Source organism: Equus quagga, chromosome 4, assembly GCF_021613505.1.
Source record: "Equus quagga isolate Etosha38 chromosome 4, UCLA_HA_Equagga_1.0, whole genome shotgun sequence".
Classification (NCBI taxonomy): Eukaryota; Metazoa; Chordata; class Mammalia; order Perissodactyla; family Equidae; genus Equus; species Equus quagga.
Window position 1 is genome coordinate 15,743,549 of NC_060270.1, and position 51,534 is coordinate 15,795,082.

Below are 51,534 nucleotides of genomic sequence, written 5' to 3' on the forward strand. Positions count from 1 at the left end.
CTGAATCCTCTCTCAACACTTCTCCAGATCTGAGATCCTAATTTTACTTTTTACAGTAAGTACAGAGGTGTATGGTGTACTCTAACAATACAGCACCGGTCCTAATTAGGATTTATTTGAGGTTGACTCTTTCACCAGGAACACAGTCCCCAGGAGAAACATGTCATGGTGTCATTTTTAGACACTTTGGCAAAATTTAAAGGTCACTTGAATATAAAACTTCAGTATGCAAGTCGTTTTAATGCTAGGTTTGAAGTGGCACATGCAATGATCAGAAAAGACAGAATTCACAATGCAAAAATGCAAAGTTTATTTTCTTAAATAAAATACTATATTCATATCTATACAAATAATTATTACAACCATTAAAATGTTACATTTACCAATAAAAATTTCAAAACTTTAAACAAGAGCATGGTTCAGAATATTCACACCCTAATACAATGCATTTGTAAAAAGATGTCAAAATAAACAGGACCTATTCTTATTTACAACTGTAGGACAATCCTGATCATATTATACATATCTGCTCTGGATTCCATTACAAAACAAATTAATTCCCATTAGAATTATAAACCAGGGGATTTACAGTAATGGGACAGAGTGCACAGCAGATATTGCTGGCATGGGAATACATACAAATATGACACTACAGTTAGGTTTTTTCTGGTGACTGCCCTACAGTAAGCTTCTCACCCAGTGTATCTATAAATAATTTGTGAAGGTAATTATGTTCTCAGATTTTTCCACCTATTTTTACCAAAATGTATACATATATATATATATATGGCCTGCTGAAAGTGGAAGCAATCTCTTCTTCACAGTAACACATCTGCAGCATTTTAAGCAACACTGTCTGGTCCCTTTCTTCTTGGAAAAATCAGCAGTTCAACTCCCCTTAAAGGTTACCAACATAGTCAAGCCCAGTGCCTCAGTGACCTCAGAGATGGAAAATGGTTTTAAGACTTAGGGGATAGGGGAACAGAGATCCGGAAAAGTGAAGAGGGGATTTACATGGAGTAAACATTAAGTTCCTATGACATAGTACGGCGTGTAGCTGTACACAAAACTGAGCCAAAAAATAATAGTAATAATAATTTTTTTTAAGTTTTAAATTACAAATGAAGTTATCTTTTACGCCTCATGAAATCCCTAGTGACAGATTATGCAGTCATCCAAAGTAACACCAATTTGGATATTATTCCCAATATTTTCAACCCAAGTTGGCTCATGTTTATGAAGCATCTTAATACATGTATGTGCCAGAAAAAGATCACGGTTGATAGGGTTTGTGCAAATCTAGAAATAAGGATGTTGAATGACCACCACATACAAGCTCTGAGTTTAAAAGGAGTTTTGCTTCTAACTACTAAGTTTTTTATAAGATCGGCATTAAAGATGGCTCAGAGAATGATAAGGCAACAGTGAGAAACATGCGCTGTACTTGTCTTCTAGGTGTTGAACTGCGCAGCATGTACCATCCCAGCTGGTCCTTTGCTACAAGAGAGGAGCAGGTGAGACATATGTTCCAACGGCTGGTCTTAGGACCAGAGGCACAGTTTCAGGTCAAGTGCAGTACCAGGGTAGAGGCGTGTGGGCAGAACTAGGAGCTCTGTGTCCAAGAAGGTCTTCACCACTTCTTACCAGCATGTCTGGACTGCCTCACTCGAAACCTGATGTCCCCCACAGACTCTAGTAGAAACTCTCAAGCTCACACAGGAAGTGTAGAATGCAGGGAGACTATGGTTAAGTCCACAAAAAAAAAAAAAAAAAAGAGAGAGACCCTTTTCTGTTGAATTCTGGGGAAGGAGAAATGGTAGCACTCCAGCCAAAAAGCTATCTCAAGAAGAAACTAATTTCTGGCCTTTAATTTGCGTATAGGTATCATAAAATCATCATTCACAGATTAACTTCACACTAGTGTATCTGGCTATTACTATTGCCCACTGGATGTACACAGCCATGGGCGATTATCTCCAAAGACAGGATTGATACACACAACAGAATTACAATGACTTCCAGCTTCCTAAGGATATCAACCCAAAGTCATCTGATTTTGGTACCACCTTTGCCTTTTCTTCACTCCTCCATGGGAAAAAAACAAGCTCACCAAAACAAGGAACAGAGCGATATGGCACATTCGATATTTTAAATCAACTGTGAACTATTTTTAGTTCAAGAAATTCTTGTTGCCTCTTAATAGAATAGGAGACTAGTGGTTCCCAAAGCCAAGAACTGAGGATCACACCTTGGGAGTATGACTCCCTATCACACACCAACCCAATAAACTAACCCAAGAAACTTGGCAAGGCAAAGGAGTAACGATCCTGCTAAGGAAATGACCAGGTTCCCTGCCACCTGTTTGATAGGGAGCAGACGGAAGAACATGAGGGCCTAGGGATCTATGTATCAAAGAAAGAATAAAGCTAAGAAGATGCATATTAGTAAGTCTTTACCCTTTCTCCAATTTTTAAAACTTTACTCCTATTAAAATATGTTTCCACATTTTTTTGGAGTATAAACTTTAGCCTCTCCATGAAATGGCTAACGTTAGAAGGCAAGAACAAGGCAAATGAATTATCTTTAAAATGTTTAAATAACTGTGTATTTAAGAAGGCTGATTTTAAAAAGCTGATCCTCATTGCAGTTCACCCTGATATGTGACTGGAAATTGCTGCAAAAGAACATGCCCTCCTCATTCTTCTCTTTCCACAGTTCTGGTATGTTAAATTTTATAAAGCACAATCACTCCGGAATTCTCACTCCTTACTTAGAAAAAGGGTGCCATCTCTGGTACCCCCAAAATGTCTTACAATAAAAACAAAAATAAATTTCCTGAAGCGGTATAAAACATCCCCAAACAACCTGTATGTACCAAAAAAAGAAATGACTTCAAACTTGATTTCTTCTATCCATGATTGACATTAAAAGTTTATACATGATGAGAAATCTGAAAATTTTCACCTCATTAGAAGTTACTGTACTAAATGTTTAGAGGAAGCAACGATTTTCTGTAACTGATTCTATATGATCAGTAACACTAAAAGAGAGGAGAATGATTTATCAATGGCTCTCACTTATGACTCATTCGTAAGTTTGTATATTTCCAGAAATTACAAAATTATTTATGGAAATGGTTTTACATTCTATGGGAATATATTAGTGAGCTAGGAATAACATTAAATTTATGATAACCAAAATTGACCATGTTCTCTGCCATTGCTTTGCCAAAAATTATATCCAGAGATTGCTAGGTATTAAGTAATAAATTTCCTCCCCCAAATCATGTAGTTCTAATTATCAAACACTTAATACTGCTGGTGAATCTCACACACTTGTGCTTTTAAGTCAAATAAGATTACTATGCTCTGAACACTTTCAGAATTGAGTTCATACATAAAATGACCTCTTACATATATTTGCACACGTTTGTAAGACAGTTAGAGCTACATGTATGCAGGAGCCAAATTATTTGCAGATGGTCATGTCTTTCCTCAGATGGTCAAATAAGCCTTACTTAGGGGTAGAGACTCATTTGGGATCCAAGTGTTAGATGCTTGGAATGAAAGCTCTGAGAAATGTAAATGCTATCTCTGAACAGAGCTGAGCAGAAAAATACAATCAATGCAACAGAGAAATATCTGGAAGTACCAGGCTGCGAGGTCTTTCCATTGCAGCATTCAAACTAAGCTTCTCTTTAGCCTGTTACCTTGGTTCCAATTACATCTAACAGTCCCTGTGCTGTGTGTGGATGTGTGTGTGTGTGTGTGTGTGTGTGTGTGTGTGACAGAGAGAGAGAGAGAGAGAGAGAAAGAGAGAGAGACAGAGACAGAGAGACAGAGAGAGGGAGGGAGGGAGAGAGAATGAATAGTCAAACGCATTGAAAACTGTCCTTGAAATTGTCAGACATAAATCTCACATTTTTTTCTCAATTAAAAGTTTTCACTGCTGTGTCTGTCTGCAGCCTTTGTTAAGTAACTTATTCACGAAGCTCTCTTATTCCTCCCCATGACCATCCTGAAGGGAGAAAATACAGGAGTTTTTCTTGTTTGCGCTATTTTTTTTTGCCCCCGGAGGCTGCTTCGGTGGCTGCAGAAGAGCCAGGAAGGGCTGGCGAGAACAGGTGCAGAGGCACGGACGGCCCTCGGGCTGGGTCGTTAGGACAGGTATTGGCTGCAGTTCACTGATCTCACCAAGACTTGGGAGGCTTTTTTAAGGAGGAAAAAATAAAACTCTGGTCCTTGGGTTCATTTTGTTAACTGAGCAGACAGAACAATTTATATGCATCTCCCCGACTCCGTCCCATTTTTGGCAGAACAGAACAACAACAAGTAGTGAGTCTGAGAATATGAGTATATGTGGTTGTTTTCTTAGTTTTTAAGAAATTTTTCAAAATTTAATACGTGAGTATATACACGCTTTTTAATTTATTACTAACTTCTGTGAGGCTTTTTGAAACCCTTGCATTAAGTTTTTCTATACTTCAGCAGGTCTCAGGTCTCAATTTCCCATTTAGATGGCAGGCCTCTTTTCAGAGGACCAGTATATACCTTAAAATTTGTCTGTGTACACACACTCAGACACACATATGGACATATACAAAGACAATTTTTTGAAGCACCATTTCACATCTACCATCTGGAAAAATAAGGAACAAATTCATTTTCTCATTATAACTCTACTATGAAGGATAATAATGCAATATACAATGCCATATTTTAAATATAAATATCAGTAAATGAAAATACTGACAGAGCTTAAGACTCTCTCAGAAATATTTAAAAAGTAAGGCTCAAATAACTGTGTAGATTCCAAACACACTATTTACTGATCAGTCCCTAATGATTAAACAAATGGAAAAGAATTTATTTCAAGATCAAATAAATAGGACGAAGAGAGAATACTAAAATACAATTCAATTGATGAAAGAACAACCTTTCACTAAACACATGTGAAAACCCACTACGCCACTGCTTTCGTCCTTATGGCCTGATACAAAACACAAGGACAAATGGAGAACATCGACATCCTTTGCTTTTTAGCTTTCTATTTTTAAGGCTAATTGTTTAAGGAAGATCTTTGCTTTACGGGATCTTGGCACATTTGAGGATAACGTAGCTCCCTAATTTGAAAAACAAGACATGAAATTCAGGTAATTCATGAATTGTTACAATTAAGAAAGAAGCCTCTACTCTAACCAAACCTTGGGAATGAAAGCTGATTAAAGAACTCACTGATTTCCCAACTGCCTAACTTAAACCATGGACGTTCGTTCTACATCAGTTCAGCACCTGCCATGGGTAAGAAACTGTCCTAGCTGCTGCCATCGGCCAGCATTTGGTTATGAGTCACTGTTGTACTGAACTGTCTGGATTTTTGGAGAGCAATTCAACCATCTATTTTACAAATTATCAATAATCAAGTTTAAAATCTAGGTTTCTTCCTATTACCCAGCACATACCAAGATGATCTCCCCCAATTTCCAGCTGATTAATATTTAGGGAATAGAAGATCACAGATCAAACTTGAAAATGTAAATCTGCTTGGAAAATTAAAAAAGCACACCATGCAGTTAAAAATGAAAGAGAATTTGTTTTTGACGACCCAGTGATTACACCATCTCTGACATGGCTTCCCCACATTCAGAAGATAACTGGAAATTGTATACACACAAAAAGACACACGCACACACAATCTCTCTCTTCATGTGCATGTGTGTGTGTATACACACACAAATACATGTGTAGTCTCACCCATTACATTTAGGTTTAGTCTGTCACTACTAAACAGCTGAACTGCAGTCATGACCTAAAATATGGCTTATGTTGTGGGCAGGTCTGTTTGAAGACTGCTTGGAAGAGTCAGAGGCAGAGGAGTTTGCTATTGTAAGCAGAGGTGACATTGCTGAGCCATCAGGAAGCGCTGTAGCTATTTCTGGAAACAAAGATGTCATATTAAAATTGGATAAGTGGGAGTTGGTCATGTGCATTGGTGGCATCTCAGGGAGGAGAGGGAAACTTGGTTGAGCAAACCCAACAGGTCTGGGAGGAGATAAAATCGATCCGAATCGGTTATTTAAACTTCCACTGTTTACCTTCTCTGTGCTAGGATTTGAGAACATTTGATTAGAAAAATAGGGAATTGAAATATCATTGGACAATGTAGGATGAGCAGGAGAATATGGGGGATAGAAGGAGGGTAGGGTATTTTGGGGATCTACAGGGATGAGGGCTGGAGTCCGAGTGGCACTGGGCTGAGTGACCTGTGGAATGAAAGAAGTATTAGCATTAATTGGTGGATTCATGCCACCCTCGGGAATAAAAGGAAAACCAAAATTTTGCGATAGTGTATGCTGGTCAGGCGCTGAGTTATCATTAGGTACTTGTGGGCTATCAGGCATGAAACGAACAATACTTCCTCTCTTCTCTGTAGTGGGTTGTTGGCGTCCAAGAATCATACTGCCGCTAGTAGACAGAGGAAGATGGGGAAGACTTGGATCAAAGACATTACTATGTCTTTGGTTTCCAGAACGATTCCTCTCAGGTTGACGAATTTTGGAACCACTGCTGTCTTGCAAGAGATGCCTTGATCGCTGGGGAACTGAAGAATTAGTTTGACGTACAGGAGGCCCTTGATCAGCATTTCCATGAGACACAGATGGATGCGGCAAAGCTGGCCTTGCAACCCCATGCATGTTGGTTGTGACTGGAGGGTTCATGTGGCCCTTGGTTCCATGACTGTCAGTAATCCTCATGGGATTGGACTTCTGTACAGAAACATTGGGACTTGTGTTTCGACCCTGAATATCTCCTGAAGAAGAAGAACTTGAAAAAGGAATATTTAAGGTGCTGTTCCTGGTGTTAATTGCACCTAAGGACATGTCACAACTTTCCCTATTCTGACTGTCACTCTCTCTTCTAATATGGACACTTTCATGAGTTGGTGGACAATTATATTCAATTGCAGAAGACGGACCACATTGTGTATTCCTCTGATGTTCTGAGAGTGATCTCTGGCTCCCAATGACCTGATCACCAAGGTGAGGAGCAAGTAAACTCTGCATGAAACTTTGGTGACATGTATTTTCACTGTCCCTTGGTGGGATAGCATTTCCTGTTGGGATGCTCTGAACTGGTGGATAAGGTAATCTCTTTTGGCGGTCAATCGATGGTGGACCAGGATTTTGACTAATTCGAAAAGCCTGGGACTGCATACTCCTCAATGATGATACCGGGTTACCTATTTCATTATTTCTTGAAGATTGTACTTCAAAATTACTCTGGGGCTGTTGACTGGCTCCACTTGGTTTAAATGTCTGACAGTCAGAAAGGCGGATATCTGAGGCAACAGTATGGTCCACACGACTCTGCATATTATGAATGGCCAAACTTTTATTTCTGGGAACATCAAGATAGCTTCTCATTTCAAGCTGATCTGAGACTCTGGAACCCTGAATTGATATACCCATTCTCTGCTCTGAATTAGAAGACGTCTTTCCAATGAGTGCCTCAGCAGAATAACTTGAAACTCTATTTCTCTCTGGCCTGTGTGGAGCACACGTCATGTCTGAAGGTCTCGTCACAATACTTGGTTGGGACACCATCTGCTGCTCTATGCCTCTTGATGTCAAAAGCCTCTGCATTGGATTATGCCCAGATACATGTTCAGAAGAAACCCCTGAACCTTGCTGCCTGCTTCCAACATCCGGCTGCTGGTGCATAATATCTTGATTGAGATGGTTCTGGGGATGGTTATGATGGCTCCGGCTAGTTGAAGGGTTTTCACAACTCTTCTCTGGCTGGGAGCTCCCAAAGTGTTGCTGCATCTGTTGCTGCATCTGCTGATGGTGGGGATGAGGCTGACCACTCTTGGATCGGGCTTGGTCAGTTCCATGGTGCTTCGGTTGTAGGGAAAGCTGAGAGGCCTGAGTGCCTTGAACAAGATTTCTCTTTTTCTGCATCTGAACTTCCTGTTGCAGAGTTCTCTGCTGATGGACATTATGGGGCTGAGAGAGGCCAGAGCTCTCTGCATGAGGTACGTGATGCTGCAGTTGATATAAGTGATGCCTCTCTCTTAACTGTCCTGCTTGCTGCTGCTGCTGCTGCTGCTGCTGCTGCTGCTGCTTTAAGTAGAGATGGTTACTATGCAGGTGAGATACCCCTTGAGCTGGAACATGCTGTTGCAGGGCCTGGAGATGCTGAGTGGCCTGGGTTTGCTGCTGCTCGGCAACTGAAGGCTGAGAACTGCACTGCACTTCAGTTTGCCTCAAGGCAGGGGCCACAAAGTTGTTACTAGGTGGAAATAATCGTGTAAGGCCATCTCCGTGCGCTGGGTTGCTAATAGGCACAACTGAGTTTGAAGAGTTGGGAGGGATCTGACTAACCATCATTTGAGTTTGATCAGAAATGCTGTCCGGAGTTCGGCTCATCAGAGACATACCTTCAAGCCTGAGGGGAGCTGGCTGACAATGCTTTTGACGTTTAGCTGAAGAGAGTAAAAGGTCATCTTGGACAGCACGCTTAGCAGAGTCTTTACGGCTTTCATGACTTGGCTTTAAGAGTGACTCTTGAATCTGTGGATTTGGTATGGTAGCGGTCATAGGATTTAACTGTTCTTGGGAATATTCGGTCATCAGAGATGGCCCAGGAGGCTGACCGCCATAGGAGCTAGATGCAACAGTCAGATTCACTGTTGCAGGAACGGTAGTTTGCTCTGAAGTTTGGGCTAAGCCAGCACAGCTGACCAGAGGATGGCTGATGCTACTTTGATGGATAAGATTATTCACACTTAAACTGGTGATGCTTGATGGCTGAGAAGTCGAAACCTGCAAAGAGGCATTTGATGTTTTAATTCCTATAGAACAACTTGGTTTTTCAAGGGGCCTATCCACAGTTGCTTCAACTGAATCCTGAGAATTAAATTCATTTGGTGTTGCTTCCGCCTGTCCTGGGTCAGTCTCTTTAGATACCTGTGTTTTGAAAGGCTGGTCTCCCTCTAAAGATGATGCTTCAGGAGGCTTTGAAGTAACTTCTCTTATATCAGCCTGGGTGCCGGCTCTTCCCTTCTCAAGGTTCTCCTGGTCAAAAATAGCTCTTGCTGCCAGAGCAACTATATCAGTTTGCTCTACAAAGGTACAGCTGTCACACGTATTAGTTGTTGTGTTGATGGTGACATCCTCTCTGGTTGTTTCAGGAAGCATGGATGCAACTGAGAAACTACGACTACTGCCAGAGCTGGTTGACATGGGAGAGTCAGCCTGCCTACTGGTGAGCAAAGAACCATTAATAACCTCCTGGTCAGGGAGGCAGGAATGATGCTGTCCTGGATCTCTATCATCACTGTTCAGCAGTAATAGCTCCTGTTTGGGATGTAAATCAACACTTGAATCAACTATTTTAGAATTTTCTGAAGAGAAGTCAGAATGATCCACTTGGACTGGAAGAGATGACTTCTGGGGGTCTTTTTCTTTAGCAAGACCGGAGAGCAATGCAGTTAAACCTTGCCCCTTTAAGAGACTTGTGGTTTGCATGGTAGCTGATAAATCTTGCTCAACCCTGCAAGGTTCAGCAATGATTTCTACCTCAGAAACACAGTCAGTATTTGTAGTGCTTGTGGTAGATGACAAACCAGAAACCTGAGAAACCAGAATATGGGGATCATTTGGAGATGGAATCAACACGTGGGCTGAAGGGCAGGATTTGGCAGCATCTGACAATGCAAAACTAGTCGGTGGCTTATCCTGAGATGTCTCTCGTTGCAAAATGGGGGCAGAATCTTTGGGTTTTGCTGGGGCCACTGCAAAATGTTCACTTGTTACAGATTCTTGGGAGGGCGAGCTAGACTCTTCTGCTGACTTAGATTTGGGTACTGACTCAGGTATCACTGGTTCAGAATTCAGAACATCCAAAGAATGTGAACCAGAAACATTCACGCTATTTTCCTGGGACACAGCCACAGATGGTAACACCACAGGGAGGCTCCCCAGCAGCTCATCACTACAGGACGGCTCTGCTGAGCCTTCAGCGCTGGGGCAGTCTAACTTGCCCACATCTCTGACTGGATTCTGGGGGCACACTGACTTGCTAGCTGCTAAGTGTTTCTTGACACTTGGCTTCTTATTCAACCTCTTTGACTTCATGTTAGGCAAACAAGCTGCAGTGTTCACTGAGGGAGTAGTCACTACATTATAAGTACTGGGTAGTGTGGCTGAATTTTCCGTTGTCATGGGAGGTGCTATGGTTGTTGTTAATGAAACGGAGTTAGCTGGGGTGGTTTGACTGTTTGCAGCAGTTTGAGGATTGGCAGGCTGGCCAATAGACAATTGCACACAGCTCTGGCCAGCCATCTGCGATATGCTTTGATTGAGGCTGGCCAACGCGCCAAATGTATTCAGGGCAACATTGGTATTTGGATCTTCGCTGGTGGTGGGTTGGATAATTTGCATAGGGGTTTGATTTGTAGTTCCTGATGAAGACATCACAGGCTGCAAAGCAAAGAGCTGTCCATTTAAAGAAATGGTTTGAGGCTGTTGTTGGTTTGACATGGTAACTGAAAACGTCTGTGTTGAATTAGATGTTGATAAAGATGAAGGCCTTGGTAATATGTGGACAAGATGCTTTCCTCCAAAAGTCTGTGGGGTCGAAACATTTTGCACTGAATTATTAGACCCTATTATAGCATTGGCTCCATTGACAGGGAATCGAACAGAACCAGGAGGTGGAGCCGAGAGGAGTGGCAAAGGATTCTGATTAGCTGCCTGTATGATTACTATCTGTTGACCTACTGTTTGGTTGGGAACCTCTGCCCTCATCACTGCTGGGCAAGGGGTGGTGCTGGGTGGCTGAAGAATGATAACGTTTTGATTTGCTGGAGCTGCATTAACAGCCGACCCCACTGGCTGAGCCATCTGGATCACTTGCATTGCTGAATTCAATGGAAGGATATTTTTTGGAGGCTGAGATTTAACTTGTGGTTGGGCAATTAGTGGCTGCATAGGTAAAGATGGACAAGAAGGCAGGGTGACAACTACTTGCTCAACTGGTTGCCCATCTCCTGGAAAGGAATTATTCAAGTTGATGCCTGTAGCCACATGTCTACTGGGGTTGGTTGTGGTGGGACTAGTACTAGACTCATTTAATACCGGAGTCACAGTAGAAGACGGTGTCTGGCTTAAGGGCTGAATAGTGTTTCCCGCCAGTTGCAAAGTAGTCCACGTTGTCTGCGTGTTTCCAGCCGAGGAAATGCGGGTGAGGCTATTAATGTTTTTCAAATCTGAAGCACTAACAGCTGAAGAAGGCAAAGAACAAGAAAGAGTCCAGACATTGTCTAAAGGGTTTGCAGAAAGACTGCTTACAGGAGTGGTGGTCTTCCCTCCTCCAGGGGCAGATGGGGCCACCACTGCGGTAACACTTGTTGTGTCTGCACCCTTGCCAATGCTCGAAGGACAAGAATCACCTGCAGATCTGGGAGGCTGGGAGCAGACTGTGGTGGCAACTGAAACAACAAAGGTGGTTTGAAAATCACTTCTGAAATCCTGTATGCTCAGGCAGGACTTGCTTCCATGGTGCACTTTAATGGCAGTTGCTGAGGAACTGGAGGGGATGCTTGTGGCACAAGGGACCGTTTTCTTCAATAATTTGGGGCTCTCTTGCCCATTCTTATTTTCAGAAGAATTTTGACCATTTAGACATGTGTGCAAGGAATGATGTTGGTGAGGTTCAGGCCCAATGGGAACAGTGATCAGTGAGCCACCGGTGGCACCAAGCACGCTCGATTCACTTTCAGAGGTGGAAAGCTCAAGAATATTTTGAGCAGAAATGGTAGCAGGAAGACAAAGAGGAACAGGCTGGTTGGCAGCCAACGCAGAAACCGTGGTCTGATGCCATGGCTTGTTTTCAGAAGGGTAAACTCCAGAAATAGACACAGGAGTCACAAGATTGCAAGCCCTCTGTACTGGCACCACATTGGCGGTTTGCTTTTGTAAATTATGACCAACATTAAAGGTTATCCCCTGAACAGCTGTTCCCTGGCTGTTTCCACCAGGCTGACTCCCATTGGAATAAACAATGATATTTTTTTGAACCTGGTCACTGGGAATAACAACAGAGACCTTTGAGTTTTTAAGATTTCCTTTCCAGTGGATTGTGGGGTCATCATATAAGCATATGTCATTTGCTTTCAGTAATTCAATATATCGGCCATTTTCTTTTTGAATTTCTTCCAGTTGCTTACGTAGCTTTTTAATTTCTTCAGCTACAATATTAAAAATAAAAAGGAAAATAATACCCATAAATGTCAGTATTGACAACCTAAGAAAGAACTGTGTACTGAACTACTAAATTCTAATGCCAGCATTCTAAATACCTCAATTGAGAATCTTCAGCTCTTTTCTAAATTCTTTCCTCTTTTTAGAATGGAATCTGAAACCTCTATCTCATCTTTTTAAAAGTTAAAGATCAACAACTCAAAGGTCAAAAATTACTCATAATGTAGAAATCTCAAAATTCCCAATTCAAAAATTCCCAATAGGGCAGCTACAAAGGTGAACCAAGTGAAGACACTGATATGATGGTAACATGCTAGGAACATCAATATAATAGCTTTTAAATGCTGCCGCAGCTAACTGTACTTATGGTGGTAATAGGCTCTTTTATAAATAGCTTTAAAACAGTTTCTACTTTACCCTTTGAAACAATAGAGACGAAGTAGAATATGCAAGAAGTGGTAACCACTGAAGAAATCATGAACAACGGAACTTGCATTTTCCTTGGTGGGGCCCATGTATGTGTGCTACTGAGTAATGAAGGCATCTGTCACAGCCCGACTCCTCTCATAGGGAGAGAACTTACCCATGGATCCTACCAATGGGGGCAGCCTTGGCTGTGGGCATTTATGCTCTGTGACCCCAAACTTACCTCCCCACCTGCCTTACCAGAATGGTAAGTCCTCTCCGCCCCCCCGCCAAAGGCAGCCAATCCTCAAGGCCAGTGCCCCATGAGGTAGCCTGACATGAGAAGTTCTGTTCTCACAAGGATGAGCTGAGACTAGCAGATTATTTTACTCAGACATTTAAACTAAGAGGCTCAGAAGAAAGACGCCAATGTGCCACGGACATGAGAAATTAAAGGATGAGTATTATGGACCAAATAATGATGATGATTATTCTCACTTATTGCACACTTACTGTATGTCTGGCACTTTCTATTCACTGTCTCATTTAGTAATAATGATAACAATAATAACAACAACAGTGATAACAGGTAACATTCATCAAGCATTTACTATGAGCCAGGCGTTACTCTAAGTGCTTTACCTGCATTATCCCTGTTAATCCTCATAACATGAGATGGGAACTACCTATTGTCATCACCATTTTCAGATGTGAGAAGCAGGCTCAGAGTTGCTACATAATTTGTCTAAAGTCAACCAGATAGATGCTATGATCATCCTCATTTAAGATAGGGAAACTGAGACTTGGAGAGATTAAGTAACTGGCCAAAGGTACTGAGTGAGTAAATGAAGCTGAGGTTCAAACACAGGTGAGCCCGACTCCCAACGCCATTGTTCTGACCACTGCACAGACCGTCATGTGGACAGTGAGTATGTGGAAGAAGCTGTTGGGAGAAGAAAAGGAGAGGAGATGCACCAAAAGAACCAAAGAAAGGATGATGACAACAGAGACAGACTTAAGCTGCCTCACGTGCTGCCTCAGCCTGTGGCCTGGCTGTCCAGTTTTCCTGAGCCCCATGCAACATGTATTTTTTCAACTGTTCCTTTTCCCTAAGGTAACTTGATTGCCTCAGCCTCTGGGCTGTGAAACCAAAGGAGCCCTCCTTAGAAAAGTCTACACATCATTCTAGCCTAAACAACCTTTTTGTCAGATGCCTCAAAATGGTTATCAAACATATATTATGTATCTAACTACCCAACAGCATCATAAAACAGGTCCTGGACCATAAAAGACAGCTGACGTAGGTGAGGGGTTTAACTGTCATGTAACTAAAAGTACACAAGGAGAATTCAGAAGGCTGAGCTTCTGGATAGGCTTTCCAACAGCCTTCCCACTTCTTGGAACTAACAGGGCCCAGCTTTGCCCCCACCTCAGCAAATCCTGCCTTTGTTTCTCTCCTTTTAAAGTGACCTACTGAGTTGTCACAGGAAATCCTCTCACTGCTCTTGTCAGCGCCATAAATGAAGGACAATTCAAACTGGCCTACCATTCTGAAATTTACACTTGCCTGGGATACTTTTTTCAGCTGTAATAAGGAGACCTTCTCTCCAGTGCAACCAGAAAAACAGACCTCATTTGATAGCATAAAAAAGTCACTCTACCTAAAAATCAAATATCATTAACTGATCAGGCAATCTGATGCACATATTATATACAATACAAACAATTATGAACAGAACGTTTTGGCCTTTTGAGTTAATTCACAGTTGGATCTTGGCACAAGCATACCCTTATCTTGTTTTTAAGTTACACTTAAAAACAGAGCAGATCTTCCCCCTGCATCCTCTTATAGGATTCCCCTCACTGGAAGATCCAACTGGAATAGAGGAGATTCAATATTATTTGTGTCACAAGTTAAGCAAACATGAAAAACACAAATCGAAATTATGCATGCCTGCAAGATTGGAGCTGCTCACAGAAGGGGAAAAGAGGTAAACTAAGAAGAACCTATTTGCAATACTTTTCTCACAGACCCATTAAATACATGGTCTTAATAATGTTTTTAGGTAAAAAAAAAAAGCCTTGGACACAAAGGTCTGAATATTGAAAAAATAACAAAAAGTAAGAATCTTAAAATCTTTACCTTGTTCATTGTTTCCTCCGTTAAGCAGGAGTTCATCATTTTGCCTTTTCAATTCTGTGATGTATTTAAAGGCTTGGTCCAGGATCATATTCTTGCTCTGCCAAAGAAAATTAACCATTTAAAAGTTTCACTGCAGGGTAAGAATTTACCAGAAGAGCCTTAAAATTTTGGTTGTATCACATATATGTGATATACAGCTTTTCAAAATTTAAAACAGGCACCATATTCAAAAGTTTCTACTGTTCATCTCCACTTCCTAAGTATTTACTGAGCAGGCACTGTATGTCAGGCTCTGTTCTAGGCCTTGGGGATATAACAAACAAAACAGACAAAGTTCCTGACCTTGAGGAGTATATTATATATGTATATTTAAATCCGGTGGTGAGAAGTGCTATGAAGAAAAATATAGCAGGATAAGGAGGGCGCCAGAGAGAAGGCAGAGGTTACTCTGTGCCATGGACTGAAGGTTTGTGTCCCCCTACAATTCCTGTTGAAACCCTAAGCCCTGATGTGATGGTATTTGGAGGGGGGCCTTTGGGAGGTGATCAGGTCAGGAGGGTAGACCCTTCGTGAATGAGATCAATGCCCTTAGAAGAAATGACACAAGAGAGGGGATCGCTCTCTGTCATGTGAGGACATAACCAGGAAGAGAGCCCATGCCAGGAAGAGAACTGACTGGCACCCTGATCTTGGACTTGCCAGCCTCCAGAATTGTGAGAAATACATGTCTTTTGTTTACGCCACCCAGTCTACGTTATTTTTCTTACAGCAGCCCAAACTAACTAAGACATTCTGCTATAACCTACTTTGCATAGGGAAGCTGGGGAAACCCTCTCTGTAAGATGATATTTGAGCAAAAGCCTGAGGAGTACAAGGAAGTATGCCCTGTGATATCTGCAGCAAGGAGTGCAGGCAGCGGGATCAGTGCAGGCAGAGGCCCTCCAGCAGGGCAGCGTGTGGCGTGCTGGAGGAACAGCAGGGAGGCGAACGGGACTAGAGCAGAGAATAAAGAGGAAGAGTGGCAGAAGAAGAGGCCAGAGAGGGCCTTCAAGACTGCATAGAGACTTTAGATTTTAATGTTGTTCTTTACTGTCAACCACAGCTACACATTATTCTAAATTATAGAGTGAGAAAACAGTGTCACTTGATTGAGTTTTGGTGTCATGCTCCCAGTATATTCCAGTCCTAAACTTTTTCAAAAAGATTGTCAAATGTCCCTTTATTCTTTATTCCTAATTAACAATTTCTAAAATTGAAAACATAATATGTGCATATGGCAAAAAATGTAAATAATATGAAGGGATATAAAATTCCTTTTGGCTTTAGCTCTTTCGACCCCTTTCCAGAGGCACCACCTTGAAGTTACTTGTGCATCCTTCCAGAAATAGTCTATGCCAATACGAGCATCTCTATATGTCTTTTTTGAAAACCCAGATAGAAGGATACTAAAATTAGTAAGTTACATTATTTTTTTTAGTTTAAAAATATCTCTTGGAGATACTTCCATACAGCATTTAGATATCTATAGCTATGTTAGACTTTCTAAAGGATATATTTATTTCATTAACCATTCTATTAATGGTACATATTTAAGCTGTGTAAAAGGCATTCCAGTTTTTCAATGCTTCAGCTATGAAAAATGTTGCAGTGAATGTTTAACTTCTCCTCCAGTATGTATATTATTAAAGATCTCCAGTACGTATCAGCTCTTTTCACGTTGGAGTCAGTGATTTAGGGCTTTGGTTCAATAAGTTACAATTCAAGGTTCCTTAGACTGAGTCCTAACAGAGACCCAATATAACCCAGGAAACGCTTTACTTTAAAGAGAGAAAACTGATATTGTCCTTTCTTAAAGCAAGAGTTGAGACAAAGGCAGAACCTGATAATGGCCACCTACTGCCTCTCTACTGCAGACAGGGTAGGGACACGTAGCAATAGTGAAGGAAATCTTAATCTACTCGGCTTCTGGGAGCCAAATACTGACTTCCGTTGCACGTTCTAGGACACCAAGGAAGTGAAATGACTATGGTTTCCTTTCAGAGAAACATGTAGGAATAAAAGCCAAGAGCAGGAAAATAAGATTTTACTGGGAAAACACCGATATTTACTGAGAAGTTTTTTTTTTACTATACATTGAGATGTAGAGAAAGAAAAACAATCAGAAGACACCATGTCTGCCCTTAAGTTTGTTATTGTGTTAAGGAAACAAAGCACATTTTAAAAAACACGTGAAAAACATATTTATGCAAGACTAAGTACCACTCTATAGGGGAAAATGAAAAGAAACTAAGTGTAAGACCTTGCCGAGCGAGATAGTGTTAAGAAGCGAGCATATTAATCTGGCCCTCCGGAAGCCTGGGAAGGTTCAGGACTGGGAAGCTCCAGCTACCATGGAAAGTGGGGTGAGGTATGGGGTTAAAATTGAGGGGAGTGGTGGAAAGACTCTTCTTGTGCAGTAATAAGAACCAACCCACCCCCCACACACACACCCTATGCAGCTGGATGACTTCCCCTTCCTGCTCCAGCCACAGGAGACGAGTTTATTTTCTGTGAATTTGAACTGAGAATTTCAGCCTCAGGGGTACTTGGCACAGAAGTGGACAAGATCAGGCTCCTAAGCGAAAAGGAGGGTAAAGTAAAACTCTGCCTCCTAAAGCATGAGACTCTTCAGCATCCCCTTCCCAGCCCAGCTCTGACAAAATGGCAACTAGCCTTATACTCCTCTTGCCACTATGCCCACACCTAGGTAGGGGGCTGAAGGCTCTTCCTTGGAAAGTAAAAATTAATAGCTACCCTCAAAAGAAAAAAAGCTACAAATACTGATATTTTTGAGTTCCACAACAATACTAGCTCACCACCTAATCACTCAACAGTTAGGGCCACTAAAAGACAAGCCTATTCAATCAGCTTTTTAATGCCTCATTCTCAAATATGAAAAACCCAACATTTAAGGAATGTCTCCCAAAAGAAAGACCAAACATCAAAACAAAGGGGAAAAAGAGGATATCAAAAGAAACAAAGACAACACAGAAAAGAAAAGGAAATTTTTTTGAAATCCTATGTAACATTCTCGGAGATGAGATGATATTGCATCCATGAAACAAAGACGTGGTACGAAAGGTAACAAAGGGAATAAGAAGAAAGACTCGAGAAAATTAAAAGTAAGAGAGCTAAAATTAAAAACAGAAGAGTTGGAGAAGATCAACCAATTGAAATTGAAAAAGAAGGGTAGAGGGTTCCAGAAGTAAAGTCTCAAAGGAAAAAAAAGGGAAAATGGAAATGAATTAGTACATTTGACCATGAGGAAACCATACTAAGAGATACCGGAAATGTGGAAAGAATCAAAGATAGATATATAGAAAATTAAGCAAATGAAAAACAATGAGGCAATTATCAACTCAAAAACTTTCAAAAGTTACATATGAAATGAAACATAATAACAGTATACTACTTGGCTCAACTGTAAACAACATTTACACAGTCTTAACATGAAAACTAAATAGTGATTTAATCAAAAGTTGTGGGAGAATTACATGAGAGGATTAGACAAGGGGAAGCCAAGGGAAAAGGACAATAGGAAGTTAATAGATAATATCTAAAATGGAAAAATTAAGATATAGTAATATAAGCACGTTATTTCAAAATACAAAGGTAAATAAACACCAGAAGAAACAGTTGAGAATGGTTGCCTCGAAGGAGCTAGAGTTGGAAAGCAGGCAGGCAGGAGACTAATGTTTGTTGTTTTAAGCTTTTTAGTGCTATTTTGCTATGTGTATAAATTGATTTTTGCATATGTTAATTTAATTAAAAGCTAACCAACAAAGTCTAAAACAAATTTTGATATTCCATTATAATGGAATACTATATAACCATTAAAAAGGGAGGAGCTCATACGAGGAAAGGTATCTACAACCAAAAGTCTACTAGTACCACTGTGGAAATGGCCAAGCAGGTTATGAAATAGCACTGGGTATGTATACAGATACATTCATAAAGCAACGTCTGGAGAGATGTGTAACAACACTTTTAATAGTGGTTATAACTTGCGAGTAGGATGTCAATTTTTTTTAAACTTCTTTATGCCTTCCATATTGTTTCAATTTTGTTTTATTTGCAGAGAGCACACTTTATCCTCATTATCAGAGGAAACAAAACCTATCTTCATTAGGGAAAACTGTCAGCTTTATTAAGACGCGATTTAAGTACTACTGGAGGTTGGTAGAGCACGGAGAATAAAATAAAGAAGAGATCCTTGGGGTGTTCTAGCTAAGAATTTAAAGACAGTAAAGAACATGACTGGCAGAAAATAAAAGAAATGTCTGGTAAATACAGTGGTACATATGTAAGTGTAATCGTGGAACTGAGTATTAAAGATCTAGAAATTATATGGTCCATTTGATTATGTAGGAAACTGTACTAGAAGATTGCTGGAAGTGTGGAAGAATTAAAGACAGGTATATAGAAAATTAAACAAATGAAAAACAATGAGGCAATTATTAACTCCAAAAAAACCCATAAATGACAGGGAACAAAAATAATCATTCTGAGCACAGAAACAACTTAGGGAATTATCTGTTAACAACTAATGAATGAAAATATGAGTGGACTTACCTGCTTCAGTGCAGGGGAACATGGGATCAGCTCTCCTATTCTGTTTATCCCAGCATTGATTTTCTTCTTTCTGTGCCTCTCCACTAGATAGAGGGAAAAGTCCATTTATCAAACCTTATAGTACTACTGCCAAAGTGCCTCATTCTCCCCGGGTAAAGAAATTTTATGTAAAGAAATCTCTAAGAAAATGCTATCAAACAGTATCTAGGAGCCAACCAGGTGGCACAGCAGTTAAGTTTGCACGTTCAGCTTCTCAGCAGGCCAGGGTTCACGGGTTCAGATCCTGGGTGCAGACATGGCACCGCCTGGCAAAAAGCCATGCTGTGGTAGGCGTCCCACATATAAAATAGAGGAAGGTGGGCATGGATGTTAGCTCAGGGCCAGTCTACCTCAGCAAAAAGAGGAAGATTGGTGGTAGTTAGCTCAGGGCTAATCTTCCAAAGAAAAAACAAAAATAAACCAGTATCTACTGAAGACAAAAAACTATAATATGATTTCTTTGTCTTTTTCTCTTTTTTCTCTCTCTCTTTTTTTAGTTACTAGAAAGCTGTCTCTTTATAGCAAATGGGCAAACGAGACATTTCTAGACGGATTAAAGTACCTTAAAATACCCTTCAGGATGACTAGAAGGACTTTTGGAATAGAAACAGCTATTATTTATGACTTAAAACAGACCAAAAAAAGGCAAAGGGTTGGTTTTTTCCAGAGGGTCTGGGCTGTTCACTTTGGCCACGTAGTATTTTTCCTATCTGAGAAACTGGGCAACTGACAACTTCTCAATTAACTGAGAAATGTTCCAAGCTTGCATGCTGCAACTTTAAAAGTTGTATGGAAGGGGCAAGAGGATATAAGAAATGACCTAAATAATTTCTATAAGATACTGTAAGTAGAAACATTAGCCTTGGCTATTTTCTGTTAGAAAGTTTTCTAAAACCTTCCTTTCTAACAAAGGATTCCAGTGCTTCTAGAAGGACGATATTTCAGATCATAGCATAGGTAGGTTTTGTTTTGCAAACTATGTACTTTTTGCTTCATAATCTAGCAGTAAGGACACTCTTTTCAATGACATCTAATTGCCCTCTCTTAATAAATTACTATCAGGACATATTTATGGCAGCATATGACAGTTTATTTTAATAAAAAGATTTAGTTAATACAACCAAAGAAATCAGATTTAATTCATATGGCCCAAAAAAAAGCAAAACAATAAAGTATAGCTCATCTTTCTTCTGAATTTTCTAATAAGAGTATTTGTTGTTATCCAAGAGTGGATTTTTTTTTTTAAAGATTTTATATTTTCCTTTTTTCTCCCCAAAGCCCCCCAGTACATAGTTGTATATTCTTCATTGTGGGTCCTTCTAGTTGTGGCATGTGGGATGCTGCCTCAGTGTGGTTTGATGAGCAGTGCCATGTCCACGCCCAGGATTCGAACTAATGAAACACTGGGCCGCCTGCAGCGGAGCACGCGAACTTAACCACTAGGCCACGGGGCCAGCCCCTAAGAGTGGATTTTTTAATGTGCAGAGGTAAAAAAAACAACAACATCAAAACTCTTTACCCATAGTGATAAAGGGGAATTCAATGGAGTAAACTTCCATGTGGGGAACAGCAATATCCCACCAGTGTTCAACACATCTTTCCATAGATAACATTTCCCCAGGGTCCTTTCCTTAGGGAAAGGAAGATATGATTTATAGAATAATAGAAATCAACTTCTAAAATATTTTTTTTAGATCTGACTGCAGTCCCTGATGGAAAATAAAATGTTATAAAATGTACCCAATTGTAAATGCACAATTACTTCTATAAATGTTTACCTGGCGTTAGCCTATAATTTTGATGTCTGAGATAAAACCAATTATTTATTTTCTACATTTCTTCCTATAATTGAGGATGCTGCAATGTAATCGAAGACTGTTCACATTTCAAGTACATTTAAGACCTACAGCCTCCTGCTCACCTCTTCCTACTCCTCTAGGCAGCCAGCCCCTTCTGGAATTTCTGCAAAGACATACACTCTTCATTCTACTCAAGAGAAGTATATCTAGAATTCCTCAGTGGGTGAAATCACTAAAAACACTAGCTCCAAAGGTATATTCATCCTTAAATTATCTAAATAGATGGTGAATCAGCAGACGATAGCAAACCATCTTCACGAGACTCAGGGAGCGTTCTGTCAATTAAAATCAACAAAGGAACACTTTCCTAAAACATAATGAATAATGATTCTTTGTTTATAACATAAAAACTTATAATCAACAGTAGAATAATCATTTCCAATGCAAAAAACGTTAGCAAATAAAATTTAAATTGTTGTTTCTACCTGCATTGTGCGTCTCCCGGTTTTTCTTCCTGAAACAAAAAGTGGAGATAAAAGGAAAATGAAAATAATGGGAAAACATTTCACCACTTTATATTTTGAGAACCATAAAAATAAATTTTACAAATTTACATTTGTTGCATCAGTAAGAAACTATGTGAAGAAAAATTTTCTTAATATGTATTATGGTATGAAAACCTAACTGCAGACATATCAATACAAATTTAGAATGCACAATTTCCAAAAGTAACTATAATACCCTGCTCTTCCATACCCAGAAATCATTGGCTGGGAAGTAAATCAATCACTGAAAACCTCAGCTTTTTGAAAAATGTAATTAAGGAGCTAGTCAATTCTCAAAGTATGTTCCAAGAAGGTGCCTTCTGATGTGTGCCCTGGCACCCGGCCAGGAGTGGGGGTGAGTGTGTAAAGGAGAGGAGCAACAGTAGAGAGGAACCCTACAATCCCCAGGGAGGGAAGTGTGGCAGCCTTGCACTGACAACTAGCGTGTGAGCCATCTTTTGCATTTATGTACCTTAGGTTATCCAAACTCTTAAATTTTCTTAAATGCTTATCTACTGAAAACATCAATTTTCCCTTTTATGTACAATTACTCAGTACATTAGCATTCTCTAATAGCTATTTGGTAAGGAAAGAGAATAGTGATTTTAATTTTAATGGAAGCATTGGCCATACAATTCTAAGCAGTAACACTGCCCAAAAGGAGAGAATTCAGAAGGGGGGCTAGACAAAGAACCAGAAGTAATATTGTACTGATGTGCATATTGACATTAATGAATTATAACGTCACAAAATGTCTATTCAGTAACTGACTTCAGCCTAAGTGAACCTAGGATCCACAAAGACTAACACTGTATGCAAGTAAAACTTTCAGGAGAAGCTAAGCATTTGGCATAGATTTGATATTATACTATTTTAACTACTGATAGTCATTTTACTTGTTACACTACCAGTAGAATAAGGAGGACAGGTGAATTTTAACTATACACCCCTTTGAGTAAATCTATTTATATTTAACCACACATCTTTTTGAAGAGTAATGGTTTTCCAGGCATTCAAATCAAAGTTCCCTAAGGACTACCTACTTAGCAAAATAGGGACTAATTCTGCTTTTTATCTGCTGAAACTACATATTTTTGGACCGTGGCTACATACCTGTGCTGCTTTTTTGTAGGAGTCTCATTCTCTGTCATTTCTGGCATGGTTACAGTGATAGGAACCTGCAAGGCATGGAAAGACAGGCCAGAAAGTTTAAAGTCATTCTAGTATCTTAGAGAAATTGACTAATAGCAATTTGGTTTAACTATCAAAATGCTAAAAAAATAAAAGTAACATCCTGAAAAAGCACTGCATTAGGGGTTGTGGATAGAAAAAGGTATAAGAAAAGAGGACAAAAAAATATTATAACTAGCAGATGGCAAACATGGTGAATGTCAAATATGAGGTATAGCCAGAAAGTGCTTGAGAAGACTGGAGTAGAGAAAGATCATTGCGGGCTTGGAAATCAAGAAAAGCTTAAAGGGGGTGTGGATTTGAGCAAGACCAGGAAACACAGGCACAGCATACTTGAGTTGGGAGAGTATGTTCTTTGTTCCTGATGCTGTTTGCTCACGATACAAAATTTAAACCAGAACAATAGTCTCCCGCTCTGAACAGAGAAAAACACAAAAGTGACGAGCACACAAACATGTAATATTCCATACACGGAAGCAAGCGTTCATTCACTCATTTACTCATTCGCTAGGCTTCTTTCATTGCACACTGCTACAAGTCTTATGTTATCATTTGAGTCATTAAAATCTGAATATGAGTATATAATTCTATTTATATTTAAAATAATCATGATACTAAAGACTCTATGTACCAAAGGAAAATGTACACATGACAAAAAAGCCTGAAAGCAAATATATTAAAATATCAATCATAGTTATATGAGGCCAGAAATATTATAAGTGATTTCTTTCTCTTCTCTGATTTTCAAAAATTCCACAATGAAACTTTAATGCTTTCATATCCCAGGAATTGACAACCTTTCAAAAGAGGTCTGTCAAGTTGGGATACCTGTTCTGGTAACTGGAGGAGGTGCACGTGTGGTTTTTCGTTTTCTTTCCAAGAGAGAAAGAAGGCAGCAAGTATGTAATCGGAAGTCAGCATGACTTTCACATCTGGTTCTGTGTTTCCCAGCTGTGAGAGCCTGGGCAAGTTCTAGAACCTCCTGGAACCTCAGATGTTTACTCTACAAAATGGATCATAACCACAGAAGCTAGATCATTGGCTTGTTTCAAGAAAGGAATGAAATAGTGCGGGGAGAGCACAGTGCGTAACAGTAATAAAATTCAATAAATGTTAGCTATGAATATTAATGAGCTATTTGAGGTTAAGACTTTAGCCCTGGAAAGGAGGGGGAAGGGTCCTGGGAAATAAGTAGAAGTGGATACAGACAAGGTGATGACACAAAGTACTGACTGAAGCAGCCTGAGGAGAAATGTGAGCTCCAGACCTATTTCCAGCAGCTTACTCCATCTTCCCCCTAACCTCTGTGAAGGTACCTATCAGCCTAAAAGCAACAGGTGCACGTTGGATAACCACAGAATGATAATGAGGGACATGGGAGTAAATCAAGAAATCCCTGTCACCTTTCTCACCCAGGGCTTGCAGAATTTCTTCACTTTTGATTCCTGGCTTCCAACGCCTCCCGTTTCTGATCCAAATCTATCATCTTCTGCCAGAAGATGGTCTATAAGTTATGTTTTCTTCTTACTACACAGGAGAAAAATCAATAAATGTTTACAGTCACTAGGTTTCCATTAGCAGCAGGTAAAACAAGGGCTGGCCACCTATGGCGTGCAGGCAGATTTTTAGTGGCATATAGAATGATCCTGAATTCTCTCCACCACTTGAAAGTTAATGAATGTAGTTGCTTTCAAGTCACTTCCAATGGGTTACCCACGCTCCACCCCCACAAAGATGGCAGCCCTGCACCACTGGCTGGTCCCCACGAGGAGACTCTCTCCTTTCTCTCACCTGTGCTCACTGTCCCTTAGGTTCTCCTTCCCCTCCCCCAAGCTCTTACTCGAAGATCTGTGCTCAATTCTAAAATTATCTTCCCTTCGATCTTCTACTTCCCCCTTCTCTCTTGTGAGAGTGACTGAAAACCTACTCAAGGACCTTCCCCTTCCACGAAGGCAGTGACACTAGGAAGACAGCCCTCAGATCTATGTGCTGTATGTGCTCTAAAAAAATGTAGGTTTGGGGGCTTCGTCTCAGACGAATGAGAAGTAGGGCCCAGGAATCTGTATTTTCAACAAGGTCTCTGGGTGATTCCTTTTTTTCTTACTTTCTTCATTTTTTGGTACAAAAAAGTTTGAGAAACTTAATTCTACTTTAGGGCAACGTTTCCTATCTGAGAATAGTAGTTAAAAAATACAAATTCTCAGCCCATCTCAGACTCAATGAACCAATCTCTAAGGAAGGAATTCCAATTTCTAACGGGGGAGGGGGGGTGGAGTGTCTGAAATTTGATTGCTCCAGGTGATTCTTATCGGGAAAATTTGGAAACAGGTAGGTACATTTAATGGTGAGATTTCAAGCACCTGACTGATACCCTGTTGCAGGAGAGATTATTTGGGATGTGGCATGACAGCTGACCATGTCGTTTCACCTATAAACCAGTAGGATCAGATCTGCCTCAAAGCCATGTGAGTCAGCATTTGGTCATCAGCATCACAGTTCCCTTCATTCCTCTGTAGCACTTTTGAAAGTTTGCAGGTTCATGTTACAATTAAGACACAAGAAGTAAAAATGCTAATTTCCTAAACGTCTAGAATCTTCGAGTAGGTGACACTAGAGGTATTCATCGCACTGGGGCAAAGCCAGAGTTTAACTGAAAGAGGAATACAATTGCAAGTCAAATCATCCAGTTCACCAAATGTCACTCTAAATGTCCATCTCAAACCACATTCTAACCAATTCAATTACATCTAAGTCAATGCAAAATTATTTCCATGTCCAATTCCTCCTGATATTAAAATTGCATTCCTAACATTAAAAAAGAACATTCACTGGAATAAGGAGCTATTTAATATTGTCATAAATCTTTGTCTGCTTATTAACTAACCTGCTAATGAGGAAATGGCACGTCTAATACAATATTTATATAACTAAGTACAAATATATCCTTTAAAATATTTAAAGTGCCATGAATTTTTAAATAAAAATTTCAAAATGTTACATTAGTAATCTATGAATTCTTATTTTTCATGGTAAGAAAGAATTATTTCTGAAATTAGTCAAACCAAATGGTTCTCAAAGTGTGGTCTTCAGATCACTTGCATCAAACTCACATCTTTGAAAACTTTTCTTTCCCCTTGAGGTAAATCTTACATAGAGTAAAATGCACAAATCTTAAGTGTAACATTCAATGAGTGCAGACTGATGCACACACCTGTGTGACCCAACCCCTAACAAGGTACAGCATCACCACAGAAAGTTCTCTCATGCCCCTTCCCAATCAATCCTTCCCTGCTCCCACAGAGCCAGCCAGTGTTCTCATTTTTCTCACCAAAGAACTTTATATAATGGATTAATTGAGAATTTCCATTGGGTCAAGTTTCACTCAGCATAACCTTTTTGAAATTCATCCAGTAGTTCCTTTTTATTGCTGAGTATGAATACATAACTGTGTATGAATTTATAACACAGTTCATTTATTCACTTTTCTGTTGATGGACACCAGGACTGTTTCCATGTTTTGGCTACTAAGAAGAAAGCTGCTATCCACGAACATTCTTGTATAAATCTTTTTGTGGATGTCGTCTTTCACTTATCTTGGAGTAGATAAGCATTACTTATCTACTCCCAGATATTTACCCAAGAAAGTGAAAGACGACATCCGCAAAAAGACTCATACAAGAACATTTACCACACTTTCCTCAGAGCAATGGTACCATTTTGCACTTCCACTCACAATACAGAAGAGTTCAGGTGGCTCCATGGCCTCACCAACATTGGGTTTTGTCAGTCTTTTTTTTTTTTTTTTTGGTGAGGAAGATTGACCCTGAGCTAACATCTGCTGCCAATCTTCCTCCTTTTGCTTAAGGAAGACTGTCACTGAGCTAACATCTGTGCCAATCCTCCTCTATTTTGTATGTAGGACACTGCCACAGCATGGCTTGACGAGCAGTGTGTAGGTCCATGCTTGGGATCCAAACCTGCGAACCCTGGGCTGCCGAAACAGAAACAGAGCACCCCAAACTTAACCACTACACTACTGGGCCGGCCCCCTGTCAACCTATTAATTTTAGCCATTCTGGTGGGTATATAGTGGTATCTCATTATAGTTTAATTTGCATTTCCTGATGACTAATAATACTGAATACTTTATGTGCATATTAAGGCCATTTGCAGATTTCCTTTTGTCTGCCTATCTTTTGCCAGTTTTTTTTAATTGGATTGTACACCTTTTTATTATTGATTTATAGAAGTCTTTATATATTCTGAATTTTTATATCTACTAGATATCTGTCCTTTGTCTGAAATATATTTTGCAAATATTTTCTTCCATAATGTGGCCTGCCTATGCATTTTCTTAATTGTGTCTTTTGGTGACCCAAGAGTTCTTGATGAAGTATAACTTATCAACTTCTTCTTTTATGACTATTCCTTTTTGTGTCCTGTCCAAAAAACCTTTACCCATCCCTAAGATATTCTCCTATGAATGCTTCTAGAAGGTTTATAATTAATTATGTTAATTAATAATTAATTGTCATATTGAGGTAAATGATCTGTATTATTTATGGCAAGAGGTAGGTGTCAAATTACTCTTTTTTCATATGGATATTCAGTTGTTCTAACACCATTCACTGAAGACATTTCCCTTCCTCAATGGTATCTTTCTTAAAAATCAAACGTCCATTTGGTGCAGTTCCATTTCTAGGTTCTCTATTCTGATCTATCCTTATGTTATTACTACACAGTCCTGATTAAGCATATATTTAAAATATAGATTCCTATACCCCACCCAAGACCTACTGAGTCAGAACCATGGGAGGGAGAGGTCCAGGAATACGCAGTTCTGACAAGGTTCCTAGTTGATTCTTTACGCACCCTAAAGTTTGGGAAGTATTACATTACTTTAGTACTCCTTCCTCGAAAACTGATATAAATCGAAAAGCTCATAAATTAAGATCCACATAGAAAGACCAATGAACTTGAATTTAGGAAACCTAAGTTCTATTTCTAGATCTGCTATTCAGTAGCTAGATATCATTTTATTTACCATAACTTAGCATGTTAAATTTCTTCATTTCTAGAATGAGTGGGTAGGACTAGACTCAATCATTCAATTATGAATTGAGTACCCCTACTGCCTAGGAATTGCAGCTATAAAGATGAATGAGACATGTCTGCCCTCAAGAAGAATGCAGTCCAGATCAGGGCTATCCAAAAGAACTCTGTGCAATGAAAATATTCTCTGCACTGTCCATATGGTCACCACTAGTCACACGTGGCTATTAAGTGCTTGAAATGTGGCTAGTGAGAACATAGAATTAAATTTTTAATTTTATATAATTTTAAGTAATTTAAATTAAATAGCTACATGTGGCTAGTAGCTAGTGTAATGGACAGCACAGGGAATGGAAAAAGTAGGAAAAAAGATGATGAAAAAATTGTTTAATGAACATCAACTTCCTGGTTTTGATACTGTCCTACAGCTATACAAGCTGTCACCATTGGGGGAAGCTGGATGAAGAGTACATGGACTCTGAACTATGTGTGTAGCTTCCTTTGAATCTATAGTTATTTTAAAATAAAAAAGTTTTTAAAAGTGAATTTAAAAATTTGTAAGTGCTACCTCAAAGATTTATTAATAAAATGCTATGTGAGAACAGAGCATCAAGCATGTTTCCTGTGGGACCCAAAGAAAGCCAGGTCTTGGAGAATGGTTAGGATTTTGCCAGGTGGAAACGAACAGGAAAAAGGATACAATGCCGAAGGATGAGCAATTGCAAGAGCTGTGAAACATAAACAAGCCTGGTGAGTCTGAGCACCGCCCGGAGAATATACGAAACATGGGAGGGAGGGAAAGAAGCAGGAGGCAAGGGCAGAAAGAGAACTTGGACCAGACTGCAAAGGAATTTTCTATGCCTGATGAATGTATTCGGATCTTATCTTAAGATCAGTGGTTCTCCAACAGCAATCCATCCACTAGCACTGGTCTGAAACAAAGTCCCCCTGACAGTAAAATGGAAAAGAGAGGAATAAAGTAAGAATTTTTTTTATTGATATATAACTTATATACAATAAGTCACTAACTTAAGTTCACAGCTCAGTAAATTTTTATGTATGAATACACCCATGTAACTACCACTCAGATCAAGATACAGAACACTACCAGCATCTCAAGAGGCTCTCCTGAGGTCCCTGCCACTTAATCCCTTGAAATTCCCCCTCAAAATATATAATCAAAGAAGAATATATATTTCCAAAGAATACATGCAAATGATCAACAGGTATGTGAAAAGATGCTCGACATCATTAACCATCAGGGAAATGCAGATCTAAACCACAACGAGATCTCACCTCACATCTGTTAGAATGGCTTTTATCAAAAAGTCGAAAGATAACAAGTGTTGGTGAGAACGTGGAGGAAAGGGAACCCTTGTGCACTTTTGGTGGGAATGTAAATTGGTACAGCCATTATGGAAAACAGTATGGAGACTGCTCAAAAAATTAAAAATAGAATTACTGTATGATCCAGCAATCCTACCTCTGGGTATATCTCCAAAGGAAATAAAATCACTATCTCGAAGACACATCTGTACTCCCATCGTTGTAGCATTATTCACAATAGCCAAGATATGGACACAACCTAAGTGCCCATTGACAGATGAATGGATAAAGAAAATATTATATATATTATTCAGCCTTTAAAAAAAAAGAAATCCTGACATTCGTGGCAACATGAATCGGTCTGGAGGACATTATGCTGGGTGAAATAAGCCAGATGCAGAAAGACAAATACTACATGACGTCACTTATATGTGGAAACTAAAAAAGTCGAACTCATAGTAACAGAGGGGAGAATGGTGGCTACCAATGGCTAGAGGGTGGGGGAAATGGGGAGAGGTTGGTCAAAGTGTATAGACATTCAGTTACAAGATGAATGTGTTCTGGAGACCTAATGCACAGCATGGTGACTACAGTTAATAATAAAGTATTGTATACTTGAAATTTGCTAAGAAAGAAGATCTTGAGTGTCCTCACCACACAAGGTAACTATGTGAGGTGATGGATATGTTAATTAGCTTGACTGTGGTAACTGTTTCACAACGTATACGTATATCAAAACATCATGTTGTACACATATACTATTTTTATTTGCCAATCATATGTCGATAAAGGCAGAAAAATATTTGTATATATTCAAAAGTATGATATTACCTCATACATTGCTGGTTGGGAATGTAAAATGCTATAGTCACTTTGGAAAACAGGCAGCTCCTCAAACAGTTAAACACAGAGTTGCCATATGATCCAGCAATTCCACCTAGGTATATCCCCAAGACAACTTAAAACACACGTTCACACACAAACTTGTAGAGGAATGTTTGTAGCAGCAATATTCATAACAGCCAAAGAGCTGAAACGAGCCAAATGTTCACCAAATGATGAATGATAAATAAAATGTGGTATATCTACCCAAAGGAATATTATTCAGCAACAAAAGACATGAAGTACTGATAGATGCCACGTACGGGTGATCCCTGAAAACATTACGTTAAGTGAAAGAAGCCTGACACAAAAGGTCACGTATTGTATTATTCCATTCCATGAAATGTCTATAGAGACAGAAAACAGATTAGCGGTTGCCAGGAGCTGAAGAGGATGGGAAATGACTGCTGAGGGGGGCAGGGGGAGAGTTCCTTTCGGGATGCTGAAATGTTCTAAAATTAGATTATGGTGATGGTTGAACGGCTCTGCAAATATACTAAAAACCACTGAATTACACTTAAATGGGTAAACTTTATGGTATGTGAATTGTATCTCAATTGAGTTGTTAAACAAAAAAAAGAAACCCTCTGATAGAAGTCTCTGGGTAATTTGAAATTCTCTACTCATTCATTTTTTTCATCAGTTTATACATCTGCTTTCTTTCAACATATAATTTCAAAATTCTATTTAGTTACCAATCATTCTCAATTTCCCTAATACGGGGAAAATGTGCAGCCACCGAAAAGAAGTACTCACAATATTTAGGGGAAAACTTGGTCTAACTGTTCAGTGGCAAATTATGTTTTCTTCCTTCCAAGAAGCATATTAGTGGTAAAGCTTAATTTAAATTGTGTCTTTAGATACAATGAAGAGAAAAACGTAATTCTTATAAAATTTCCAAGTTGGAATTAAAGTGTCTTAATTGAAAATATCTTATGGCACATTGCTTAAACATTATTTGTCCATGGTTTGAGATGATCTTGTCAACCTCTGTATTTCTGTTTTGCTGCTGTTTAATACATTCCTAAGTATTTTACAATTATTAAAAATGTTTTACGGAATGACTAGATAGACATACAGTTTGTTGGGGCATTTTTTTTTTTTGGTGAGGAAGATTGGCCCTGAACTAACATCTGTTGCCAATCTTCCTTTTCGCTTGAGGAAGATTGTCCCTGAGCTAACATCTGTGGCGATCTTCCTCTATTTAGTATGTGGGACCCTGCCACAGCGTGGTTTGACAAGCAGTGTGTAGGTCCACAGCCAGATTCGAACCCACGAACCCTGGGATGCTGAAGTAGAGCACACAAACTTAACCACTATGCCACCAGGCCAGCCCCGACACGCAGTTTTAAATGTGTTCTATCTCTTTCTATGAGATCTCTAGTAAATCCTCAGTCGTCTCCAATCAAAATGACTTGCCTACTGAACTAGAATATGATCTAAGGAAATTACAAATCAACTAAGCTCAATTCCCTGAACTGGGTCACAGTCATTATACCACAAGTCCACTTGACACTCTGTAACAAAGATCTCTCCTTATTTTGATCATCTTGTTTTAGCAGTTTTTCCTTATCATAAAAGTAATATGTACCTAGAAAACAAAGCAAAGCATACAAACAAAATTAAGCCTACTCAATCACATCACTCAACAAGAATCCGCAAGAATCACTGTTAACATTTTGATGGATTTCCTTCTGAACTTTTTTCTACACACACCTGATTTTTTACAAATATTAGACTATAAGCAACATTGTATTCTGCTTTTTACTTAAAGTGAGCATTTCTCCATGTCACCAAATATTCAAAATCGTGATTACAGCACTTATGTTTAATATCTTGGATATTTATAGTCTAATTCCTACCACCTTACTTAATGCTTTAGGCAGCTTTGCTCTCTGTATTTTGCTACATGACCTACCATGTGCATTTATCCTCTCCAGCCTTTTAGGTTAATAATCCTCTCCTGGAACGTCCTATTACCTGATCTACCTGGTTCAACTTGAAACCTTGAAACCCAGCATATCTGCATTATAGTGCAAGGATAGCACCAATGCTTTTCACACCCAAAGAATCCTTCCTCCACGTTTGTGAGTTCAGCAGCTCTGTCCATCTCAGTGGGAACTCGACGAGCTGTTTGTGAGTATGCTGTGTTGTCTGTCTGCTGTTTTGTGTAACTGCTATCAGAAGTTCTAACTGCCTTTGCCATTACAGAGATCTTACATCCCTGAACAATGTCTGTTGGCTCCTTCCTGACAATCACGTCGCCGTCATGTTTGGCAGCAGTCAGTCATGGAGGTTGATAAGTGCCAAACTTGAGATACTATGACATATATAAGAATGTGAAATAACGAAGTCCTGCCACCAGAGCTTTCACTGTGAAATTGAGTCAAACTATATCTCCAGAAAAAGATAACAGCCAAAAGGCACAATTTGCTAAATACAGTTTTAAATTTTTATGTTTAAACTACACAAGTAACCTGTTTGTATAAAAAATTTTTTATTGAGATATAATTGACATATTTGTTTCAGGCATACAACAGAATGATTTGATATTTAGTATATACAGTAGTCCCTCCTTATCCGCAGTTTCGCATTCTGCAGTTTCAGTTACCCATGGTCAACTATGGTCTGAAAATATTAAATGGAAAATTCCAGAAACAAACAATTCGTAAGTTTTAAATTGCACGCCATTCTGAGTAGCGTGACGAAATCCTGTGCCACCCGCTCAGTGCTACCTAGGACATGACTCATCCCTTTGTCCAGAGGGTCCACGCTGTACACACCACCCACCCATTAGTCACTTAGTAGCCCTCTGGGCTATCAATCAGATTGACTGTCGTGATATGTCAGTGCTTGTATTCAAGTAACCCTTATTTTACTTAATAATGGCCCCAAAGTGCAAGAGCAGTAATGTTGGCAATTTGGATACGCTGAATGGAAGCCGTAAAGTGCTTCCTTTAAGTGAAAAGGTGAAAGTTCTCGATTTAATACAAAAAGGAAAGAAATCGTATCCTGAGGTTGCTCAGATCTACAGTAACTTTTATTACAAAATATTGTTATAATTGCTCTATTTTATTACTAGTTATTGTTGTTAATCTCTTACTGTTCCTAATTTATAAATTAAACTTTATCATATGTTTGTAAATGTAGGAAAATTCATAGTCTACATAGGGTTCAGTACTATCCGCAGTTTCAGGCATCCACGGGGGGACTTGCAATGCACCCCCGGCGGGTAAGGGGGCATGGGGACTACCGTATTGTGAAGTGCTCACCCAGTAAGTCTAGTCAACATCCATCACCAACACAGTTACAAATTTTTTTCTTGTGATGAGAACTTTTAAGATCTACTCTTTTAGCAACGTTCAAATATACAGTGTAGTATTATTAAAAAAATATTTTTGAAGAGTACAGCAATGTATAACGTTAAATGGAAAAGTTACTTAGCTCTACAATCATGCTCTTCAGGAGTAACCACTCTAAAGAATTTGGCATTTTTTAGACCTTTTCCTTGCTCTTGCCCATACAAACTACAAATACTTCTGACTCAGAAATTATATCATAAGTAAATCCGAAGAGAATCTATGCTTTAAGGCTTTTAAAAAAAAAACCCAATTGCAAAAATAATCCCTGCTCATTGTAAAAATTTCAAACAGCACAGAGCCACGTGCAGTACCAAGGCCCCTCCACTTTTAATAGTCTGATGGTATCAATTCCCAACATTTTCCCTATGTATGCCCAAGCAGTTACTTACATACATGTTAGTAACCGTTACACTGAAAGAGCAGGACACACAAAACCCAAGTAGTAGAAAATACTTTCCACTGCCAGTTCATATCTCCCCTGTGGGGTGATCCTGCTCCCTGCATAAAATTTAGGGCAGATTCCATGACTTTACTGGTCACAGTTACATAATAAAAATCCTCTAGTCATTTCTAGTCACAAAAACGATCGATTGGGAATATCTCAATACAGTTCCTTTGATGTGGGTAATGTCTCCCCGACAACAGCCTCTTACACTCTCTCCCCATCTCCCACTTTCTGCCTCTGATGTTACAGCCCAGTCTCTTTCTGCTGAGGTACCCCTGCCTGGCAGGAAGGCCTGCAGCAGAGTGCCCTGACCAGCTCCCTCCTGACATGCTGTGAACCCACACCTGGTCCATAGACGCATATACCTCTTTAATGCAACAACCCCCAGAAATTTACCCTACAAGTATATTCATGCATGTGAGTAGCAAAACACAAGGAGAGGCTCATCAAAAGCTGACTGATTTAATATGTCATGGTATTATGATGAACCATCTGAAATTGCCCATATTTGATCTTTTCTGCCTCTAGAAACTGCAATTTCAGATGGTTCAATCTAATAGCTCTACACATAAAATATAGTTATATGTACTGACAGTTAAATAAATACATATATGTTACAGGCCGTACTGTGTCTCCCCAAAATTCATATGCTGAAGTCCTAACCCACAACACTTTGGAGTGTGACTGTATTTGAAGATCGGGCCTTTAAGGAGGTAATTAAGTTAAAGTGGGGTCATTAGGATGGGGCCTAATCCAGTAGGACTCGTGTCCTTATAAGAAAAGGAGATCAGAACACAGACCACACAGACATAGGGACGACCACGTGGGGACAGAGCAAGGCAGCAGCCATCTACAAGCTGGGGAGAGGCCTCAGAAGAAACCAAACCTGCTGACTCCTTGATCTTGGAGTTCTAGCCTCCAGAACTGTGAGAAAATTAATTTTTCTTGTTTAAGCCACTCAGTGTGTGGTATTTGTTGTGGCAGCCCTAGCAAACTAGTATTTTATATATATATATAAATAAATAATATGTAATATGCTAGTTATAAATATATATATAAATTTTTTAAGTTACCAACTTACATCTAATACCCATCCTTTGGGATGGAGAGAAGAATATATATGTGTATGTTAATAAACGCACAAAATTTCTCAGGATTGCCTCGAGGAGGGGAAATGAGGGACAGGGTACAAGGAAGACTCACTGTACATCTTCATATACAATTTTAATTTTTTGCCACATGCATGTATTTTCTTTTCCAAAATATGAATTTTTCAGTCTTTGCAATAAATGCATTTAAGACTATACTATTTCTTCAAGATACAACTTTGTCCACAGCCCAGATTTTGAAATGTAACATTTTTAAGTCATTAATTTCTAAATAGTATGTAGTTTCAATTAAAATTTTAAATTATTTTAAAAATACTATACTTAAAAACGAAAAATTAAATATTAATCACATCCTTTTTTGAGGAGGAAAATTAAAGTCCCCCACTATCACCTGTTCAATTCCATCCTATTCAATTCCCAGTTGGGAATCAATGTGACATGAACTTTCTTGATCTTTCTACATATATAAATCTTTCTACATATATGCACATATCTTTTTTACATAAAAATTAAATCATGCTATATTTGTTGCTCCAAAAGATGCTTTATTTTTACTTAGAAATATATTATGGACATCTTTCCAGGTAAGTACATATCAATTTACCTTATTCTTTTTACTACTTGCATACCATTACATTGCACGGATAAGCCATAATTTATTTAGCTGTTCCCCATTCATGAAAACCCCTCTCTTCCCTCTCCCTTTTCATTTATTTATTTATTTGTTATTAAAAACAATGTCAAAAAAAGGGCTGCAATCAACATATTACAAATTTTTATCAGTCCAAATGGCAACAAAAGATAGCTCACTACTACTTATCTTGCATCTCCTTGATGACTAGTGTGGCTGAATACCCTTTGATATGTTATGAATCATATATATTTCTTTTTTGGTGATTTGCTTATTTTTACTATCTTGACTTTTTCTTCCTTGTACTTTCAACTTTTACATCCTCTACAACCTGAGTTGAAGTAAAAAGCTTTCCAAATAGTTATATATCTTTTGGTTCCCCTTTTGTTAACTCGTGGGTGTGAATTGTTTCCTTGCCTTATGATTGGCAATAAAAAATATCTAATTTTTAGAATTTGAGATTCTATTTGTAGCCTTCTTACATGATATATTTTTGTTAAGTGTTATATGAGTATATGAAAAGAGTACGTATTATTGATTCTTCAGGTACAAAGTTTTATTAATTTCCCTCCCCCCAAAGCCTCCCAGTACATAGCTGTATATTCTAGTTGGAAGTCGTCCTAGCTCTTCTATGTGAGCCACCACCACAGCATGGCAACTGACAGACGGGTGGTGCAGTTCCGCAACAGGAAACGAACCTGGGCCGTTGAAGTGGTGAGAACACCAAAATTAACTACTAGGCCATCAGGGCTGGCCCTAAATATTTAAAAAATTAAATGTTTGTTGTCTGGAATTAAACTTTGATAACCAATTACTATGCATTTTTTTCCATTCAACATTTGCCTGGAGTGTGTTTGTGTGTATTTTACTTTTAACTTTTGTGCATTATTTTGTTTTATATTTGCTTGAAATAACACAAATCTGGAGACTTGTTTCTATACAATCTAAGAGCCTTTTTTAAAGATGAGAATTCATTCCAGTCACATGTATTGTGGCTATTGTTACATTTGGTCTTATTCTGTTCTCTCTCTCCTCCCTCTCCCATTAAGTTTTTACTTTTCCTTGATTGATTTTTTGTTTCTCTTTATTTTCCTCAAGGTCTTTTTTCCTCTTATATCTATTCTATTCATGAATATCTTTAACAATGCTAAGAAACATCCTGTAGTGGACATTTGTTAGATATTTTTTCCTCTCCACTTCATGGAGGTCCCATTTTCACTCAGATGTGTGCCCCTCCCAACCCAGGCCTTGTGCTTCTGATTTTTCTGGCTACAGTGACTGGTTTCAGGTTGGCCCATTTATAGCAAAGCTCAGCCTTTTCTTTGATGGTATGAGTAGCTATGCTCGTTCTCTTCTCAATTTAAGGAGAAAGCATGTCATTCCAAATACTGAACTTGGAAAAGAAGGAAGCCAGTCTGAGAATGAAATTCACACAAAGAAAAGCAAAGCTGAGAAGACAAAGTTGAGAGAAAAGGAATCACATATCAATAGCCTAAAATATACTAAAATTAAAATTTAAATACATTTTTCTTCCTACTAAAAACAGTATCTATGGTCTCCTCCTCTAGCACTACAAGTGGTTTTTTGGGGGGTTTTTTGCTGAGTAAGACTCGCTCTAAGCTAACATCTGTTGCCAATCTTCCTCTTTTTTGGCTTGAGGAAGATTAGCCTTGAGCTAACATCTGTGCCAATCTTCCTCTATTTTATATGTGGGGCACCACCACAGCATGGCTGGTGAGTAGAGGAGGTCTGCACCCAGGATCTGAACCCCCAATCCTGGGCTGCTGAAATGGACCATGCAGAACTTTAACCACTCCGCCACCAGGCCAGGCCCTGCAAGTATTTTAACATGCTCTATTTCTTACCCACCAACTGCCCATCACCCACCTCTGCCACAGACTTACTGAAATTGTGTAGAGTCTTAGTTCTAGAGTGTTCTCCTCCTAGATCTATATTCCACGTCCAACAGCTCATAATTTTCTTCTGTGTCCTTTTTGTACCATTTTGAAAGCACTCCTTGGTCTGATGTACGAGTTCATTAATTTAGCCATGTATTACAACCATGCTGCTATTCAGCTTGCTACTGAAGTTTTTATTTCAGAACATACACTTTCAATTTCCAAAAACTTGCTTGTTCTTATTTCTTTTTCACAGCACCCCATTCCTATTTTATGGAAATTATCTTCTCTCAAATCTCTGAGGATATTTTTGAACAAAAAATATTATTTTTTGTCTATCACATTCAATTTCTTTTCTCAAAGATCGCTTCCTCTGTTTGTTCAGCTTGGTGTCCCTCTTTCTCCCTGTTGATTTTCCTTAAATACTTAGTGAGTCTTGGTTAACTGAATTGGCAGCTAAAGTTGGTTTCCCCAGCACAGGTTCTTGACTCTGAATGCACTGTAGAAATCACCTTTTTTTCAAAACAACTCCTTAGGTGATTTTAATGTTGATCAACCACTAAGAACCACTGCTTTACCATTTGTGAAAATCACTCTTCTCCCTGCCGTGAATGTGCACGCTGATTACGAGTCCTGGCTATCAAGAGTATGGCACATGGGTGGTGGCAAGCAGCTAGATGGGCACCTTCTGAAGGAAAGAAGAGCTCCACATTCACAGTGGTAACTAGAAGGTCTCTGATTCTCTGAGGTAGAACCCTGATTCTCTCTCTGGCCCTAAAGCCCACACTGGAGATACCCCCAAATATGTTCTAGCATCTAACCTGTGAGTGAACACTGTCATTAGCTATTCTAATTGATCTTGGTACAGCTTAGCTTTTGACCACCGCTATGATCTGAATGTTTGCGTCCCCCGCAAATTCCTGTGTTGAAATCCTAACCCTCAAGGTGATGGTAGGGATGGTATGGCGAGGTGGGGCCTTTGGGGGGTGATTAGGATATGAGGGCAGAACCCTCATGAATGGAATTAGTGCCCTTATAAAAGAGGGCCCAGAGAGCGTGCTTACCCCTTCCACCACGTGAGGATACAGCAAGAAGGCAGCAGTCTGCAACCCAGAAGAAGGCCTTCAGCAGAATCCAACTATGCTGGCACCCTGATTTGGACTCCAGCCTCCAGAATGTAAGAAACAAATTTCTGTTGTTTATAAGCCACCTAGTCTATGCATTTTTGTTACAGCCACCCAAATGGACTATGAAAACCAACCTCAACCGCCTTCTACTTTTCGACGTCTCTGAGCTTTACGGTTTGTGTGAAAGCCAGAATTGCATTGGGAAAACTCACTTTCCTAGTATCTCCCCTTTAAGCCTGTGTTAGGTTGCAGAGTTCTCCATACTCTAAGGTTTTTCCATCAATCTGATCCCAAATGCTTTGCATTTTTCATAAATTCCTTCAAATTTTTGATCTTTAGATGACACCCTTCCCAGTTTTTCAACACTAATAAAGATGTATCCGTATTTTTCTATTTTCTTATTCTTTTTATGTGTTACTTAACTAGATTCTTCCATTATACAAAAACAAGCTTATATTGAACTACTCAGATCATACTGAAGGATGTACCTGGTAAAAGGAGTCTTCCCCACCAATTTCCTCCTCAAATCTCCTGTTAACACTACTCAAGTAATTACTGCTCTCTTACTCTTTTTCCCTTTCCATACTGTATTCTTTGAAAGTGAGTACTAAGTCCACACTCAAGGAGAGGGAAATTCATCTCTATCTCTTCCAGAAGGGAGCATCTAAATATATTTTTTACAATTCTTCTGACAAAGGAGATTTGTCTCTTCTCCCCCATTTACTTAATCATTTATTTGTATCAGTATGGACTCGAGGGTGTTTATGTTATTCTTCAGGTCAAAATGTAATGCTATAGTTATTTTGTTGTTCAAATCGTTGAAGCTTTGCCCATTGGGCATTCTTTCAGGTTGGCTCCCGTGTCTTTCTCACATGCCTCCACCTCCCTCCCACCCCCATTTTTAGGACTTCCTTACTTTTGGGCACTATAAGATGCTCCAGGCTCATCTTGTGATATATACCTTGTTACTGGTTCTGTTTCTCTGGGGAACCCTGGCTAATTAGTGTGTAATCAGTAAGTATGCTGATGAAGGAATGAATGGCTGGGGTAGGGTGCAGGAACTTTTTAAAGCCCCTAAAGTGATTCTGAGGCACAGTCACTGTAATCACCAGTACAGATCCTCTCAAGCCCCCACATATCTTTCACCCACATTAATGAATGAATGGTATAGTGGAATGGGACCAGTCTTTGATATCAGACCCAGGATCAAACCTCAAAGCTGACATTCACTAGCTATTTGGTTTTAAAATAAGTATTCCTTGAAGTCTGGGCAACTCCTCACTTAAAACTGGGAGATTATTACCAACCCCTCAGAGGACTGTTACGAGTTTACATGACAATACATTTAATGGATCAAGCAAATGTCTGGTACACAACAAGAGCTCAGACATATTAGTTGCTTTTCTTCCATTTCCCCCCTAATTCACTGGGAACAGGGAGGCTATCTGGCATGAATTCTTTAATGGATCCTACATTTATCATAAAAGACCCCTGCCTATACATCCATCCTTTCAGCCCGCCAGAACATCCTAAGGCTAACTGTGCTGTCTGAGGAGAGACGCTCTATACCTGATTCTTCCCTCTTTAGCGCTTCATTTCCTCATAAGCATTTCTGTTTTGCTTCCAAAACACAAAGAGTTTCCTCACATTAAACAAGAATTTACTGTCTTTTCCATCTCTCATTCCGTTTCTCTCCTACTATTTCTGTGACACTTCTGGCCTTTCCTTCACTGGCCAATCCCTCCTAAACCCGAGGCAGAACGCCTTCTGACGGCTCCCGCCAACCGAAACTGCTTTCGTGGAGGTCAGGGACTATTTTTCACCAAATCAGAGGTCTTTTGTTCTGTCTTCCTTCTCCTCTCTGCAGGATTTGAGATGCTGCTCTCTTTTTCTTGAAATTCTCCTCCCAGATTGTCTTCCTCTTCTCCAATTACGCACCCTCTTTCTCTAACATGAATCCTGGTCTCTCTCATGCTGACTTTCAAGGCTCAATCCTTCTATTTGCTTTCTCCCTACAAAGTTTCAAATTGTTTCTGTGTAAAAGCCATTATGTTTTTATAATAAAGCTACCTTTCAACACTGATCTTGCTGCAAATCTTTAGTTAGGCAAAGCTCTCTTCAGAACATTTCATTTCAAAACCAATTAACATGTTTGTGCAACATGTTAAATTGCCTTGCCTCTTAAGAGACCTCCTTCCAATTTCTCCATTTTATCAAACTTTAACCTGGCTCTAAACCCCAAAATAATCTTCAAATCTTCTCACCAAATCCTATCGATTCTTTTCACGATGTTCATGGCCTCCTGTTTGTTACCACCACCTTAGATTAGGCCTCATTTTACACATCTGGCTGTTAATAGTCTTTTTTGCTCCCAGTCTTTTCCCTATTCTTCCATGGTTTTAGATTCCAATGTCTCAGTAATCTGACCAGTTCACTGTATTCCATCATGTGCCTCTCCTGCTCCCGAATCTACAGGACTATTTTCCAACATCTACTGCATCGAATACAAACTCCTGCTTCCCAGCTTTCATGACCCTAACACTACCTTCTTCAGTGGCAGTCTCCCTCATCCACTTCCACCTAGTACATCACACACAGGAGCAGGGTCATAGCTAACCACGTCACCTACTATTCCCTGCTCTCCAATTCAGACAGGTTCTGCCCTGAGCTGCCTATCAGCCCATTCATTTTCTTGCTAAATCTGTGCTGTTTTCCCACTGAAATGACCTTTCCACTTTGCTCAGCTTATCCAAATCCTATTAATTTTCAAGTCTAGTGCAAGTTTGTCTTCCTCTCTAAAATGTTCCCCCAGGGGCCAGCCCCATGGCCTAGAGGTTAAGTTCAGTGCACTCTGCTTCAGCAGCCTGGGTTTGTGGGTTTGGATCCCAGGCACAGACCTACACCACTCATCAGCAGCCATGCTGAGGTGGCAACTCACATACGAAATAGAGGAAGATTGGCACAGATGCTAGCTCAGGGCAATTCTTCCTCAGGCAAAAAGAGGTAGATTGGCAACAGATGTTAGATCAAGGTGAATCTTCCTCAGCAAAAAAATAAAAAATGAAAAAAATAAATAAAACCTTCCCTAATATTTCCAGCTAACACTAAGCCCTCTACCTTTGTTCTGGACTCTATCACTTCCACTTCTTAATAATCCTGTTACAAAATATATCTTTTCTCTCAGATATTATTAATCTTTCCTTCCCTATTAGTGTTTTTCTATTAAGATATATCCTTATTCATTTTTTTCCATTTAAAAAGTAAAAATGATTTTTTTTCTGATCTTGCCACAGCTTCTAGGTGTACCCATGCTTTCTCCCTCCCAACCAACTCCTTGAACAAGCAGTTTATACAAGAAAGAAGAAAGGAAGGAAAGAAAAGAAATTATAGTAGCTAAGGGGAGAATGCTTTTGCCAGGGGACCCAATAATGGCTTCCTTAATTGGGAGGTAATGCTGTCTGGGGCTCCTCATGTAGCCAGGCAATAGACAAAAGGGAAGTTACAAGGAGCATAGGTGGGAATTGGGGGAATCCTGAGATACCTCTTTGTACTAACACTAGCTGTGAAGTTACCAAATAGACTACTGCCACCTTACAGAAGATCAGCAAGATTGGCAGGGGTTCAGACCATGTGGAATAAAAGTTTGCAAACCACATGTGTCTGACTCCAAAGTCCATGCTCTTTAACATACTACTTTCTACTGATATCAATCTACTTGCAGTTCCTTAATCAAGAAACGCCCTTTCTCATTTCCATGCTCTGTACCAGTTACTTTGTCTGGAATGCTAATACCAACTTCCCAACTGGGAACTCCTAATTACCCCCTTTGAAACTTTCTCTGATCCCTAGAGGTTAGTGTCCACAACCCTTACATGACACTCCACAATGTCCTTACATAAAATACATTCTACATGCTTACTGGTTTTTCCCACTAGACTGCAAGCTTCTAAATGGTAGACACCACATCTTTCATATTTGTATCCCCAACAATTAGTATTCAGTAAGAGAGTAATAAATGTCCATTGAAAGAATATCTGGTCCTTTCAAATTTTCCATGGTATGAACAACTGCATCACAGATTTTGAATACTTATTTCTTTAAATTAGCATCTAATGAATACTGTATTCAGCCCCTTAATTAATTGACATGGTGTTTCCCAATCTCTCTAATAAGTCTACAAACTTCTTAAGAGCTGAGTCCACACCAGTTATTACTTCTGTATTCTCTCTAGCACCTAAGAGTGTTGGGCACGTGGTAAGTACTCAATAAATACTTGATGAACTGAATTAAAAACACAGTATTAGCACATTAATAGGAGCAACTTATCATGCCCTACTGATCTAATTAAAAGATCTGGCCTTCTGAAGTAGTGCAATTGTACCCATATGGAAAATTTAATGAGAAAAAGAAAAATTATCCAATTGGACAGTTAACAGCTTTTCTCTTACTGAGAGTTCCACAAATATTTTATGGATAACAAGAGTCAACCTCTAGAGCTCAGAGTAAAAGACTCAAGGTAATATCCCTGTGCATATTGGAAGGAAGATTACGGGTTTAAGGGGCCTGTCACAACCATCATTACTTAAATTCTACTAAGCCTTAACAAACGCATAATAGGAGTACAAGACATAAGAATATTTAATAGCAAAATCAATTAACGCCAAGTCAACCTATGCTACAGATGTATACGGTTATCTTTGCATAATATATAACACAACAGTCATTTACTTGTTCAACAAACATTTATTAAGTGCCTACTAATGACAAGTGCTATGTTAGGTCCCAGTAATAAAAAGATGAAGAGAACACAGTTCCTATGTTGCTGGGGCTCTAGCTCTGCCATGTGGCAATGGTACTCAAGAATACAACATGAGCCATACTTCCTGGAGTTGCTCAACATGGATGCTTTGCAGGGAGGAGTCTGGTGGAGAAGGCAGACAAACACATAGTGCAATATGATTAACGTTAACACATAACTAAGTACAAGCTGTTACGGGGCCACAGAGGAGAACATAATCAACCTACTGAAGAAATCAGGAAAAGATACGGAAGGAACTGACATCCGTACATGAATTCGATGAGAGTTAAGGTATGAGGAAGCTACCAAGACAGAAACATCTGGGATGGAATCAAACCTGAAACTATGGTGCAAGAAGAGTCGAGAGGGCTTCAAAGCAAACGAGTACAACTCAAAGCAAACCACTGTAGAAGAGCCAAACAATAAGATACTCCTTGCCATTAAGTTTGAGAATAATGAAACACATATACAAGAGAAGTTAAACCACCACATGGTATAAGCATAAAGGGAGTCTTTCAAACAATATGTGGCGTAGAAGTTCAAAGGGAGCCAATCACTAAGAGAGCTGTCAGGAAAACCTCCATAAAAGCAGAGTTAGAACTATTGTTGGGGGGGGGGGCGGGGCGTCCATCTGGTGAGAAAGATCAACGTCATTCACAAAAGCAAGGATCTGAACTGCTTATCTGCGGGACCATGACGAGGTCCAGAGGTTCATGGTGGGAGGCAGTGGGGAAAAAGCTAGACATGTGAGTGAAGGCCTAATTTAGAAGAGCCTGGAACACAAGCCTAGCAGACTGGACATTGTTCTTGACTCTTAGTAGTTCTCAGTCCTGACTGCTGAATGGAAACATCTGGGGAGCTTTAAAAACTATACCTATGCCTGAGGCTCACCCCATAGCAAAAGTAGGAGAATCTCTGTGGGGAGTGGCCTGGGATTAAAATATCAAAGCACACACGGTGATTCCACTGAGCACTCCGGACTGAGGACCACTGGGCTAGATGACAGGAAGGTGAGACATGACAAACATAGTTAAGACCCAGGCTTGATTTCCGTCCCTGTTTATAAGCAACAATTTTGAGCTGATTATCTGTGGAAGCTTATCTTCTAACCTGAGTTAAACATTCTCAGTTTTCTTAGAGTTTCTTTTCCCTTGTTGACAATGCTAAGCTCTGAAAATAACCCATCAATTTCTCCTACATGACTGGTTCACTGCACAGTCTGCAACTGTAGAATTTTATTTCCATGACATCCCACAGACAACTTAGAAAATAATTCTCGCAACTTTATGCTGCCCTTAGATCTCTGCAACGAAATGCTTTATATTAAAGAATGTTCTAGGCTGCATGCATGTCTGGATTTTACAGAACTTCTCTTTTAAATACAGAGAGAATGTAATACCTATGCACACAAAAGTCATATCACTTAGACTAGAGCAAAATGTGAGATTAAGTACTCATTCTTGCAGTACCTGGAGACATTAGCCTGTTCCTGGTTTCAGAAGTGCAATGATTACAAAGTAATTTGCTTATTTTGTAACAAATACTTTCAAAGTACTTCATAAATAAAGGGAAACAACAAATGTATCCCATACAGCAACTCTGTACTACATTAAACAAGCGTCCAGTGTGGGAGGAAAATGTGATCAAGGTGATTATGTATTATGACAGCATGTCGACCCTTCCAAAAGCAGGTTGGTTTGCTTGCTTGCTTGTTTTTTAAGTAAAAGCAAAGGTACAAATATGCTTCAGCATCCATGTTACTCACAGAAGGGATTATTCAAGAAATCTGTACTTTGTTTATAGGTAAGGAAGGGTCTTCTGTATGTAAACTTAAGTTAACCACAACTGTCTTGTTTTGTGTGGTGTTAGGTCACTATATCTACTTAATGGTAAAAATGGTATGAGAACGTGAGTTGGATGCCTACAGCTGAGACTCCACGCACATGTTCATGCAGTCTTATTTCCAGATAAAGTTAATAAACTCGAAGGACCATATCCCACTGTAACCGTAGGGGGGAGGGAGTGAGGAAGCGGGGACGGGGGCAGTGAGTATGGGAGAATCCAACAATCAAAATGCTAAACATGAACAAGAGTCCAGAGAGCTTTCCTCAGAAATCTGGAACTAGATTTCAAGAGTTGGCCGTTCGCTTGTACCGCTCCTATTCAGAAAAGAAAAGAAAGGCTTCTAAAAAGAAAACGCAAGGGTAACTCTCCGACACAGAGGTGAGAGTTAAAAAGCAAGTCACAGGATTCTGCCCAGGGGATCCGAAGGAAATCCAGAGGGCAAGGAACGAAGAGGGGACGAAGGAGACAGGAAAAGGTGTCGACGGCGGGCAGAGGCCATCCGCTGGGACCCTGGCCGCCCAGCTCTTTATGCACCCAGGGCAGCGTGGACAGCCTCTCTGGCCCCGCGCACATCTGGGGCCGGGCGCAGCGCGAGCCCCCACGGGCCTGGCACCAGGGGGCGCGGGGCGCCCGGGGTCGGAGAGAAAGGGCTGCACGCCCCGCCCGCGCCCGCGCCCCGCCGGGCTCCGCACGCAGGGAACCCCAGGAAGGAGGCACACTTTGCGCTGCCCTCGCCTCCCGGGGCAGGGAGGGGGTGGGTGGAGCGCAGCCCGGAGCCGCCCCCGGAGCCGCCCCCACAGCCCCGGCCCCCCGCCCCGCTGTCAGCGGCCCCCTCCCGCAGTCACTCACCCGGGGGCTGCGCGGTCTCGGCCGCGGCGGCGGCGGCGGCGGCGACCCCCGCCTGGGTCATGATCCCAGGCGGGTACAGCAGGGGTGTCCGACCGCCCGGGCGAATCTCTCCGTCCGCGGCCGCCGCCTGCTCCTCTGGGGCTGGGGGAGTGCGGGCCCAGGCCCTCCTCTCCCCCCGCCCCCGCCGCCTCTTCTCGCGGCCACCGCCGCCGCTGCGAGCCCGAGCCCTCAAGGCCGGAGACCCGGCGGCAGCGCGGCCTCAACTTTCCCAGCCCCCCTCCCCCCGCCCCTCCCCGCCCCTCCCCGCCCCTCCCGCGCCCGCCGCTCGGCATGCGAACAGCCTACCCTGGGTGCGCCGCGCTCCCGCCCCTGCCACTCAGCCCACCAACCCGGCCCCGGGGAGGCTGCCGCGGTAGCCAATCAGAACCCGGGACGCTGTTGCACTAGGCTGGAGGGCGGGAGGAGGTGGAGGGAAAACCGGAGAGTCAACGAGCCTCGGGCGGCCCAATGAGGAGGGCCGGGGGGCGGAGGTGTGCAAGTTGGGTTGAAGGAACAGGAAATATTCTTAAAGGTAGAGTGATGGGCAGGGAGGAAAGCCAGTAGGTGAATGGGAAAGAGGTGGGCCTGGTTCCTTAAAGGGGACGCCTTGAGAACCTAGAAAAGCAGGTTTTTAAGAAACTTCTTTGTATTCCGTTGTCTGTTCTGCTTTCCACGTCTTTCAGGTGGAGTTTGGAAGTGGGAAAACTAGAAAGGATGAGGGAACGGAAGGCTTTCAAGTATAATTAAAAAGCTCCTCTTAGCCTAGAAGGCAGGAAGGCGGGATGATGCCTCTGTAATAAGAGGTGGGGAAGAAGAGAATCCAGACGTCTCTCACTGCCCTTTCACTGGAAGATCGTTGCCTGACGCTGCTCGAATTTGTAGACTGTGGTCATCTGTCATCCTTCATTTGCAACAAAGCACGGATTCCTTCGAACTGGCGATGACTGTGTTCCGAAATGTCCTGGGGTCCTCCCAGGTGGGGGAAAGAATATGTGGCATTGGGAGATGGGGTTTGGAATCTCAAGCCTGGGTGCCTAGAGAGCTAGATCTGGGACATGTAGAGCCGCCGGTGATGGAATGGAGACCTGAGGGTTCCCTAACTCCGAAATGAGTGTGGAGTCCTGGAACCGTGGTCACGACTCCCTTTTCCTGGTTTCGCTTCACATTTCATAACCCTTCCCCTCCTGAAATAGGTGTCCTCCACCTACTGGTGGTGAAAGATTCCCAAACCCTTCCCCAACCGGGTTTGTAAATGTCCCAGATCTTAGATGTCCAAGGACTAGACCAGGTAACTTCCAGAAGGTGAACACAGGGCATGGCATAATGAGAATTACTTGAGCCTGTGTGCAGAGGAAGCTGACCTAGTATTGAGAAAAAGTGTCAAGTTAAACAGTAACTGCGTCTTGTGTTTGTACGGCAGTTTAAAAGCTATGATGAAACAAGGCCTTTAGTGTTGCTTATAAACTATGGTACCATAAACAGTCTGGAAATTTTCTTTAACTCTTGCATCTCAGCATATGAAGGTCTAATTAGCCTCTGAATGGACTTAGTGCACCCAAATCCAAGCTGCAGATGAGAAAGGATTCAGAGCCTAATAGGGATGCTACGTCCAGCTATAGGAAATAATTTCCATTGTGATCAGAATATAAGGTATTCTGGTTACAAAACTATTCTAGCTAATAAATATGTATAGGGTATGTATGATTTTCTAAACAACTACAATGCAGAGTCTAAAGTAAAATCAGAAAAGTTTTGATGGTTCAGAAAACAGAATATAGACCACCGTTAAAAATACCTTTCTGGCACAATTTAGAAGTGTAAATAAGAGAAATTTCTGTTTGATAAAAGATCTCAATGTTAGCTTTATAATTTAATCATCATTCCTGAAGAAGCCCAAATTGTAATCATGGATCTTTTTACTTGCTTTGCCCATTCAACATTGGTTTACTGCACTAAATATGAGAGGATGGCATCAAATAATCGAACCAGTCCAATTTCCGGGCTAGGTGGCCTGTGTTTACAGTGCCTATACCGGTGATGAAATGTGGTGGCCAGGTGAAACTGGTCTCACGCGGCTCGAGTGAATCTTTCACCCACATCCTTAAGACATCTCAATGGCTCTAAAAGACTTTTTGCGCGACTCCAGTTGCTTATCTCCAGTTCCGTTTCGTGACATCTCTTTTCCTACTCCTGGGGATGAATGACTAGGGGAGCGGGCCGCCTACAGCCTAAGCGAGGGGCGGCTCAGGGGGCGGCTCGAGGCTCTGCCCCATCCGCTCTCTCCCAGCTCCTGGAGGCGAGGGCAGCGCAAAGTGTTCCTCCTTTCTGGGGTCCCCTGCGTGCGGAGCCTGGTAGGGTGCGGGCGCGGCATGCAGCCCTTTCTCCCCAACTCCGGCGCCCCACCCCCTGGTGCCAGGCCGGTGGGGGCTCGCCCTGCGCCCGGCCCCAGATGCGCGCGCGGCCGGAGAGGCTGTCCACGCTTGCGGTTTCTTTTTAGAAACTTTCAGAAACGAGTGGCAGCGCTACAAGCGAATGGTCAACTTTTAAAATCTACTTCTGTGTTTCCCAAAGACACTGCCCGATTGCTTTCCAAAGTGGTTATAATATTTCGCGTTTTCAACAGCGAAATATGCAGCGTCCAGATACTCCGCTTCATCCCCAACCGTTGATATTGTCAGTCTTTTAAATTCTAGCCCTTATTATGGGTGTGGTCTCTCGTGATTTGAATTTGCATTTCTCTAATTATTAGCGGTGTTGAGCGTATTTTCGTATGTTTATTGGCTGGTTACATATCTTCTTGGGTAAAGTGTTTGTTCGAATCTTTAGCCCATTTTTAAATCAGAATGCTTATCTTTGTGTGTTTTGGATAGAAGTTCTTTCTCAGATATACATTGTGCAAATATTTTCACCCAATCTATATCTTGAAAAAAAAACCAAAATAGCTTTATTGAGGTATGATTGACCTACAATAAGCTGAACATATTTAAATATACAACGTGATATTTTGACATATATATACATCTGTGAAACTGTCTCCACAATTAAAAATAAACATACCCATCTTGCTCTCCAATTTCCTCATCCTCCTTATTAATTCCTTACTTTTGTCTCATCCTGTTCTCCAGACAACCACTAATCTGCTTTCTGTCACTACACATTCGTTTTCATTTTCTATAATTTTATATAAATGGAATCATTCAGTATATCCTCTTTTTTGTCTATCTTCTTTCATTCAGCATACTTTTTTTTGGAGATTCGTTCACGTTGTTGTGCATATCAATAATTCATTAGCTTTTGTTGCTAAGTAGTATTCCATTGTATGGATATATCATATATGTTCACTTTGGTGGACGGTTGGATTGTTTGCGGTTTTTGACTATTATAAATAAAGATGCTAGAATATTTGCATACAAATCTTTGTATGGACATTTGCTTTCATCTTCCTTGGTAATACTTGAGTAAATATCTAGTGAAATGACTCAGTCATGTGGTAAGTGCACTTTTTAAAAAACTGCCAAACTGTTTTCCAAAGTTGTTGCACCATTTTATATTCTCACCAGTAGAGTATGAGAATTTAAATTGTACCATATCCTTGTCAACACTTAATATGGTCAGTCTTTTAAAATTTTAGTCATTCCAATAGGAGTACAGTGGTATTTCATTGTGACTTTAATTTGTATTTCCCTAGTGACTAATGATACTGAGCATCTTTTCATGCTTATTAGCCATTTGTTATCTTTTGTGAAGTGCTGTTGCAATTTTTTGCCCATTTTTATTGGGTTGCTTTTATTGAGTTTCAAGAGTTCTTAAATATTCTGGATACATATTCTTTATCAGATATGTGATATGCAATGTATTCTCCCAGTTCCTGGGTTATCTTTTCATTCTCTTAACTATGCTTTCCAAATAGTAGTTGTTAATTTTAAGTCCAATTTATCAATTATTTCTTTAATGGATTGTGCTTATGATGTCACAGCTAAGAAATCTTTCACTAACACAAAGTCATACAGACTTTTCTCCTGTCTTTTCTTCTAGAAGTTTTATGTTTCATATTTAGATCCATGATGCATTTTAAATTAGTTGTTGTATATTGTGGAAGTATGGATCAAAGTTTATATCTTTGCATTGGGAAATCAATTTTTCCAGCACCAATTGTAAAGACCATCCTTCCTCCACTGGGTTGCCTTTGTACCTTGGACAAAACTCTATTGACCAGATACGTGTGGTGCATTGCTGGACTCTATGCTGTTCCATTGATCTATTTGTCCATCCTGACACCAATACCACACTGTTTTGATCACTGCAGCTTTATAAGTCTTGAAGTCAAGTTGTGTAAGTCCTCCAATTTTCTTGTTCCTTTAAAAAATCTTTTAACTATTCTAGGTCCTTTGCATTTCCATATAGACTTAAGCTTGTCAAGTTAAAAAAAATGCCTGCTAAAATTTTGACTGGGATCTATAATTCAATTTAGGGAGAAGTTACAACTTTTTTTTTTTTGAGGAAGATTAGCCCTGAGCTAACTGCTGCCAATCCTCCTGTTTTTGCTGAGGATGGCTGGCCCTGAGCTAACATCCATGCCCATCTTCCTCTACTGTATATGTGGGACGCCTACCGCAGCATGGCTTGATAAGCAGTGCCATGTCCACATCCAGGATTCGAACTGGCGAAGTTACAACTTAATATTGAGTCTTTAGATTCATGAGTATGTTCTCTCTCCATTTATTTGGATCTTTAAAAGTTTTTCTCAGGAGTGTTTTAGAGCATTCTGTATATAGATCTTGCATATATTTTATTAAATTTATCCCTAAACATCTCATATTTTTATGCTATTGTAAATGTTATCTTTTAAATTTAAATTTGTAATTTTTGTAGCTGGAAATACAATTGACATTTGTATCCTGTGACCATGTTACACTCACTTATTAGTTCTAATAGCTTTTTTTAAGTTATCTTAGTGTCTTCTACTTCATATCATCTGCAAATAATGACCATTTTCTTTCTTTCTGTTCAATCTTCATGATTATTTATTTATTTATTTTTTTTACTGGACAGGCTAGGGCTTCCACTGCGATACTATATAGAAGTGAGAAGAGTATATAGTGTACCTAGCGAGAGCAGTCACCTGTATATAGTGAGAGCAGTATATATATGTATATATCTCACCTGAATATAG

The 51,534-nt window shown here is 40.1% G+C and overlaps 1 protein-coding gene across 3 annotated transcripts; it reads right to left on the reverse strand.

Annotated features, from left to right (window-relative positions):
- Window positions 1-286: 286 nt before the first annotated feature.
- USF3 (upstream transcription factor family member 3) lies at window positions 287-46,580 on the reverse strand. 3 transcript variants are annotated; one of them, XM_046659907.1, is made up of 7 exons: window positions 46,323-46,580; window positions 24,411-24,525; window positions 22,921-22,985; window positions 21,748-21,776; window positions 19,425-19,507; window positions 14,814-14,910; window positions 287-12,252 (listed from the first exon to the last, which is right to left on the reverse strand). In XM_046659907.1, the coding sequence occupies exons 3-7, from the start codon at window positions 22,965-22,967 to the stop codon at window positions 5,783-5,785; spliced, it is 6,726 nt and encodes a 2,241-aa protein (XP_046515863.1). In that variant the 5' UTR covers window positions 22,968-22,985; window positions 24,411-24,525; window positions 46,323-46,580; the 3' UTR covers window positions 287-5,782. The 3 variants fall into 3 exon arrangements, with proteins under 3 accessions (XP_046515863.1, XP_046515864.1, XP_046515865.1); XM_046659908.1 differs by having other exon boundaries at window positions 24,402-24,525; XM_046659909.1 differs by lacking the exon at window positions 24,411-24,525.
- Between the last annotated feature and the right edge of the window lie 4,954 nt (window positions 46,581-51,534).

Excerpts from the sequence above, each read along its gene's own strand:
- USF3 (XM_046659909.1), bottom strand. The coding sequence starts at position 22,967 with ATGCCAGAAATGACAGAGAATGAGACTCCTACAAAAAAGCAGCACAG. Across the intron at positions 19,508-21,747 it reads CCGGGAGACGCACAATGCAG|TGGAGAGGCACAGAAAGAAG; the intron begins GTAGAAACAACA and ends CCCTCTATCTAG. Across the intron at positions 12,253-14,813 it reads CGGAGGAAACAATGAACAAG|CTGAAGAAATTAAAAAGCTA; the intron begins GTAAAGATTTTA and ends TTAATATTGTAG.